A 60137-nucleotide genomic window follows, 5' to 3' on the forward strand; every position below is an offset into this window, starting at 1 on the left:
GCTTGTTGCCTCCAACCTTCTGGAGACTAGAAAGCAGAACAACAGTGTTTTCGAAGACCTGGGCTTTAGTACCCAATGCTCTGGAGAATCGCTCCAGTTATTAGTTCCACATTATTGTAGGAGTCCCTGGGTGGTGCAAATGGCTAATGTGTTCTGACTGCTAACTGAAAGGTTGGAGATTTGAGTCTACCCAGAGGTGCCTCGGAAGAAAGGCCTGGCAATCTGCTTCCAAAAAATTAACCATTCAAAACCCTGTGGAGTACAGTTCTACTCTGATACACACAGGGTTGCCATGAGTTGGAATAGACTTTTTTTTTTTTTAATCTTTTATCATATATTAAGACAGGTGAAATATGTAAGTGGCCACTTCTCCAGACTACAGAAAACTTTTTGGTCTTGTATGTGTTGGGACTGCCCCTCCTCCTGCCTGCAGTTGTCGGAAGACATGGGAAGAGGTGATTGGGTGTGATGTCTCCTAAGCTTCAGTTACTTCGAGGGGGCTTATAAATCTTCACAAGGTTCAGAAGACAGACATAGTCTTAGTCCAAACAGTATGAATCTTGACTGCAGAGTCAACCTGAGGAACTGGCGAGTCTTAGGTGGAGTCCAGGAGCCGTGCATGAAAGGAAGAAAAGTAATGTTATTACATACACACTGGCAGACAGTCAGGGCTATTTTTGGCAACAAACAGCAGAAAACGAGACTCAGTCCTTTAAACACATAAGGTTTATTTTTCTCACATAAACATCCAGCTGCAGGCAGTCCAGGCTGGGGCAGCACCTCAGACATCACTAAAGACCCATGCTCCCTTGAGCTCCTCTTTTCCCCTGTGATCACAGGCGGCTCCTGCTTCTGCACCCCCAGGGGTCACCTCCACATCCCAGGTGGGAAGCTGGGGACGGGCAAACGGCCACTCCAGCTGCCGTCTGACAAGTTTTTCTTTGGGGAACCAAAACCGATCCCAGAGCCTCCTCAGCATATGCCTCTAGGTCTCGTCCGCCACAGCTGTCACATGGCCACCTTTGTTCAGAAGGAGCTGGGAAGTCCAGCTAAACATTTAGCCCTCCAGCCTCCAAAGAGGAGGAGGTAAGCAAGGCAGCAGTCTTAGGAGTGGGTGCTGCCCAGGCCTCAGGTGGTGCTGTGGTTCAGGGACAGGAAGATGGATTCTTCAATAAATGGTGCTGGCACAACTGGTTACCCACAGCAGGGAAAACCGAGTCCCTACATCACGCCCTACACAAAAATTAATTCCAGGGAGATTCGCTGCTAAATTTGAAAAGCAAAAATTTTAAACTTTTAGGAAAAAACAAACTTTGGAAAAGATGAATAAATCTGACAATAGACTGTAGAACGGACATCAAACGACACTAGAAAAGCCAAAAGACAAGCTGTACTGGGAGGTCTCTGCAATGCATGCGACCAAGGACCACCATGAAAGAGCTCCTATCACTAAGAAAAAGGGGCAAAAAGTAAACCATCAAAAAGGAAACACAAATGACCAATAAACAAAAAGATCCTAAATCCAAATAGTAGAGAAAGGAAGAACAGTTTCCAGCCATGTGATTGTCAAATATCTCTGACAACACCTTGGGTTAGGAACTGGGTGGCAGAGCACTCGATACAGGAGTAAAACTGATAAAACTCACTTTGGACAGGAGCTTGGCAACAGCTAGTAAAGCTGAGGCTGTGTGGTAAGTTACAACCCAGCAATTCCGGCACCTTTGTGCATGAAGCCACGTTCCAGAACGCCTGGAGCAGCATTGCGTTAACAGCAAAAAACTGGGAGCACCTGAAAGTCCATCAGGAGCAGAGTGGGTGAACTGCGGCACGTTCACACAACAAAACCCAACAGCGAGAAAGGCCCGTCTTGAGTCATCCAGTGGATGTGAACATGCAGTGTTGAGCTTCAGAGGTTAAGGAATACCATCTACAGGTTTTAAAAATGCAAAACAACACTGTATTTAGGGATATATTCCTCCGTGGTGAAATGTTAAAAAACTCATAAAAGGCCAGATTTGACAGCGTTTAAAGAAGGTACCAAGGATCCACATGTGTGGCAAAGTTTTATTTCTTACATTGCATAGCAGGTACATGGATATACATTTATATTTAACTTTCAGATGGTACAATAATTCCATTTTTTAAACACACAGCAAGAGCAGTGGGTACATGACGGTCCTGTGTGTGAGAATGCAAAAAGCTCACAACTGACCTCCCACGGAAGCACCTCTAGGTGTGAACTTTGAAGCTACTGACTTCTGGGGGCAAACAAGACTGTGTCCCAGTGGGAAGGGGTACCAGCCTGCCCACCAAGGACAGACAGCATGACAGCTTCCATCTCTGCGCAGACTAATCCTGTCTAATGCCACTGGCTCTCCAGCCAGGCTGCTCATCAGAGCCACCCAAGGAGCTCTGGAAAATGCCATTGGCCAGGCTCCCCAACTGACTGCCCCAGAATCTGAGAACGAGGCAGCTCTGTTTAGTTCCCAGATGATGCTAACATGCAACCAAGTTTGAGAACCACAGGGTCGAGAGGCCAGCTTGCCTAAATGACTCAGGAACTCAGGGAAGGCCTAGTGAGAGCCAAAATCTTAAGGCTATGTGTAGGGAGTGTGGCACTGAGGAAAGGCTGCAGCAGCCTTGGAAAGCTCCAGATTCTGGGCCTCAGCATTCAGAGGGGAGGCGGGAGCTGCCCATCCCAAGGCATTTCTAGTACCCATGCAGGTAAATGTTGGGCTAAATGAACTCATACACGTCAACCGCATAGAACGATGCCTGGCATACAGTAAGCACTCAGTGTTGGCTGTTTCTTCAAGAAACTGAAAGTGATCAATAAAATATTTCAGTAAGGAGGACCATGTTTGCTCTTCAGGCTCACAGATCCACGTGAAGGAAACACAGTTGAAGCCTCACAGTCACCGTGAACTCATGTTCAATCTTTTGAAATCTCGCCTGATTTGAGAGAGGAATTTCTGTGCGTGCACAGAGCACATTACGAAGGATACAGGAGACGGGGTAGATGAACGAAGAGCTCCAGAGTGAGACGGAAGAAGTGAGAGAAAATAAATGTTTACTCTTCACTTCGTGTACTTCTACCGAATTTTTATGAGACTTTTTTTTTCTATTTGATAATATTAATTACAAAAAAGCCTGGCTCGAAAAGAAAAGGTTTTGCTTTTGCTGTTAAGATGGGAGACTCACATGTTATTCAGCCGTGAATGGGAAGGAGACGCTGAAGAGGAGGGACCATCAACTCTGCGAGGTGCTGAAGGAGGGACAGAAACAGGACCCAAGCTTGGGCAGCTCTGGGCTGACAACGGCAGGACTGGGCACTGCCAATCACGGCCCTTCCCTGTCAGTTGCTGGTTTGCTCCCACCCCTGGTACCATCTTTCTCCCCAAGGCAACTCAAACATCACTACTGACTCCAGTCTGCCCTCCTGTCCCTCAGCCCCTCCAGATCACCCCAGAGCTCCCTGTCACTTCCCCCGCGTCCTGGCCTTGAGCCCTCTGCGTAGTACTCCACACCTCCCACACCAGGTCCTCTCACCCAGATACGCGGAGCACCTAGTGATGGCACAGAGACAGCCCAGGGCGAGGGGCAGGCCATCTGGGTCTGTCCTCTCCACACCAGTGCTGTGTAACACCAGGCAGGTTTTGCTTGACCTCCAAGAGCCATGGTGTCCCCACCTGGGAAATGGGGGTCCCATAGTACCTACCTTGGGGGCTGTGTGCAGGCCAGACGAGGCAAGGCTGAGCACTGCCGGCACCAGCCAGCTGGACATCATCAGAAGAGAAAGAAAGGTGAGCCCTCAGGACAGTTACACACTGAGTTTGGGTAATTCACTTTATTTTTATCAAAGGGGCCCACTCGGCCCCACTGAGTGCTCCTCCTCTCCCCCCACTCCACGGCCTGCCTTGAAAAGAAGCTCAGAGGGTGAAAAGAAAAGCCCAGGTCCCCCAACTTGGGCCTCTGTGCGGCCACACACACCACACCACAAACGGAATGAGGGCTGGTGTCCCGAGGAGGCCCCGTCAAAGTCCTGCAGGGTCACATCCAGCTCCGGCCCATACCCCAGGCCTCTCTGTCCTGAGATGCCAGCAACAGGGAGGGGGCTCCCTGCTGCCAGCTGTGGGGATGCCAAAATCTTACTCCCCAGCCCTGCCACCTGTCCTGGCTGGGCAAGAAGCAAAATGTAAGAAAATACTTTAATTATTTCTTTGAAACAGTTAAGAAATAAGGTTGTCTTGTTTTTCTTTTACAATCGAAGTAAAAAAAAGTTCACATTAGTGCCTGAGGCCCAAGGCAGGCCCATCCCCAGCCAAGCGCCCTATGCGCTTGCTCAGTAGAAACGCTTGTTCCGCTCCTGCCGCTTCTGAAACACTACGGCCCCCACCACGGCGCAGACTATGATGCCCAGGAGCGCACACAGCAGCAGCAGGAACACTCTCCACCCCGTCAGGGGCCCACCACGGAAGTTCCCTGTGGGGTCGTCCACGTTGTCTGAGGGAGAAAGGAGAGGAGGCTGAAACAGCAAAGCGGGGCGGACATCTCCGCCCTCCCAGGCCGCCGGTTCCAGGAGCAGGGACAGGACAGAGCACACGTGTGCCGTGGGCACCAAGCTCAGGCAGGGCCACACACCCACTGTGCAGGCGTGTGCGAGGGCCCCGTGTCTTGCCCACAGCCACCACCAGGGGCAGGAGAGTTGGGTTAACCTGCCTCTGCCCAGCCCTCACTCCCCAGTGAAGGCAGGGGAGTGGGGGAAGAGACAAGCCTGCTGGGACCAAGGTGCCCAGAATGGAGGTCGGGGGCTTGTGCTTCAAGAAGCTGGCTGAAACGAGAGACTCCTGGGCTGTCTGGGAGTCTCAGTCCACATGGGGGACGAGGAGGCTGCTCTTATAAGCACCCCCACTACCCCATACAGTGGCCTGAGGTCCACAGAAGAAAAATGACCCTGGCAGAAGGCTGTAAATGGCCTCCTGGGGGTCTCCCAGGCCCTGAGTACCAGCAGCCATACTTCTGCTCCAGCCACACTAACACCTAGATATACCCCGCCCTTTTTTGGCCTATGGGAAGCCCAAGGCCTGAGCCTCCTTAGCACCAGCCCTGTCACACATGGCATCTCATGGGATACTAGTGACCCAGGGAAGGGACATGGTGATCTCCTTGTAGAGAGGCTGGGGAAGGAAATGGACTTTCCGAGTTCATGAGGCCATGCACACAGGAGCAGGGTCTGAACTCAGTCCATCTTCCTGTGCAGCCTGTGCCTGGTCCTCCATCTGCCTCCCTCTCCAGCTCTGTCCTCCCTCCAGCCTTCCTCTCAGCTTCTGTCCATGCTGCTCCCTTGCCTAGAAGGCCTCACAGAAGCCTTTCTGCATTGTCCTTGCCTTCAAAACTGGACTCCCGGCAGGCTGCTGGCCCACTCAAGTCTCTCAGCCCAGCATCTTCCTGCCTTGCACAGCTATAGAAACATCACTCGCTGAACCAGGACATGCCTGGTGATGGCGCCTCTCCAGCAGGCCATTTGGCCTCTGGGCGCGCCCCCAGCCCCTCTATCCCCTGCTCCGCCTCAGTCACTAGACTGAGGCCGTGTCTCCAGAGCCCAGCACATGGCTCAGTGGGAGTAGAAGCTTTGAAACACCTGCTGAAGGAATGGATGGGTCATGAGTCAAGGCAGATGATATCTTCACTCTGCAGACAAAAACCCTCAAGGTTACAAAAGGCGGTCCACGGCATGATCTACTTGGTCCCCAAAAAGTTCAAAAACAGTATGAACCTTAAAAAAGTGAGATGTCACAGAAAATGCTGAATTCTGGCTTCTAAAAATCAGAAGGCCCTGACCACGTCGGGCTCACTCCACACAGTGGCCGTGGGCTGGGGTGAGGCCCCAGTGCTCCCCACCCCAACAGAGCCTGTGCGTCTGCCCCCCCACCCCCACAGGCATGAGTCTGGTTTTGGGGCTGACTCTCTACAAATGAGCCTATCTCTCCACCAGAGCTTCTGCTGTGAAGGCAGGGTGGGGGCTAGTCAGCGCCGTGGGAAAAGTCCAGGCTTTAGGGTTGCAGAAGCCCAAGTTTAGATCCTGCCTCTGCCACTTTCAGGCTGAGGAAACTTGCAGATTGCTCCATTCCCTCCTCCCTAAAATGGAGAGTACCCATTTGAGGTCGCTGGATGATGCACATGTGGCATCAAAGGGCCCAGCATGTGACCTCATGCAGCAGGCTGGTGTCACTCTACCTAGCACAGGAGAAGCACCTCCAGGGGTCCAGACACCCACTGATTCGCTGTTTATCCCGACAGAAATCACACAGCAGAGATGTCCTCATGGACAGACTCAGAGAATATTTCCTTCTGCTGCACTCGATTCTTCAAACCTCACCGGTGCTGAACTCACCAGGCGCTCGGGGCAGGGCTAACCCAAGGGCCCTGAGACCAGGCAAGGGCAGCACTGACTGGGCCACAAAGCTCACACTGCACCAGCCTCATCCCTGCCACACACTCAGCACCCAGCCCCATGGGCGTGACGGGAGCACATACATACCTTTGGGAGACTTGAGGAAATTGACACTGGGCTCAATCTTGGTCCAGTCGATGTTCTCCTCATCAGGGGTGTGCTCCACCATCAGCTGGAACAGCTTCATGGAGATGATGTCATGATTGTCTGCAGGACCGAGCAAGCCAGCCGTGAGCCTGGAGCCAGCCTTGCGCACATGGCCCAGAACCCTCCCAAAGGAGAAGCTGCTGCCCTGGCCACAGGATTGGCTGTACCCAGGGGAGCGCGGGACAGTGTCCCAGGGCAGGACTACCTCCAGGACTCAGCAATAAGAAACGAGGGAGGGGCAAGGTGGTGAGAAAACAGCAAGAGCTTTATAATCAAAATGACTTGCGTCTAAACCCCAAGTCAGCTTCCTTCCTTGACACTTGGTTTTCTCATCTGTAAAATGAGGGTGATAATAGTGCTTGACTATTAGCTAAAGAATCGGCAGTTCCAAACTCACCCAGATGCACCTCAGAAGAAAGGCCTGGTGATCTGCTTCTGCAAGGTCACAGCCTTGAAAACTCCACGGAGCAGTGCTACCCTGCACTCATGGGGTTGTCCAGAGTTGGAACCTACCCAATGGCAACCAAAAACAACCATTTCCATTTTGCATGGTTGTCATGGCGAGTAAATGAGAAAGTCAATGTAATGTGGAAGGTACACTGCCTGGCAGAATGTGTGTACTCAGAAACAGGAACCAGTTAAGAGCCAGCACAATTGTTCAATGACTGGTGAAGAGCCTGATCCTCGTAGGGGAAGTGGTGACAGAAGCTCCAGCCACAGAGACTGGTGCCTGGGATGCAGACAAGCGCTCAGCAGCTGGCTATGGGGCCCACCCCCAGTATGTGGTCAGTGATTGTACCTGAGACTTGGGAAAGCCCCAGCTTCAATCTGTATGGGCAGGAAAGAACCTCCAAAGGGGAAGCTTAACACGAATTGATCACCCATTTCACAGATGAGGAAGTTGATGCCCAGAACCAAGATGAGGGTCCAGGCCAGCCTGACTCCAGCTACAAGGTAAGCTGACTGACTGGAACCTGAAGAAAGGCCTGTTAAAGAAAGAATATCTGGAGCCTGGAAAAGGGAAAACCTAAACAACAGGGTTTGGCAGCCAGAGTGGAGGCAGAGCCCAGTGGTGTCCGACAGCCAAGTGCACACAGTCCCGAGAGGCTTCAAGTGGGCATGGGCGGGAAGCACCAGCTTTGGAGTCAGACCCAAGTTCATATCTCAGCTCTGCCACTTCCTGCATGTATAATCTTGGGCAAATCCCTTTATCTCTCAAATTCTCAGTATTCTTATTTTTGTAAAAAGGGAAATAAACCACTACGAATGGCACGTTAAGTGACTACACGTAATCTAGCTGGTACCTGACCACGCTCCAATCAAGGTTACGACCACCCCACCAGGCGCTGTCACGTTGACTCCAGCTCACGGTGACCCCATGTGAGTCAGAGTCCAACTGTGCACCTCAGGGTTTTCAATAGCTAATTGCCCCACTGACAAAGCAGATCGCCAGGACCAGATTAATGTCAGATACGACTATTCTCATGGACTCTTTGTCCTCCTTCACTGGCTCCTCCACCAGCCACTGAGAGCACTGGTTTGCCACAGATCCAGTTCTGTCCCCACCAACAACCTCAGAAGACACATGCCCACATACTGCCTGAGGGGACTCAAGAATCATGAGTGGCACGGAGGGACAGGTTATGGTAAAGCCAGAGACAAAACAGGCCGGCAGGAGCTGGTGCCAAGACAGGGGCTGCATCACACCACTCCTCTCTGGGGTGTATAATTAAAGCGTCCATATTAAAAACTTCAAAACAAAACAAAACCCCCAAGTCACAGACATCCGGAGGACTAGGTGGACCCAGGCATCTCTGTGGTGGGAGGTGCTGAAAAGGCCCATTCTGAGGAAAAAAGGCCCTCTGGCTGGTCCTCCATATCCTTCCCCAATTCTATTCAGCAGAAGTTGGCCCTGGGCCTGGTGCCTTCTGAGGACCTGAGGGAGAGGACGGAGGACCAGAGCCAAGAGACAAGAGCCACGCAGCCTGCGAGCCAGTGAGGCCTGCACAGGCTGGCGGCAGCCAGGGCTTCCTGAGCAGCTGCTGGGACCAGGCACTCTCGCAGGCCATGGGTTTGCAGCAGGACACAAGACAGATCCCTGACTTTGTAGAGCTTAGGATTAAGTGGGGGGACAGAGCCAGTACAATAAATTACGTTGTTGTTTTTAGGCGCCATTGAGTCGGTTCCGACTCACAGTGATCCTATGTACCACAGAATGAAACACTGCCCAGTCCTGCACCATCCTTTCAATCGTTGTTATGCTTGAACTCATCATTGCGGCCACTGTGTCAGTCCATCTCGTTTAGGGTCTTTCTCTTTTCTGCTGACCCTGTACTTTGCCAAGCATGAAGTCCTTCTCCAGGGACCGATACCTCCTGACATGTTCAAAGTATGTAAGACTCAGTCTCACCATCCTTGCTTCCAATGAGCATTCTGATTGTACTTCTTCTAAGACAGATATGTTGGTTCTTTTGGCAGTCCATGGTATATTCAATATTCTTCACCAACACCACAATTCAAGGGCATCAATTCTTCTTCCGTCTTCCTTATTCATTGTCCAGCTTTCACATGCGTATGACGTGATTGAAAATACCATGGCTTAGGTCAGGCTCACCTTACTCTTCAAGGTGACATCTTTGCTCTTCAACACTTTAAAGAGGTCCTTTGCAGCAGATTTACCCAATGCAATGTCTTTTGATTTCTTAACTGCTGCTTCCATGGGTGTTGATTGTGGATCCAAATAAAATGAAATCCTTGACAATTTCAATTTTTTTCTCCATTTATCATGAGGTGGCTTATGGGTTTAGTTGTGCAAATTATTGTTTTCTTTATGTTGAGATGCAATCCATACTGAAGGCTGTGGTCTTTGATCTTCATTAGTAAATGCTTCAAGTCCTCTTCACTTTCAACAAGCTAGGTTGTGTCATCTGCGTAATGCAGGCTCTTAATGAGTCTTCCTCCAATCTTGATGCCCCGTTCTTCTTCATATAGTCCAGCTTCTCAGATTATTTCCTCAGCATACAGACTGAACAGGTATGGTGAAAGGATACAACCCTGTCACACACCTTTCCTGACTTTAAACCAGGCAGTATCCCCTTGTTCTGTCTGAACGACGGCCTCTTGATCTATGTAAAGGCTCCTCATGAGCACAATTAAGTGTTCTGGAATTCCCATTCTTTGCAATGTTATCCATAATTTGTTATGATCCACACAGTCAGATGCCTTTGCATAGTCAATAAAACACAGGTAAACATCCTTCTGGTATTCTCTGCTTTCAGCTAGGATCCATCTGATATCAGCAATGATATCCCTGGTTCCATGTCCTCTTCTGAATCCAGCCTGAATTTCTAGCAGTGCCCTGTCAATATACTACTGCAGACTCTTTTGAACGATCTTCAGCAAAATTTTACTTGCATGTGATATTAATGATAGTTTGAAAAGTTGTCCATTGGGTTGGATCACCTTTCTGGGGAAAACGCATAAATATGGATCTCTTCCAGTCGGTTGGCCAGGTAGCTGTCTTCCAAATTTCTTGGCATAGACAAGTCAGCACTTCCAGCACTGCATCCATTTGTTCAAACATCTCAGTTGGTATTCTGTCAATTCCTATAGCCTTGTTTTTCACCAATGCCTTCAGTGCAGCTTGGGCTTCTTCCTTCAGTACCATCGGTTCCTGATCACATGCTACCTCCTGAAACAATTGAACATCGACTAATTCTTTTTGGTATAATGATTCTGTGTATTCCTTCCATCTTCTTTTGATGCTTCCTGCATCGTTTAGTATTTTCCCCATAGAATCCTTCACTATTTCAACTCGAGGCTTGAATTTTTTTCTTCGGTTCTTTCAGTCTGAGAAACGCTGACTGTGTTCTTCCCTTTTGGTTTTCTATCTCCAGCTATAAAAATGAATTATGTGGTAGATTCAAAGATGGTAAGTGCTATGAAGAAAAAGAAAGCCAGAAAAGGTGATGGGGAGCGTGCAGGGATAGGGGGAGTCAAGGAAGGCTCCCTGAGAAAGTGACATGTGAGTAAAGACTTGGGGAGACAAGGGCATGATTCCAAGTGCAGAGGCCTGCAGGGGTGGGGCAGCAGTGAAACAAAGAGCACAGTGAGCACCGCCCACACAAAGGGGACGGAGGGTCGGGGGCAAGCACACAGGGCCTGTGGCTTCTACTCTGAGTGAGTCAGGGAGACCCCAGAGTTCTGAGCAGAGGATTGACAAGGTCTGCTCAAGTTTTAATGAGATCACTGCTCCGATGCTGGGCAGACTGTGGGGCTTGCGTGGAAGCAGAATGGAAAAGTGAGAGAGGGGCGTGGGTGGTGGGGAGGCGGGGTGGAGAGCAGGGTCTGATATACCACCAAAACAGGGCCACAGGACTTGTTACTGGATTAGAGGTGGCATGTGAGAAAAAAAAAAAAAGAGTCCAGAATGACATCAAGGTTTTTTGGCCTGAGCCACTAGAAGGACGGTGGTACCATTTACATCTTCGTTGGCAGGCAAGATCGCATCTTCACTGATGGACTTAAATCTGAGATGTCTTGGATATCCAAGCAGAGGTGTTGAGTTGGCTGGTGGATACACAGGTCTGGGCCAGAGATATAGGTCTGAGTCTACAGGGTTGAGATTGGAGCCCTAGTGGCGCAGTGGTTAAGAGCTTGGTTGCTAACCAAAAGATCAGCAGTTCAAATCCACCAGCTGCTTCTTGGAAACACTATGGGGCAGTTTTACTCTGTCCTACAGGGTCGCTCATATCACAGTGACAAGCGACCTATGAGTCTGAATTGACTTGACAGCAACGGGTTTGGTTTTTTGGTTTATAGGGTCGCTATGAGTCGTAATCAACTCAATGGCAACAGGCTTAGTTTTTTTTTTTTTGGGGGGGGGGTATCTCCTAAAGACAGAGTCTCTGGTAGTGCAAACAGTTAAGTGCTCAGCTGTTAACCGAAAGGTTGGAGGTTTGTGTCTACCCAAAAGTGCCCTAGAAGAAAGGCCTGGTGATCTACTTCTGAAAGGTTGCAGCCATTGAAAACCAGAGTAGAAGGCAATTCTCCCCTGACACACATGGGGTCGCCAAGAGTCGGAGTCACCTTGACGGCAACTAGTTGGGGTTTTTTTCTGTTATCTCCAAAAGATCGGAGAAGACTGCCAAGGATTGCTCAAGGACTAAGGCCTGGGGCACTCCAACATTCAGACAACGGGACGGAGAGGAGGAACACTGGTGAGTACAAAAGCTCCATGAAGAAAGTTCTTGAGCTCCTGCTAGACCAGAAAAGATGAAGACAAAGTGAACGCCTTGCTCGGCCCACCACTCACCAGACAGGTCGCCAGTGCCAGCCGAGGCTCCGAAGTAGTAGCCGGTGGGCAGGCGTACTCCAGTGATGTCGATGCAGTTCTTCCATTCGTTCTTGTCCTCCAGGTCAGTCATCACCTGCAGTAGCCGGCAGGTCACGTACACCCACAGCCCAAGCCCACCACGCCCTCAGCCCTTGCCCAGAGCCTAAGCCTGCACCCCCACCCACAGCCTGCTCACCGTCAGGCGGCCCCGGGAGTAGCGCACAGCCAGGAAGGTGTCATGGTCCCGGTTGCGGAAGTCAGCCGTGCAGCCCGCCAGTTCCGTCCAGCGCCCATCCTTGCTGTGGTCGTAGGACAGGGAGCCATTGTTCACCATCACCGAGATGTACGGGAACACGCGCTGGGACCAAGACACTGGTTATTCCACCACCAGCCTGGCCTGGGGAGCCAGCAGGACATCCACCATCCTGGGACCTGGAGGCTCCGGGACAAGTCCCAGTCTCCCTGCCCCAAGCCAACTACCCGGGCCTTCCTTTCCTGCTCTGCAGGGAGAGCAGGGCCTACCTCGGTGGTCTCATCGTTGGGATATGTGTCCAGGAAGATGGCTAAGCCGTGAAAGTTGTCTTTGCTTCCAAACACAGGCCCTGGAATGGTCAGGAAATGCTCTCATTCTGGGATAAATAGGAGTTACCTCATGGGTACCTGAACAGTAAAGTAACACCAGTGGGGTAGGGAAGAAAGATCAATCCACTAGTCACCCAACCAGAGAAGAGAGGGGCCATGCCAAGAAGACCCAGATCTGAAGCCATGTGCCTGAGGAGAGCATCAGGGGACCAGGGCGTACACTGCCCACGAAAAGCTGGTGGACACTCCGGAAGGACCCCTACAGAGGAAGCCCCAGCTCTAAACTAGGATCAGCAAACTTCTTCTGTGACAGGCTAGACAGGAAATGTTTACACTTTGTGGGCCACAGATGGTCTGTTACACAGCCTTCCTTGGTTTTTGCCTTTATTTTAAATAAGCCTTTAAAGTGGTAGAATGGTAAGAACCATTCTTAGCTAGTATACAGGCCAAGAGCCCACTGGTTTGCTCTAAGCCAAGCTCTCCCCACATGTACAATCTGAGTTCATTTCCCTTGATCTCCTTCCTGTGCCACACACATGCAGGGCGAATTGTGGGGTCAGGACCAGGCCAAAGAACTAAAAGCATTAGTGCATGCTAGAATCCCTGGGTGACACACAACATTAAAGCACTGGGCTGTTAACCAATAGGTTGGCAGTTCGAGTCTATCCAGAGGCACCCCAGAAGAAAGGCCTGGCAATCTACTTCTAAAAAATCAGCCACTGAAAACCCTATGGAGCACGGTTCTACTCTGACACACACATGGTCACCGTAACTCGGAACTGATTCAATGGCAACTGGTAGTGGCCCCTGAGGGACCACGCAGCTGAGGTCACTGGGGAGCTCATTTGTGGGTACAGAGTTGAGCTGCAGGATCAGCTGCTCCTCTTCACTAAGTTCTTCTTCACTAAGAGACATTCCTTCCAGAGCCAACCTTAGAGCCCAGGTTTTACCTGAGAGAAGCTGCAGTATCTTAAAGAGAGGGTGCCAAGTGGAAGACCCTAGGGGGTCGCAGAAAACCAAGTGTAACCCACGCCCCCCAGTCCCCTGCCAGCAGGGCCCTCCTGCACCAGTACAGCTCTACCTGGCACGAGGCGATCCCGGGTGTACCACAAGGCAATGCCGTCCCCATGAAGATTCTTCTTCCCTGCGCCGTGAACTCTGAAGTGGACATGCATCTCCCAATCCTTGAGGAAGCAGGGCTGCGGGGAGAGCAGAGTGTTGCTCAGAGAACCCGAGGGCCTTCCTGCACGTGCAGCTGACCCTGCCCCAGGCCAGCTGCCCCACTGACACTGGGCACCCCTTGAAACAGGGCCAGGCAGCAGGGTCATGAGTGCCCCTAACCAACAAGTAGGGAAGGGGCTGCTGAAAGCTAGCCTCTCGGTTGGGGGGGGGCCACACTGGGCCCCAAGGCTACCAGAAGCCCCGGCTCCACCCACCCGGCTCCCAGCCCTCTCCCGGGCTGGCTAGTGGCCACACTTTGATTCTCTCCTCAATACCAGCTGACCCTGTTAGCCCTGTCTCCTCTCCATCCCTGCTGTTCCTGCCCTGGGATCTTGTGGAGGGTTACTACCCCTGTTTGAGCCACGTATTTCACAGAAAACAAATTCAGAGGCAAAGGACTGTCCAAGGTCACGACACACAGCAGAGAAGTGGATGGTCTTGGTTCATGCCTAGATCTGTCTGATCCCAAGCTTCTACCCTGTCTTCAAACGTCTCTCTACAACCCTGCCCTCAGGCCTTTATTATAAAGGCACCAGTTCCTTCTACTCTCCCACTGCCTCTCTTCCCTTCTAGCCAGCCTTCCAAAATGAGGACTATCAGGCTGAGTCTTGAACTCAGAACTCAGATCTGCCTGACTCCCAAGTCCAAGCCCTTCGCTATTTCACTTCCTGCCTCTTGCACAGTCTAGCCCACATGGGGGAAGAGTGCCAGGCAAGGGCTGGGGCCTCTGGGCTACTGTGCTGCGGGAGAAGGCGGGTGCTCCTGGTGCGATGAACACCGGAGCAGAGCTGGGCACAGCCAACAGCAAGGGGACATCCTGGCCTTGCCCACTGGGAAGCTGCACATGAAAACTCAGGTGTCGACATGCGCTTTGGTAAGAATCCACTTGGGGAGGTCTACAGATGGATACGCAGATACACAATCAGACGAAAGCCCACTGGAGGTGCAAATGGAAACAAGACATTGTGGATCCATAATGGGTTATTCACAACAATTATTAACATCCAATGTGGACAAGGATCTGGGGAAACAAACAAACACTCAAACAACTGGTGGGACTGGAAGTGGTCCAGGCTTCTCAGGGGCAATTTGGGTGTTGCAGTTTTTTAACAGAATGAGGCAAATCAGTAAGTATTTATACATAAAGATATCAAAGATTATTAATCACAATGGCCAAACTGTGGAAACAACCCAAGTGTTTGTCAACCAATAAATGGAGAAACAAAATGTGGCATATTCATATGACAGAATATTATTCAAACATAAAAAGGAGTGAAGTATTCACAAATACTACGACACAGATGAACCTAGAAAACATTATGCTGAGTGAAATATGCCAGACATAAAAGGCCACAGATTGTATGGCTCCACTTACATGAGGTATCTGGAACAGGTAAATTCAACAAGACAAAAGAAGATTAGTGATTACCAGAGAATGCAGGAACAGTGAAATGGTTTAAAAAAAAAAAAAACTATCAAATTATATTCACAGAATGAGCGCAGTTTATCATGTAAATTATACCTCAAAAACATTATTTAAAAACTTAATAAGGCTCTAAAAATACATATCGATGGTACTAAGAGAGACAAAGTAAGTTGCAAAACATTGCAGATGCTATGAAAAAACTAAAATTCACATATATGTACAGAAAAAAAAATTTAAGGTGCATGAATCCACATTAATGGCAGCTGACTCTGGGAGAGGAATGTGTACTTTCTATGTCTGCGATGTTTCAATTTTGGGTACTGAACACATTACTTCCATAATCAGAAAAAATTTAAATTGAAAAAAAGCATTAGGCCCCAACCTGGGTGATGTGGTTGATGCATTCATGGATTCACTGGCCTCACTGGTCCTGCTGTGGTCTGGGCCTCATTACGGACACCAGGAACCCAGACACTGAGACCCAGCCCAGGCCCTGAGAGTCCAGGACCAGCAGATGGTATAAGCTGGCAGCTTGCAAGAGGTGTAAAACCCCAGTGCCTTCACACTCTTGGCACCTCATTGGCTCTGGCAGCATTTGCAGATTCTGGAAGGGGCAACTGAGAGGTGAGAAGAACTGGCTCTCAAGGAAAGAGGGACAATCTGAGCCCAGGTCCTGCTGAGGCAGGTGGAAGGCCTGCTGAAGCAGGCTCTGGGTTGGGACCACAAAGACTGCAACACAAAAGTTAAGAGTGAATTAGGGAGGCCTTCCAGGGACGGCAGCCCCACTGAGTCCTCTCAATCCCTGAATCAGGAGGAAATGACTCGCCCGGGCTTCAAAATTTTCTACCAACAATTTTGCAAATATCTGGCACACAATCAAAAATAACCAGGCACATGAATGTAATGAACGTCAACACACTGTAAATGCAGAAAGTTTATATTGGCGAATATTTGTGTGTGTGTATTTTCACCACAATTTAAAAAAAGACATACAAAGAGATAAGACAAGAACAAAAACCAGAGAGAAAAAAGAAAACAGGCCCAGAGGAACGCTACGTTTGGATTTTAAAATAATTGGTTTGCTATGCTAACAGACATAGAAGACAAGCTTGAGAATTTTGGTAGGTTGACATTTTTTTTAATTACACTAAAAATTCCAGAACGAAAAACACAATAACTGAAATTAACAATGCAAACGGATAAGTTTAGCACTAGATTAAAAACAGCTGAAGAGAGAATTAGTGAACTAAAGTTTGGTCAGATCATAATATCCAGAAAGAAGCACAGAGAACAAAAAACTGGAAGACACAGCAGTGTAGGTAATGGAAGGTTAAGAAAGTCTAAGATACATATTCTTTAAGTTCCAGAATGAGAAGTGAGAGAATATGGCAAAAGAATATTTAAAAGATGTCTGAGAACTTACTCAAACTGATTCAAAGACATCATGCCACAGATTTTAAAAGTCCTACGAACCAAAGGAGACAATTATAAAATCATATTTAGGTACATTAAAAAGGAAGGAAAGACCTGCAAACACTAGCCAACACGTTACAGCATGGATGAACCTTGAAAACATTCTGCACCATGAAATAAGTCAGTCACAAAAAGACAACTATTGCATGATCCCACTTACATGAAATATCTAAAACAAGTAAATGCATAGAAACCAAGGTTTATTAGTGGTTATCACGGCTGGGGAGAGGGGGAAAGAAGGGCTCATTGTTTGGGGAATACTGAGCTGTTAAGAGTGAGGGAAAAATTTGGAAAAGGATAGTGGTAATGGCTGAACAAGATGGACGTGATTAATATACATGTAAGAAATGCTGAAATGGCAACTGTTTTGTAACATATATATTTACCTCAATCAAATAAAATAAAAAAGGAAGAAGAGAGGGAGGGAACGAAGAAACAAGGAAAACAGAATCTTAAACACAACCACAAGGGGGAAAAAAAAAACAGACTGCCTTCAAAGGAGCAACAATTAGCCTGATACCTGCCTTCTCAACTCAAACACTGGGAGCAAGAAGATAATTGATGGATATATTTGGAGTTGAAAGAGCAGCCAACTTAGGATTCTATACTTAGCAAATGCATCCTTCAAGAATGAAGGTCATAAAGAAATAAGAGCTGTGACACAAACAGACATATGCACACCCATGTTCATTGCAGCATTATCCACGGTAGCAAAAAGGTAGAAACACCCTAAGTACCCATCAACAGATGAAGGGATTAACAAATGAACAACAGATGAATGGATTAATCTATTACACATACATACAATGAAATACTATACAACAATAAAGAATAATGACAAATCTGCGAAACATCTCACAACATGGAAGAATTTGGAGGACATCATGCTACAGGGACTATGAGTTAGAACTGACTCGACAGCAACGGGTATGCTGAGTGAAATAAGTCAATCGCAAAAGGACAAATATTGTGTGAGACCACTATTACAGAGTAACAACAAAAAACTTACACAGAAAAAAAAGAAACCATTCTTTGATGGTTACCAGGAATGGGAAGGGAAAATTATCAAAGAAACTTTAATATTAGTGTTAATATTAGTGAAGGGAAAGGCAATACACAATACGGGGGAAGTCAACACATGAACAAGGCAAAGGAAGACACTGAGAAGGAATGCAGGAATAAAGGGCAACTAAGATAATCACTACAGCATGGACAATCTTGCAGCAATAATATTAACAAACACTAATTTACAAACGGATACACAGGTAGATAGATATGCTAAGAGGTGTGGGAGGGTGTAAGGGAGCGTATCCACAGACAGACACAGGTTTGGTGGCAGATGTTTCTAAATACGTGACTGTAGCTACTCCTCATATATTAATATAGACAATAGAGCATTCAAATGGCTTAGTCAGGGAAACCTCTTAGAGGTAACCAAACACCTCACAGGATGAAATTCCTAGCCTCAAAGGCCAAGGACCACAGACTCGGGGGACATCTAAATCATCTGGCACAACATAGTTCATAAAGACAGTGTTCTACATCCTACCTTGGTACGTAGCGTTTGGGGTCTTAAAAGCTTGTGAGTAGCCACCTAAGACACAACTACTGCTCTCTTGCCGTCCAGAGCAACGGAGAGTGAAAAAAACCCAAAGATTCAAGGGAGCAATTAGTCCAAAAGACTAATGGACACATGAATCACAGCCTACACGACCCTGAGACCAAAAGAATTAGATGGTGCCTGGCTACCACTACTGACTGTTCTGACCGGGATCACAACAGAGGGTCCTTAACAGAGTGGGAGAGAAATGTAGAACAAAAAATCAAATTCACAAAAAAGACCAGACTTACTGGTCTGACAGAGACTGGAGGAATCCCGAAACTATGGCCCTAAGATGCCCTTCTGACATGGAACTGAAGTGATTCCCAGAGATCACCTTCCAGCCAAACAACAGACCAGCCCATAAAATAAACAGTGATATCCGAGAAGAACATGCTCCTTACATCAGTTACAGGAAATCAAAAGGGCAGTATTTGCCTAAAAGCAAAGATGAGAAGGCAGGGAGAGGTAGAAAATCAGGAAGAAAGGGAACAGGGAACCCAGGTGGGAAATGGGGAGACTGCTGACACACTGTGGGGAAAGAAGCCAAGGCCATGAAACGCTTTATGTACAAACTATCGAATGGGAATATAATTTACTCTGTAAACTTTCCCCTAATGCACAATATAAAAGCATGAAGGTGAAACTAAGGCACTTCACACAAACAAAACAATTAAACGCCTCCATCAGCAGCAGACCCACGCTGTCTTTCACTCTTCAGAGAAGGAAAATGATCCAGAGGTAAAACCAGAGCTTCGGAAAGGAAGAGGGGCGAATATACTAAACACGAGGACAAAAATCTGAATAAATATTTGTCTGCATAAAACCATAAGGCTTTGCGTGATTTAAAATAGAAAGAATTAAAAGAAATGACAACCATGAGGCACACGGAGTCAACGTGCTCTAAGATCCTTGCATTGTGCAGGAAGAAGGTATTAAGTGCACGTTATCATCAGACTTTGATAAAACATGGGTGCATGTTTTAAACTTGAGAGTAACCACTAAAAGGGAAAGAGCAGAAAAGTTTCAAGCTAATAGAAGAGGAAAAACAGCATAAAAACTAATCAACCCAAAAGAGTTGAAGATCAGAGAGAAAAATGAACAGAGAGCAGGCGGCACAATTAGTAAAGAGCAGATGGTAGATTTAAACCCAAAAGTATTGGCAAGTCCATTAAATGTAAAAGGGCTACGTGCTGGATGAAAACTCAACCTAAGGGTACATGGCATTTCTCTGTATTCTTTCTCGCAACCACATGTGAATCTACTATTATCTCAAAACAAAAAGTTTAATTAAAATAAGTAAAACACCTCCCCCCAAAAACCGTTTAATTCTATTGCTTATAAGGGACAACTCTAAAACAGGAAAAAGAAAGTAAAAGGATAGAAAAAGACTGTACAAACACTGACCAAAAGCAAGCTGGTATAGCTACACTAATAACAAAGTTTAAAGGGGGCTCTTCTTAATGACAAAAGACACAACGAATGGAAGTTTTTGTATATACCTAACATAGCCTCAGGAAATTCTGTTGGCGCAGTGGTTAAGAGTTCGGCTGCTAATCAAAAGGTGGGCAGTTTGAATCCACCAGGCGCTCCTTGGAAACTCTATAGGGCAGTTCTACTCTGTCCTATATGGTTGCTATAGGTCAGAATCAACTTGACAGCAACAGGTTTGGTTTTTTTAATACAGCCTCAAGGAGCCCTGGTGGCACAGTTCGTTAAATGCTGAGCTGCTAACAAAAAGGTCAATGGTTCAAATCCACCAGCCACTCCATGGGAGAAAGATGCGGCAGTCTGCTCCTGTAAAGATTACAGCCTTGGGAATACCATGGGGCAGTTCCACTTTGCCCGATAGGGTCACTACGAGATGGAATCAACTCGATGGCAATGAGTTAACATAGCCTCAAAACATATAAGACAGAAACTGTTAGAGCTACAAAGACAGAGACAAATCCACAAACAAGTTTTAACACACCTCTCTTAGCAACTACTAAAAATGAGCAGACAAAATTATCTGGAAGGATACAGAAGATCTGAACCCAAGCAGCAACCCTGACTGAGAGGATACTGTGCTCAACAAGTACAGAACCCACATTCTTTGCAAGCACACAGGGAACATTTCCAAAACAAGGCGACCACTTAAGGGACCATTCACAGTTCACAGACCTCAGAGGACTGAAACCACAGAGTATGTTCCTTGGCCATGATGCAATTAAGCCCGACATAAATTTAAGGAAAGATAACAAGAAAAGCCCTCATATCTTTGAAAATTAAAAAACAAAACAAACAAAAAACATAACTCACATATATAAAGGTCAGCCCAGAAACCAGACTTCCAACAGTCTCTTGGACAATCAGGAGTTCCCAGCACCTGGGAACAACGTGCTGAGGGGAGATCTCAAGCGGTGAGAGGTGTGCCTTTGCCAGCGGAGGCAAGGGAGGGTAACCTACACTTCCCCCACAGGGTGTTCGCAGGGAAATCAGTTGCAGGAAATAACACTCAGGGAAGGTGAGGACCTCAATACCGATTCCTACAAGGCTCCTAGGCCTTGGAAAGTTCCCATGTGCCCCAGACTGAAGCCTGTGGATTACAGGATAGAAAATAGCTCCAGAAGGACTTCAGGCAGGTAAAGTGCAGGCTGCAAAGCTGATTCACAGGGCACTCAGGAATCCCAATGTCCTGGCCCGAGCCAGGCCAGCTGAATCAGACTCACCTGGTACTAACGGACCACTGTACAGACAGGTGGCTTCCATGTCTCTGCTTTCAACAAAATCAAAGGCTGATCTATCCACCTGTCAGCTAATCCAATCCAGCAGCAAACATTTGTGATTTTGGGTTTACATACCAAAAGAAGTTCAAATTACTGAGTGCCCCTGTTATAACAAAACTCCCTCCATCTCCACGTCCCTGTTTAAGTGGACACAGTTTCTCAGCATTCAGATCTATAAAGACACAAAGCAGAAGTGGTGCTGAACCCTGTCTCATTCTGACTATGATACTCATCAAAATACAGGGTGGGGGGGGGAGCCATCTCACGGAGATACATTATAACTGTACTTTTATATAATAATTATTCAAAACGTGTGTAACATGTTATACATTTAATCAACTACGCATTGATAACAATTTTAATAACTCAATCCAGGAGAAAATATTAGCACTTAATTTCAAATCCCAAGAAAGTCAAAAAGTTTAAATTATTACACTTATTTTAGCTGCAGAGAAACATGACAGGCTAACCAGTAAGAGATTTTCAAGCATTCAATATATTGCATTAAATAAAATTCTGTGTGGAAAGTCAAATGAAAATACAACCTCCATAAAACAGAACTGATATACAATTTGGGTGTATTCACATGGCTTAAAAGTGAGTATCAAGTTACAATGATATTTAGATTCCACTGAATACATTTACGAGTGTTGAACAGTTTAATTTTATGCCAATATTTAAAATATGTTGGAAACTGCATCCTTTGCAAATATTTAAACTATGATAAACAATTTGAGGTATTAACTTTTCAAAAATGCAAACCCAACAAAATCCACCACCATCCAGTCGATCCTGGCTATAGTGACCCTATAGGACAGAGTAGAACTGCCCCATTGTGTTTCCAAGGCTGTGAATCTTTATGGAAGCAAAGTGCCACATCTTTCTTCTGAGGAGCAGCTGGTCGGTTCATTCAATCTGCTGACCTTTTTGGTTAGCAGCCAGCAGCTGAGTGCTTAATCACTGTGCCACCAAGGCTTCTTAAAAAGTGCAAGGAGATATATAATTTCAGGTGGTAAATTAACAGGAAAAACTTAAAAACCACTCACTGATGTAGCCTCCACATAAGATTCCCCCTCAGGATAGGGCCCCTCCAACCTCCCCATGTCCTGCGCACGTGTCTTGTGCGCGTGTCCTGTCCTCCACTGTCAGGCACCTGGAGTTCCAGCCACCTCTGGGCTACGCCTGGCATCCGCTACTCCTTCATGTGGAGTGGGCTGCTCCACCCCCACCTGCAGAAGCTTTGTCTTATCTCTGCCCAGGAGACAGCAGGTGCTGAGTGTTCGCTAATTTAGTGCTTCTCCCAGATGGAGTGCGTGGAGGGGACAAAAAGGAAAAAAGGTCAAAAAACATCTTTCCAATCCAGTGAAGGAGGCAGTGGTTTGGAGGAAACAGGAAATTCTAAGAGTCCCAAGCAATTTTTCTTAGCAATTATAAGAAGCACTCCAAGCCTTCTGGGAATATCAGCAATGCCAAATAGAAAAGGGCCCTGGAGCTCAGTGGGAGGGTGCAGGTAGGGAAAGGAAGGTAAGACAATTTTATTTCAGACTGAGAACTCTATGAAGGTTCATACAGAATCTTCTCAGCCCTGCAACAATGCTAACCACCAGCTACCTACAACCATTATTTATTTATTAATATTTCCATTTTTACAAATTTATTGTACTTTAGATGAAGTTTTACAGAGCAAACTAGCTTCTCATTTAACAATTTATATGTTGTTTTGTGACACTGGTTGCCAACCCCACAACATGTCAATGCTCTCCCCTTCTCACTTTAGGTTCCCTATTACTAGCTTTCCTGTCCCCTCCTGCCTTCTAGTCCTTGCCCCTGGGCTGGTGTGCCCCTTTAGTCTTGTTTTACCAGCCCATCTAGTCTTTGGTTGAAGGGAGAACTTCTGGAGTGACCACTACTGAGCTAAAAGGGTGTCCCAGGGCCATACTCAGGGTTTCTTCAGTCTCTGTCAGACCAGTAAGTCTGGTCGTGCGTGCATGTGTGCGTGCTAGAATTTTGTTCTACATTTTCCTCCAGCCCTGTCCAGGACCCTCTATTGTGATCCTTATCAGAGCAGCCCATGGTGGTAGCTGGACACCACTTATTTGTGCTGGACTCAGTCTGGTGGAGGCTGTGGTAGTTGTGGTCCATTAGCCCTTTGGAGTGATCTTTCCCTTGTGTCTTTGGTTTTCTTCATTATTCCTTGCTCCAGATGGGATGAGACCAGTGGAGTACCTTAGATGGCCGCTCTCTAAGCTTTTAAGACCCCAGACACTACTCACCAAAGTAGAATGTGGAACATTTTCTTTATAAACTATTACAATCATAATTTAAATCACTGCCTTGGATGTGTCTGTTACTAGTGGCTGAACCCAATTTCTAACAGTTCCAGCACTATATACTGAAATCATTTTCATGAAAAATACAAGGCTACATAATTATTTTTAAAAATCATCTGAAAGCCCTAAGACAAAATAACGTGACAGAATGTGACTTGGAGGAGATGAGGTAGTTAAAGAAGTACCCTCTGAGTGGGAGGCCGAGACTTAACAGATAAGAGGAATGAAGCACACATGAAGAGCCAGAAGGCAGTGTCCCAGACAGAGGGAACAAGTGTAGAGGCCTGGAGCCAAGAAGGCAGCCAGACAGGTTGGAACAAAATTAACCAAGAGAATGACTGGAGATGCGCAGGCACTAGGGGCCAGATTGTGAAGACATAATGCATATTTATCCCTTCCCAGGAGACTTGAGGCTCTGAGGATCAGAGAAAAAACTGAAAAAAGTAATCACAGATGCCCCTAGCAGCAGTGAGGAGGCATAAGGCAGGAAGGAGAGAAGACACTAAGGGGACAGGCAGATGAGACAACAGAAGGGTGGTGTAGGTTTGTGTTGCCTACCAGAACTCAGCAGGGAAGTCAACCAGAAAGGACCAGGGAGCAAGGTGATAGAGAGAACTCAGACACTGGCCAACAGCTTAGGCTGTGGAAAGAATTGGGATTAGGCAGACTGGAGCAGGAGATGGTCCCACTCCACGCTGACTCAGTCGAAGTATACTCCCCTTTTGCTCCTTTCCTAACCTAGATTTCCTAAATGTGGATTCTATTAGGCAGCTGACCTTGGTCAGACACCTCAGGCTCCTTGACCTCTGGCCAAAAGTCACTGAAACTTTTATATGCTAACAACACTGTCAAAACAGAACTAACCACAAGTGTGGCCCCCCACACCACTGCTGACAAGATCCTCAACCACTTGAGCCTACAAGTTATTTCTAAGGAGTTGTCCCACAGACCAGGAGAAGGAAGCCCAGCATAGTGCTGTGCTCAGAAATCAGACAGAGTTTAAAATATTATTTATGCCATTCGCTAGCTGTGTAATCTTTGTAAAAAATCACGACTACCACCTATTTCAAAAAATCTGTTTGAGAATCACATGCAATAAGGTATGTCAAGGTCAGTGCCTAATACAAAGTAAATATCCAATAAAGATACAGTTCATCCCATTCTTCCTGCTATTGGAAGGGTTCGAATCAGACAGCCAGACAGCTCTACTACTTACTGGCTGTGTGACTTTGAGTAAGACACTTTCAACTCCGAACATCAGTTTCTTAGAAAAATGGAGACACCGTCATTTACCTCATATGACTTTTGAAAAAGTGAGAAGGGTGTAAAGTGTCAAACGCAACTCTTGACGCATAGCAACTATCGAATATGCATTATTATTACTGGTGGGTGCGACCAAGATGGGGGTAAAAGGGAACAAGACTTTGAACCAAGCTCAGGTCTCCGCTGCTGGGGAGGCAGAGAGCAGGGGCTTACTGAACGGAACTTTTAGTCTCTTGGGAACCACTCACCTGGTAATTCCAGATAGAACCCTCTTTACTGCGTTCGTCAGGGGTCAGACGCACGTACTGGCTCGTGAGCATAGTGCTCCCCTGGAAGTCCCAGAGGGGCATGGAGCTGGAACCGACTCCTGCGGGCAGAGAGCCGAGTATAGACAGGTGCGTATGAGACTATGCCAGGACTGGCCTTGCCAGAGGCAGGTAGCGCACAGGAAGGGCACCCCCCGCAACCTTGCTCAGCCTCGCCTTCACCCTTTACTCATTCCCGCTTCGGGCCTCACCTTGGTAGGGTTTGATGAGCGAATGCTCCCGCTTGAGGTGTTCACTGTTGCCATCAGTTATATCTGAAGTCACCAGCCCCAGAAAAAGAAGAAAAACAAGAAGTAGAGATGTAGTGGGGCCAGGGCCGGGGCCGGGAAGCCCAGGCCTTCCCAGGCACCGCCGGCCCCAGCCCCAGCGCCAAAACCAGGCTTCCGCCGCCATTCTTCTCTTCTCACGACCACTTCCGCTCTAGGACTTCCGCCTTCCGGTGTCCCATCTAATGGCCTCCGGCCGGAAGCCCACCAACCCTGGTGTGGCCAGGGAGTTAAAAAGCAAGGCCTCGCAGCCGAGGGGTGGCAGGTCTATTGGCCGAGCTATTCCCCATCGTGATCAAGTGGTGTGACCTCTCCTTGGCGGCTCAGAGGCACCCGTCTGCCAGCCGCCGCAATGGGTTTTTACGAACGACAAGAGCCTCAACAAATCACGGAATAGCACGTTAGGCCTGTGAGCCAATGGGGAGTTGAAGGAGGGTTTGAGCCGGCGGGTAGCGCGAGGGTCGTATGGGAAGCCCGGCATGCTGGAACTTGTAGTTTTGGGGGCCGCTCGAGTGGGCTGGACGAGCGAACGCTGCAACACTCTCGGCTCCTGGCCTGTGACCCGGTCTCTGGAGCTGCCTTTTGCAGTTGAAGGTGAAGGCCTGGGTTCCAACCCCTGCGCCGCCTTGGACTTACTCATTGGTCCTCAGCGAGGCTTTTGCAATCTCTGGCTTCACCAGCCCTAGCTCGACGACTTTGGAGACTTCAGAATTCCCAGTTATTTGAGGGCGTCCACAACTCCCAACTCCTCAGGCCTTGTCGGGTTGAAGAAGGAGCACACCCAGATCCTGTCCTGGGTGGGACCCCAGCGATGGTTCGGGCCACCCGGATCCAAACGATCGCTGTGTTCAGCCCAGCAAGAAGAGTCCCTGGAAGGCTCCAGGAAAGCTGGCTGTGGACCAGAAAGCCGAAAACTGGTGGCCCAAAGCTGAATAGAGCTGTTTTTCCTGCTAATGCTATTTCAATAAATAATTTAATCACCATTATTATTATTTTTTTTTACTTGTGGTATTTCTTTTTTTTTTTTTTTAATTGAACTTTAGATGAAGGTTTACAGAACAAACTAGTTTCTGTTCAGTTAGTACACACATTGTTCTATGACATTCCTTAACAACGCCACAACATGTCAACACTCTCCCTTCTCAACCCTGGGTTCCCTATTACCAGCTTTCCTGTTCCCTCCTGCCTTCCAGTCCCTGCCCCAGGCCTAGTGCGCCCCTTTAGATTTGTTTTGTTCCATGGGCCTGTCCAATCTTTGGCTGAAGGGTAAGCCTCAGGAGTGGCCCCATTATTGAGCTGAAAGGGTGTCCAGGGGCCATGCTCTCAGGGTTTCTCCAGTCTCTGTCAGACCAGCAAGTCTGGTCTTCCTTTCTGAGTTAGGATTTTGTTCTACATCTTTCTCCAGCTCTGTCTGGGACCCTACGTTGTGATCCCTGTCAGAGCAGTCAGTGGGGGTAGCCAGGCACTATCTAGTTGTACTGGACTCAGTCTGGTAATCATCATTATTTTTAAATCAGGAGATTTAAGTTAACATTACAAAACCAAAGTTCTAGTTTCTTCTGAAAAATCGGAAGATCTAAACACACTAGGCCCCCTTACCACAAGAGAACAATGGACTACAGTTGAATGGGACTGTCCCTGCTACAAATGTCTTACTTGCCTAAGCCGGTCTCCCCCTGACCCCTCTAAGCAACTGAATTAATGATCCTGCTATAGGTCATAGAGGAGGTTGGTTGGTTGGTTGGTCCTTTATTTAATTTTAAGAAAATGCCCTTTGAATGAGCTTATTGAGGATTTCGTGTTGAGACATGTTTTCTGGGTCATATTATTTTTATTTAGCTATTATTTTATTATTAAAGTAATATATTTTTTTTAATATATATGTACAGTGAAACCTGTGAGAGCCGGAACTTGATGAGACTGTGTTGTTTTTCTGGGTCTCGCAAGATTTCTGCCTTGACAGAGTGCAGCCTCACCACTTTTCTATCACGCTCTATTAGTGGAAAATATTTTTGTTTTCCTTTTCTAACAGATTTCTGCCTTACACAGGTTCTGGCTTTTACAGGCATATGGAGACATATATATATAATGTATGTATGTATTACAGGAACATGTACAAAAGTCCCCTGCTACTCCCCTCTCAAGGGATGTATGTTTCCAGAGATTTATCTGTACCTATTCAAGCAAGGACATGTGCATTCCACTAAACATTAGGGCTGAGATTTTTGTCAGCTATGGTCACTACAGGTCTCTGTGTGGCACAAGTGGTTTGCACTCAACTGCTAACCTAAAGGTTGGTGGTTTGAACCCATCCAGCAGTGCTTCAGAAGAAAGGCCTGTCAATCTGCTTCCATAAAGATTACAGTCAAGAAAACCCTAAGAAGCAGTTCTAAACAGTAACACATGAGGCCACCATGAGTCGGAATTGACTCAGTGGCAATGGGTTTGGTTTTTGTTTTTACGATCACTACTAAATCCCCAGAGCACTCTGCGGCTAACTGAAACATCAGTGGTTCAAACCCACCAGCTGCTCCTCGGGAAAAGGATGTGGCAGTCTGTTTCCATAAGATTATAGCCCTGGAAATCCTATGGGGCAGCTCTACTCTGTTCTATAGGGTGGCTATGAGTCAGAATCAACTCAATGGCAACAGGTTACTAAATTCCCAGCATCTAGAACAGTGCCTGGCACATAGGCGGTGATTAATAAGTAATTGGTGAAGGAATGAATATTTGTTCTAGAACTTGGGATTGAGTCATGAGGGATGAGTAGGAGTTTATCAGAAAAGGAAAGGCATTCTCAGCAGAGAGAACAGGAAAGACAAAGGCAGGGAGGGTTGCTTGAAAACATAAGATACAAGTAGTTTGGGATGGCTGAAAAATGGTGGGCAGAGAGTTTGGCTGAGGCCACAACTCAAAGGCCTTAAATTTCCAGCTAAGGAACATGGCCTTTTTCTAGAGGGTAGTGGGATGGATTTAAGCATGGGAGTGACAGATGTGGGTTTCTCTGGGCACAGTGTGAAGAGATAGGAGGCAGGTAAAATAGCGGCCCTGGGGGCACAGTAGTTAAGTGTTTGGCTGCTAACCAAAAGGTCGGCAGTTCAAATCCACCAGCTGCTCCTTGGAAACCCTATAGGGCAGTTCTACTCTGTCCTATAGGGTCGCTATGAATCGGAATCGGGTTTGGCTTTTTTGGTTTTATGACCAGGTGATAGATGGTGAGGTCTGAGCCAGGGAGGTTTCCACAGGAAAGGAGGATCAGGAAAAGACCCAAGAGAGATTGGACACAGTAACTGATCCCTGTGGGGCATCAGGGAGAAAGAAGTTGAGAACACTGTTCTGTGGAGGTACCCCACCACTGTCATGGAGTGGAGAAAACTAGATAAGAGTCAAGAGATGGGAGGTCCTAGGGTCAGCTGGCCTCCCTGAGGTGAAGATATGGTCAGAGCTGGAAGTGGCATCCATGATGGAGAGGTGGGGAGAGGCATCTCTGCAGCAGCAGAAGAAGATAGACTTAGAGAGGTTCCAAGGTAGAACCTGTGACTGGGCCTTTAGGGAGAGAAAGATGAGCTGTTCGAACCTGGGCAAGACTCAGGCTGGTGGTAGCCAGGTCCTGGCACCCCATGCATGTTGCAGGGCAAGGCTTCCCAGCTTGGGACTAAGCCCTGCTTAGGTTCTTGCCTTCTACTGACCAAGAATGACCAGGACAGGCTTAGAGGTTCCACACAAACAAAGGTTTATTAGCGACAGAGAGTAAAGGCTCACCAGCAGAGAAGAGAGAGGGACCAAGCAACGCTAGCCTCTGTTCCCCTGAACAAAGGTTTTTCTGGGGCTTACGTGGGTTCGGCGAGGGTAATGAAGTAACGAATGTTTTGTAGATTTCTTTCAAGGAGTGGGTACTTCTCAGAATGGTGGTGCATACTATAAATTAGGCTGCGCACGCATCTAGAATCCAAGATGGAACCCGTAGCAAAGGCTCCTGGGACTGGGTGGCAAGACTTATTATGGGGTGTAGCACCTGCGCAGTCCCCCTGCGGTGCCAGTTTAATTCCTGTGGTGGGTACTTGCATCAGGTGGAAGTTATCCGTCGGTCACCTTGCAGATATCTGTGCATGCTCCAGGGACCAGATCAGGCTGGTCCTTCTGAAACACACCTTACAAGGGAGTACATTGTTTGTTCTTTCTTTATTGCACATTCCAGAATGGGGGTTTTATGTCATTAGCCAAGCACATAGTACTGAAGTTGCAAGTTGCAGATGTTGCAGGACTCCTTGCCCAGGGGCTCAGTCCCTGTTTCTTCCCTATCTCAAGTACACACGTTCACACATCAGCAGATCTCTAACTTGATGTGTAACCTTGGGCAACTCACTTCTCTCTTAACCTCAGTAGTCTGTTCTGTAAAATGGGAATAATGAGCACCACTCAGAAAGTGGTTATAAGGATCAAACAAAGCTGTGTTGGGAGAAGACCCTGTAAACTGTAAACAGTAAACCAGTTGCCACTGAGTCAACTCTGACTCACGGCAACCCATGTGTGTCAGAGTAGAACTGTGCTCCATAGGGTTTTCAATGGCTGATCACCAGGCCTTTCTTCTGAAGCTACCTCCATGTAGACTTGAACCATCAACCTTTCAGTTAGCAGCCGGTTTTCCACAAATTGTAAAGTCCCTTATAAAGCCTAGGCCCGGGCCCATGGTGCGGCTGACAAGTAGTCCCCACTCACAGCACACACCCTACACGGCCCCCACCGTCACACACCTTATTAAGATCACCATTGGCAGTGTTCCATACCCAGTGACACCCCTCAGCCCTACCCCATACATATACCATGTCTGTCTGAACCTCTCTGTCTGGATGTCGTGGAGCAGAGTTTCTGGAAAAAAGAGAGTCAGAGCTGGGAAAACAGGCGTATCAACTAGAGTAATGCTAGCTGCTGTAACAAATAGACCTTTATGCTCTATTTGCTCCCAATAATGGCTCAAATACAATAGAAGTTTATTTCTCACTCACGTAATAGTCCAAAGCTGGTGTTCCTGATTGATGGATGGCTTGCCTTCCTGCACTAATGCAGAGACCCAGGCCCCTACCTCCTTGTAGCTCCACAGTCTCCCCTAGGGCCTCGTCACCTTCTGCATCCAGCCAGCTAAAGGGAAAAAAGAGAGTGTGGAGAGCACACGCTTACTTCCTTGGCCCAGGAACAGTACATGCCGTTCCACTCACATCCAACTGGTGGGAGCTAGTCACATGGAGCCTGAGACATCAAGTTTAACTGTGTACCCAGGAGGAAGAGGAGGGGTCCAGGCAAAGGATGACAGACTGAGAGACATTGCTTTGTCTCTATGGAGAGAGTTGTCCAAACCATAATGGTAGGTAACTTGAGGGCTCCAAGTAAGCCCATACATAGAGTAAAATATGAGCCCTTATAGTAGGTACATGCATGTAAAAGAAAGAGGCAAACTGAGGCCTCTCTGGCTAAAGGACCTGAGCTCATCCAGGCCTGGGCCAGGGCCAAGAGGGCAGGGCCCACCCACCAATGCTGCACCATGGCAGGACTGTTATGTGAGTATGACTATCACCTGCTCTGGTGGGTGAGCTTGTGCATGCCTGACTACACGTGTGCCCTTAGGCAGATTGTGCCTGTGCCCCACACCTGTCTGAGGGACTGTGCATGTATATGAGTGAGTGCCCAGGTGACTCCGTCCAACGACAGCCTCTGTGTTTATGACATGCACACCTGAATAGTCTCTGTGCACATGGCCATGCATGCAAGGTGTCCATCTGTCTGCATACCTGGGCTTGTGCATGGGGAGACAGCCTGTGGGTATCAGGGGGGTGTCCCTGAGTGTGCACAGGCCCAGCACACAGTAGGTATAGATGTGTACTGAGTGGAGTACACACGTGACCAACAGGTCCCAGTGCATGTGCACACATATCCACGAGGACCCCTGCCAGGGCATACAAAGATGCCTGGCTGTGTGAATGTGCACTTCTGTGTGCCCAGCCACGATCTTGGAGCTTCCAGAACTGGGCCAGACCAGACTGGCTCCTTTCTGGGCACGCCAAGGCCCTGCTGTGTTTTAGTGCCTGCGTGGGGTGCTGCCAAGGATGTGTTGGCGGCGTGTGTGAGTGCATGAATGTGTGCGTGTGTGTGTAGGAAGAGGCGTTCGCTCTCTTAGACCTTGCTTCTTTCTGTGGTTTGGTTTCTATAGAGACACTTCCTGTGGCAGAGAAAAGAGGTAGTGAGCTGGTGTTTCAGGATGTGAGGGCCCACAGGAGCAGAGCCGGGCTTTCTCCGCCACCCGCCCGTTCTGCAAGCTCTGGCCGGTGCTACCCACTGTCCACATGGTGGGCGCCCCCTGCAGCGGGGGCCGGTGATCAGCGGCAGCATGCCAGGGAAGCCCAAGCACCTGGGCGTCCCCAACGGGCGCATGGTGAGTATGGGCTCCTGGCCAGGGCCACAGGGAGGGGTGGGTACACCTAGGGCGGAGCCCCAGAGGCACTCCCGGCAGGGCCCAGCAAGAACCTGCAGCTGCCAGCAAACAGAAGTTGGGGACAGCAGCAGGCAGCAGGACTGATGCCCTTGCCCCGGTGTCCTCCTAGATGGCTCAGTGGGGACCTGGGGGACTCTGGGGATAAGGTCAGGGCAGAGTGGGCACAGCTTTTGATCCAACCCTCACGGCTCCCTCATCTAGTACTTTGGCACCATCAGAGCTGTCTGTGTCCTTGGGCAACAGGGAGATGACAGCCCCTTTGCCCTCTGCCAACCCCCAGAGTGGCTCGAACCCCCACACCTCACTCAACCTCAACCTTCCTCTCCTCCCCCTAGGTCCCTGGTGCTCAAGGCCAGGACAGATAGGAAAGGGGTAGCTCTCACTGGGTCACTGCCCTGCAGATGGACCCTCTCCATAGGTTTCCTCTGCCAAAACTCTCAGTCCTCGGGCAGCCTGGTCAGCAGGGTCAGGCTGGGTTGTGGGGAGGGCAAGATGAGTATTACAGTTTCTACCTGCTCAATCCCTTCCAGGAAGGGGGTGGCGCTGGGCACTAGGAGGACCCTGGCTGCACTACCACACTCCTGCACCCTCTCCCTGGCTGCTCGGCCCCGGGTAGGGGCCACCTTTGAAGAATGCAGTTTTGTCATTCATTGGGCAGAAGGGCAGACAGTGCTGGGCCTCCTACCCTCCCTAAGTCCTCACTTGGCAGAGATCCAGCCCTTCCTGATAACCCCAGCAAGGCCAGCCAGTGTCCTGGCCCCCTACCTGTCCCCACTGGATCCAGGGATACCTGGGTCTCTTACTGGGGGGGTAGAACTCCTCTCTGAGCCTCAGCTTCCTCATCTGAAATATGGGGAGATTGGAAAGAATCTCAAAATCTTGTTGAGATGGTTAAATGGAGTGATGAACACGAGGACCCTGACCCATTATGGGCATCTGCAAATGTCAGTCCAATGTCCCCCTACATTCTCAGCCTTTCCTCAGAGATCTCCTGCCTCACAAAAAGGCTGAGCCACCCCTCACCCCCACCCCTGCCTCCTAATTCCCAAGACCTGTCTCCATCTCTCCTTCTTCCAGCATCTCTTACTGCTCAGCCCCAGGCTGGCTAGGTAGGAGTCAATCCCCCAAAGCTGGCCCAGCCACCTTCTCACTGTCTCTCCCACCAGCCCAACTCTGAAAGCTCAAAAAAAACCATCGTCCTCACACTCTCACGCCCGGAGCCATGACTCTTAGCTTGACCCTCCCTGCATGTCCAGGCCACGCAGCTGAGGTGGAGCAGACCCAGGCTCACCCCTCTCTTAAGGAAGGGGCAGTTGGATTGGTGTCCAGAGCTGCAGAGCAGCTAGGGGGCTTGGAATCAGACCCAGACCTTGCTCCTGCCCCTGCTGCATCAACCCAGGGTTTTTCTACCCTAATGTCAGTCAGAGTAGAGAGTGCACCCCAACCTCTGCCCCCTGCCTGTCAAGCCCATGGACACCCTGGTTCCTCCCAGCAACCTTCACACACAGGTTTATCTTTGTCTTTTCTGGGCCCCCTCTGAACTCTCTGTGCCACCTCTTGGAATGCTGAGGGTCACAGATCAGCTGCTTGCTGGCCACTGGGCAGCACTTTGGGGCACTGTCCGGCTGGGGTGGGGCAGGTAGTCAGGTGTTTCAGCCTGGCCTCAATAGCAGAGATATGGACAGAGAGGCACCCTGAGGCCAAGTGTCTTGCTCCTTCCAGGAGTGACCTCTGATGGAGGCTCAGTGGAATAAATGACGTGCCCAAGGTCAGCAGCAAGCAGAGGGGCCTGCATTTGAACCCAGCCAAGCTGACCCCAATTCTGGAGCTTTCCCACATCCCGCACTGCCTGGTTAGGGTCCTCCCCCTCCACCTGCCACTTCCCCCCACTGCCATCATCCCTGCTGAGGCAGCTCCGTTTGCCAGCTGTGTTTCTGCCACTCAGCCTGTCAGGCAGTTGCAATGAAGCCTGTCAATCAGAGATGGCTCCCACCCCCCTCCCAGAGATGTCTTTCATACAGCCCCAACTGCCACTTCACTTGTTTGTTCATTCATTCATTCAACTGACCCTCCTTAGCACCTGCTCTGTGCTGGCCCATCCTAGGCACTCAAGTCCCAGGTACGTGGGACCTGGGCCCTGCCCTCCAGCAGCCCCCAGTCTGGCAAGACTCAGAAGACATGGCCTCAAAAAACTAGATACAGCTTAGTTTTGGGTAAAAGCCTCGGGTCAGGACAAAGCTTGTGAGGACCTGAGGAGGAACTAACTTCTCTGCAGAAGATGTGCTTAAAGGACATGCCGCCCAGCGTAGGAAAGAGCATGGCCTGGACACGGCAAACACAGGGTATGGGTGTCGGAGGGGAGGCTGAAGTTAAGGACAGGAGAGGTGGCAGTTATCAGTCCTGTTGCTCTCAGGAGACCCGTCTGACTTCCCCACCTGATGAGGACAACTGCAAGGTGACTACTGGACCCCTCTGGGCTGGGCATTCACGTGCAAAGTGGCCCTCCTGAAACACCCAGGCTGGGTGTCAGCTCCACAAGCTGATGCTCCAGGCACCCAGGGTTCTGTGGGGCATCCCCAGAGAGGGTCTTGGAGGCTCAGTTTCCCCAAGTGAGGACAACCTGAGATGACGATACAGAATGGCCAGCACAGAAGATGCTCACTAACTCGGCCCTCTCTTTGAGATCTGACCCCTCCAGAGGGCAGAGTTCAATGGGAGCTCCTGAGCCCTTCACCCCCACTGACCTTGCCCACCTGTGCCCCAAGGTCTGAGGTCCTATGGCCTCCAACCTCTCCCTGGTATGTATCTTGTCCACAAGGGAGGCAGCCTGGGTGAGGGAAGACCTCAGACTTCAGTCAGACAAACTTGGGCTCTAATCAAAGCTCTGCCACTTCCCAGCTGTGTGACTCCTTTGGGCCTTGGTTGTTCATCTGTACAATGGGGGTAATGTCTGCCACAGAGGGTAAAAATATAAGGACGGAGTGACAACATGGGTGTGTGCTGCCAGAGGGTACTTGTCACACAGTTGCAGCTCAGGAAATTTTGGGCCCCATGCTCAGGTACCATCAACTCCCCCAGGGTCCATTTCCTAAGAAAAACTATGGAAAATTGAGGTCTGACCATGGGTTGGGGTGTCACTGGCCACCACACCCTCCCTCACCTTCCTTCCCCTTTTCTCCCACTTACTCACCACTTCTAAAACAGGCTGGGCAGGGCAAGGCCATCCCTGCTCAGCACAACTTCCCCAGGCCTGGCAGCTGGCAGGTCAGAGCCTGGCCCTTGGGATGCTGCGTCCCACTCTGCCCACAATGCTCCCCTGACCATTGCCTGCCTAGTGCTTTCCCATATGGGCTACTTTCGACTTCACCTCCCCCCAAAGAGGTTGCAAATGCTAAGCCCCATGCTACCAGGGGGAAACTGAGGTTCAGAGGAGAGAAGTTACTTGCTCCCAAGTGACAGAGGTAGAATTAGACTCCATCCCCACTCTCTCCCACTTCTAGATTTCTGTCCCTACTGTGTCTCAACACCAACCGTATGACCAGCAACTAGTGGAACTAGAGGGAGATCTGCAGGCTCAGACGGTGTGGCCGCTTAGGCTGTTGGGCGTCCAGAGGATGGGTCCCCCTGGTGAAGGGGGTGCCAGCGCCTCATGGAGGGCAGAGGAAGGGTCTCAGGGCCCTGAGGCTGCTTGGGAGACCTGGGGCAAATACGGTGTATCCTGGTGTGGGGGTTCAAATCAGCTCCTTCCTGCAAACCAGGTCTGCCCCCCCAGGAATTACCAGACTGGCAGGGCAGAGAGGCTGGCCACCGGTACGGTGGGAAAGGGGAGGTCCTTGGGAGACTGCTGTTGGGGATGACTAATTTCAATGGGCAGAGACTAGGGGGCAGTCTGGTAGGGGGAGCAGGAACAGATATCCAGGTGGAGAAAAGAACAAAGCAGAAAGCCAGAGTGTGTAGGGGTGTGGGGGGAATTGAAAAGTTTGCTAAAGTTCAGGGAGGAGGTGAGGGGGAGGGAAACTGGTGAGGTTGAAGGGGTGCATGAGTCAGGCCCAGGTAGGACTTTAGGCTGCAAAACTGGCAACTGCCAGGCCTTCCAGAGCAGGAGAAGAACCGGGTGGGACAGTGGGGAGGAGTAGGGCCAGGCCCACCTGAAAACGCAAACAGTCCATTAAACATAGTGTGAAAATCAAAACCTCTGAGGCCAAACAAAAGAGGCATGTGGCCTGGCTCCAGCCCTGGGTTCCTTTCTCGGATACCCTTGCCCTGTGCCAGGAGCCGTGGAGGGCTCTGAGCAAGGCAGAGGGGTTTCGGAGGAGGGCAGGACCAGGCAGCCACAGCAAAGGAAGGGGGAGACAGGAGGATTCCCGGATGGCATCTCTGGGCATGGAAGCAGCGTGGCAGAGCATCCGGGGGAGGGGCACTCGGGGGCAGGCGGTGGCAGGGATGAGTGATGGCGCCCTGCTGCCAAGAAGGAAGCCAGCAGGCTGGAAAGGAACCTTGGGCCGTGTAGGGAAGTGCTTCAACTCCATCCCTCCTGCACGGTCACAGAGGAGTCAGGACTTCTCCTGTAGCCAGGGACTGCGTTCAGAGAGATGCTGCTGTCGAAGCAGGTCCGATCGGGGAGGGCAGAGGCCCTGGCAGGGAGTGGTGTGCGGAGGAACTTGTTCCTCACTCTGCAAAACTTTTCCTCCTCCTTGCGACATACCCCCATGCTCCAGGTGGGAAACAAGGCTCCAAGCAGAGTCCAAGTCTCTAAAACTAGAAAGAGGCAGAGCTGGGATTTGAATCTAGGCCCAGCAGACCCCAAAGCCTGTACTCTTTCTTTATGGCAGGGGTCGCCAACTCAGATGCCTAGCTGGGTCAGGCGCTGATACAATGACAGTAATAGTAACTAACATTCTTTGAGCATTTACTACATGTCAGATAATGTTCTAAGATCTTTGTGTATATTTAACTCATTTAATCCCTGCAACAACCCTTTGAAGTCAATTCCATTTTTTTTCTCCATTTTCATAGAGAAGGAAACTGAGGCACAGAGAGGTTAAGTACCTTGCCTGAGGTCACACAGCACGAATTTGAACTCAGGCAGTCTGGGGCAGCCCCTGCCTACCACTGCCTCTACAAGTAACATAAATGTGTCAGACAGGCCCAAGAGGCCACTGGGGACAGCAAGGGTCCCCGCAAGGGATAGGGGTTGCTGCTGAGTGCCAGTCAAGGTTGCCATTCTGAAAAGCAGATCAGGGTTGCTGAAACATCACAGTCTTAAACAGAAGACAGAAATTTGGAGTTTATGTAAGATTTCCTGATTTTTAATGGTGGGAAACCCCTTTAAACTTAAAAAAAAAAAAAAAAAACTTAGGGCCAAAATACTTATACCAGTTGCATCCGAGTTGATTCTGACTTACGGCAACCATGAATATGTCAGAGTAGAACTGTGCTCCATAGGGTTTTCAATGGCTGATTTTTCTGAAGTAGATCTCCAGGCCTTTCTTCGGAGATGCCTCTGGGTAGATTCAAACCTCCAACCTTTCGGGTAGCAACTGAGCACGTAACTATTCGCACCACATAGTGGTTCTAATATCCTACATATCTGCAGGCTAGATCCAGCTCTCAGACGGTTATTCTGTAACCTGGGTGCTCCCAGGATGCTTTGGGAGCAGGGAGCAGAGATTTCAACAAGGAGGACAGGGAGCTGCTTCCTGGGGGAGGAGATGTTTGCAGGGCTGTTTCCAGTGGGGCTGGAAGGAAGGGACAGGTGGTAGAAAGCTTCCCAAGACAGGGGCAAATGAAAAACGTAGGAGGTGAGAGGGAGGGAGGAATTGGGGATGACTCAAGCCCTGGAACTGGGATCCCAGGTGATGGGAAGAAAGGATGCAGGGAAGCAGGTTTGACACTCTGCCTTTGTAGGTGCAGAGGTGGGTTCCATTGGGGCACTGGCTGAGCTTGAGGGGCTTATGGGACATTTTGAAGGAAGATGATTGCAGGAAGCTGGCTATGTGTGTCTGGAGCTGGGGATATGTAGGTGAGTAAGGGCCCAGGACAGAGCCAGGGAGGGGTAGAAGCTGCTCTGGGTAGATGACAAGGAAGCTGGAGGAGCTGCTAGAATGGTAGGAAGAGACCCAGGGAGATTACTGCAAGAGTCATTTTGAGAGGAGGGTTTTTCTGCTTTACTAAGGGGGGATTCCCAGAAATGTCCGAGCTGTGCTTTGGGGGGTAGAGGGGGAGGGAGGAGTCAGCCTCTAGAGCAATGCTGCTCACAGTGTGGTCCATGGACCAGCAGCAGCAACATCACCTGAGAGCTTGTTAGAAATGAAGAGCCTCAGGCCCCACCCTGGACCTACAGAACCTGAATCTCTGCAGGTGGGGTCCTCCAGGTCATTCTATTTCATGCTCAAGTCTGAGAGCCACTGCTCTATACTATAGTATAACATCCTGTGCTCTGCCCAAGGTGAGGTGGGACTTGTGGGAGACCCTGAGGCCCAAGAGGAAACAATTACAATAAGGAGATCACTGGCTACAGAGACACCTCTGCTTCCTCAAAGGCAATAGCAAACAGTGATGTAACCAACACCACGTGCTGGCCACTATCCTATATTAAATTCATCTGATCCTCATAACAGCCCCAGAAAGTGAGTTACTATTATTAGCATCATCCACTATTTACAGATGGAGAAACAGAGACAAGCAGGTTAAGGCTCACCCAAGGTCACATAGCCAGCAAGTGGCAGAGGATTAAAAGCCTGTGCTCCTACCCCCCATGCTATACAGCTGGGCCCACCTAGCAGGGGCTGCAGGAGGAGTGAGCCAGGGATGACCATCAAGTAGCTGGCCTAAGCCCCAGCACACAGTGGTTGCCACATGATCTGAACAGGAGCCAGAGGCCGTCTGAGCTAAACCCTGACCAAGTAGGGGTGTGGCTGGGCTGCCCGGGGTGGCCCTCCAGGCAGGGGAGAGCACAGGTCCAGCTCCTGGGTGCTGAGCCGGGACTGTCCTTTGGGAATCCTCACTGAGCTCTGTTCTGACTTTCTACCTTGGGTCTCTTTTAGGTTCTGGCTGTCTCAGATGGAGGTAAGTAATGGACTGTGAGGGAAGCCTGGCTGGGGGTAGGGGTGGGAATGGGTTGAGGGCAACCTTGCCACAAGCTATCTTTTCAAGGACTGTACCTGGAATATGGATAGGGCTGGGCAGGGGTGGCGCAAGACTCACTCCCATTTATCCATTCCCTTGCAGAGCTGAGCAGCGTGGCGGACTCCCAGGACCAGGGCCGAGGCAGCTCCCTCAGCATACACAGCCTCCCCAGTGGCCCCAGCAGCCCCTTCCCCACCGAGGAGCAGTCTGTGGCAGGCTGGGCCTTGTCCTTCGAGCGGCTGCTGCAGGACCCGCTGGGCTTGGCTTACTTCACTGTAAGCCCTGGGGTGGGGTGAGGACGGTGGGTGGTAGTAGCCAACGGTGTTGGGGGCGGGGGGTGGCAGAGGGCATAGATGAAGCTGCTCCAGGCTGGCCAGGGTGGGGCTCCTCTGTCTAGCCCTCAGCTAGCCTTTCTTTGGGGCCCTCTTCCTCGTCTCCCAGCAGAGAACTTTTCTTCTTTCTCTCTATCCTTGTCTCTGCCTTTCATTTTCTCTCTGCTCATCTGGATCCGACGCTGTGAGTCTGTCTGGCCCTATCTGTCTGGCTCGGCCTCTTGGCCATCTCTGTCCCAATCTCTGACCACATTGCCTAACCGGGTCTCTGTGTTTCTGCCTGCCTTCCTCCCCACCCCTCCCCCCAGGAGTTTCTGAAAAAGGAGTTCAGCGCCGAGAACGTGACTTTCTGGAAGGCCTGCGAGCGCTTCCAACAGATCCCGGCCAGCGACACCCAGCAGGTGGGCGGGGGGGTGGGGAGCTGGGGGCATCAGGGTGGGGACCAGGGCTTGGGCTTTGCTCGCTGGCCCCTGACCTTCTCCTGCCGCTCGTCCGCAGCTAGCTCAGGAGGCCCGCAACATCTACGAGGAGTTCCTGTCCAGCCAGGCGCTGAGCCCGGTGAACATCGATCGGCAGGCCTGGCTCGGCGAGGAGGTGCTGGCCCAGCCCCGGCCGGACATGTTCCGGGCGCCACAGCTCCAGGTGGGCAGGCCCGAGGCGCGCTGCCTGGGATGGGGGCGTGGCTTTGAAAGAGGGATGATTTGATGGCAGAGGCGGGGTCAGATCCAGGGACGCAGCCTGAGCCGCGGAGAAAGATTTGTATGCGAGTATGGAACCTGTCCTATAGGGTCTCTGTGACGGCAACTGGTTTGGTTTTGGTTTTATAGAGCCCTGGTGGCCGCAGTGGTTAAGAACTTGGCTGCTAACCAAAAGGTGGGCAGTTGGAATCCACCAGCCGCTCCCTGGAAACCCTATGGGGCATTTCTACTATATCCTATAGGATCGCTATGAGTCGGAATCGACTCCACGGCAATGAGGTTTGGTTTGGTTTTTGGTTTACTAGAGCCCAGGTGGCGCAGTGGTTAAGCATTGGGTTGTTAACCAAAAGGTGGCGATTGGAATTCACCAGCCGCTCCTTGGAAACCCGGTGGGCAGCTCTACTCTGTTCTGTAGGGTCGCTGTGAGTCAGAATCGACTCAAGGGCAATGGTTTTCTTTTTTTTTTAGTATAGACCCTAATAAGGGGCCCTGGTGGCACAGTGGTTAAGAGCTCAGCTGCTAACCGAAAGGTCAGTGGTTCGAACCCACCAGCCGCTCCGCAGGAGAAAAATAATGGCGGTCTGCTTCATTAAGTTTCTATCGTTGGAAACCCTGTGGGGCAGCTCTACTCTGTTCTATAGGGTCGCTATGAGTTGGAATCCACACGTATCCAACGTGTTTGGTTTTTGTTTATAGAGCTTAATGCAGGAACAGGGCCTGGGTCACAGGGCCTTACCAAGGGTAGTGGTGGAGGAGCTAGGGGAGCCCCCCTACCCAGGTCTAGCAGAGGTAGGGGCGGGGCCAAGAGCAGGGCGGGCCCTGGACCAATGCAGTGGGCAAAGGCCCTGGGGTGGGTGGGGGCTAGCTGTTCCCTCCCTAGATTGGGGCGGGGCCTCTGGCCCCGCGCAGAGCGCCTCCTTCGGCTCAAGGTCCTGGCTCCGGTCCTACAGATCTTCAACTTAATGAAGTTCGACAGCTACGCGCGCTTCGTCAAGTCCCCGATATACCGCGAGTGCCTCCTGGCCGAGGCCGAGGGGCGCCCTCTGCGGGAACCTGGCTCCTCATGCCTCGGCAGCCCCGACGCTACCAGGAAGGTGCGGATGGAGGGGCAATGGGAGGCAGGGGCCTTGCAGACCATATGCAAGAGGGGACACCCCTGGGTGCAGATCTGCGGGGGTGTGCCCATGGTCTGCATGCGGGCTAGGATCCGATCCCTTCCTAGCGCTTTCCCTGTACCCGCAGAAGCCGAAGCTGAAGCCCGGGAAGTCGCTGCCTCTGGGCGTGGAAGAGTTGGGGCAGCTGCCGCCAGCGGAGGGTCCTGGGGGCCTTCCGCTTCGCAAGTCCTTCCGCAGGGGTGAGGGCAGAAGAAAGTGGCTTAGAGGAGAGGTGGCTGGAGGAGGAGTGGTGGGATTTTGGGCAAGCCTTGGGAACACCCCCTCTCCCCTAATTGCCGCACGGTATGAAAACCGAAAGGAAACGCTGATGGCGTAGTGGTTAAGTGCTATGGCTGCTAACCAAAGGGTCAGCAGCTCAAATCCACCAGGCGCTCTTTGGAAACTCTCTGGGGGCAGTTCTACTCTGTCCTGTGGGGTCGCTATGAGTAGGAATCGAGTCGATGGCACTGGGGTCTGGGTGAAAACCGAAGTGCAATCCCTGTGACCACCACGTTCCCCTGGGTGGTTCGCTACCCGGGCTAGATCTCAGAAGTTTGGGAAGCCCCCAAGGTAGCGACGCTTCCAGGGACCCAAACCACATTGGACCCCTGCAAGAGGGTGCCAAACAAGGTCCCAAAGACGCGGGCTCCTGAGCCAGGCGGAAAGAGATGGGTAGAGGGAGGAGGGGCTGTTCCGTTCATTGCTCTCCCTCCCCCAGAGCTGGCAAGCGGGGCCGCAAACTTGCGCCGCGAGTCTCAGGGTTCCCTAAACTCCTCCGCCAGTCTGGACCTCGGCTTCCTCGCCTTCGTCAGCAGCAAATCTGAGGTGAGCCGACTACTGGGGGAAATGAGACACGGGCTAGGGCCACTACTCAGGCCCCTTTTCGTGGCCGGCATCATTCACATTTGCGATCCACACTTTTATCTCCCGGCTTGCTCTACACACCCAATTCCTCAGCCTTCCTGCCCTCACCACATGTCATGGGCACATATTTTCTGTCTCCCCGTGTGTGGATGGGCCCCCACTGGTGGACCCATCTGCCCAGGTGTACACAGCATATGTGTGTATGTGTGTGGCTCAGAGGATGAACCTGTCTGTGGGTGCCCATATTCTTGGATGCGCATACATGTGTTCCTGTAGGAGGCTGTATCTTTGCCTGCCAACTGGTGTGCCAGATGTGCCCTTAGGCATGTGTGCCCCAGTGAGTATACCTGTCTGTTTACCTGTTTGCATGTCCTTGCATGTGTACTCATACCCCCTCTCCCCCACTCCTGCCCAGAACCAAAGCCACCGGAAGAGCCTTGGGAGTGCAGAGGGTGAGAGTGAAAACCGGCCAGGGAAGTACTGCTGCGTGTACTTGCCTGATGGCACAGCCTCCCTGGCCTTGGCCCGACCTGGCCTCACCATCCGTGACATGCTGGCAAGCATCTGTGAGAAACGAGGGCTCTCTCTACCTGATATCAAGGTCTACCTGGTGGGCAAAGAGCAGGTACGAATTAGGCCTGGCCTCCAACTCTGTCCCCTTCCTGATCCTGACCCCAACCCTATTCCTGTCTCTGCCCAGCCATGACCACAACCCCAACTCCATTCCTAATCCCCTGGAGCAACCCTAATTCCAGCTCCATTCCTAGCATCATCCTCTTCCTAAGTCCAGGCTCCCATCCCCAGCACCAACTCTTCACTTAAACTCAGACATCCACCCTCCCCCCCATGAAGATGCTAAACCCTACCCCATGCCCATCCCAGTTTCCAACTTCTTTCATCATTTTTGCTGGGATAGTCTAAGGAAGGTAAAGCCGCCTGCCCATCACTCCCAGAATTCTACTGCCGTCTCCGCAGTCCATCTCTGAAATGGCCATTTGAAGGGGGTTCTCACCTCCTCTGCCACCAGGGACGCCCAACCTCACCTAACCCATAAAAACTTTCCTTTAGGTGCAAACTAGCATTAAGTGTTAAAGAGGAGTCTAGGAAAAAAAAAAAAAAAAAACCCTTTAAACAAAACCTTCCAGTTAAGGGGATCTAAAGGAAGAAGGCAGCATTCCAGAGGCACCTGTCAGGATTTCATTCACCAAGGAGACAAGTCCTAAGGCCCTGCCAGGTGGGTGGGCAGAGGTATCAGGGCCTGGGCTCTGCCCTCTAGGCCCTCAGACTGGAGGTAAGTCAGGCAGGATGGCATCAGGTCAAGGAGTCAAAATTCCAGAAAGAGTTTCTGAGGGGAAGGCAGGTGTTTCTGGCTGGTCTGGGAAGGATTCATGGAAGAGGCCTTTGGTGAGAATGGGGAGGAGTTTGCCTGGCAGTGATGTGGGGCAGGGCATTCCAGGCAGAGGGCACAGCTTAAGCAAAGGCGTGGAAGTGGGTAAGTGTAGGACATATTAGGGGCTTAGAGCGTGGGGGCGTGAGGGCAACAGTGAGGAGGAGCCACCAGGGCAGCTGCCAGCAGCCCAGATGGGCCTTCATGTCCAGCTAAATATAGCTTCACACCCACACTCCATCTGTCCCTGTAGCACAGCACAGACCTAGTGCCTGAGACAGGATGGCCCAGTCGTCTTCCCATCCCCTGAGCTGGCACAGGCACATGGGGCCTCTGGGATCGAAAATCACAACAGTCACTGTTTATGTAGCTACTGTGTGCCAGGCACTGTGCCGGATGATTTAAGTCCCTCTGGCCCCTGAGTGGCTTAAATGGTTTGCACTTGGCTACTGAGCAAAAGGTTGGCAGTTTGAATTCACCTACCAGTGCTGCAGAAGAAAGGCCTGGCAATCTACTTCCATAAGATTACAGCCATTGAGAACCCTTCTGGAGCAGAGTTGTACTCTGAAACACATGGAGTCACCATGAGTTGGAATCGACTTGGTGGCAATGGGTTTGGTTTTCGGCCTCACAGCAGTCTTGCAGGTGGACTTTGGCGCCCCATTTTGCAGTGAGGAGACAAGATAAGTCCTTAGTATCAGGGAATGGAGCGAAGTGGACAGGTGTCAAAAAAGGAACAAGGCCTGGATGGCTGATTAAATACAGCCAGCTGGACTGGCTGGAGTTCAGATGCCTGAGGGACAACGGGGCTGCTGTCCTGGAGGCAGATTCAGTCCTGGCTCAGAGGGGGCAGCCCCCATGATCCAGGACCTAAGCTGCCCTTTACTGAAGCAGCCCCATGACCATTTCATGCCCCCTCCCCACCTTTCCCATAACTCCATTCCTTTCCTGAGCTCTGTCCAGCATTCTCGCCACCCTTCACCCTTCTCAGGCTCCTATGCCATCGTGGCCTTACACCATCTGCACCATTACTGCTTGCCTTCTAATCCTCTAGGGATCCCCAATAGCGGCCACGTCAGGAAATGACGATGGCTCCCTCAGACCCTGGGGATGGCTCAGGGTGGGGGAGGGACTGTGACCCTGCTTGGCGTCCGCAGAAGGCCCTGGTCCTGGATCAGGACTGCACCGTGCTGGCGGATCAGGAAGTGCGGCTGGAGAACAGGATCACTTTCGAGTGAGTGCCCGCCCTGCATCTTGGGGCCGCTAAACATACACCCATGCTAGTCTCCCACTCAAGCCCTGACCCTGTGATAGCCCCGCCTCGCCCCCAGTCAGCCCCACCCACCCCAGTTCAGGCTCCGCCTCCTCCAGTCCTGCCGGGTGGGTTAGGGGCGAGGCGGGGCCGGCCTCCGCCCTTCCGCAGCCCGAGGGTCCCGCGCAGGCTGGAGTTGGCTGCGCTGGATCGTGTGGTGCGGATCTCAGCCAAGCCCACCAAGAGGCTGCAGGAGGCACTGCAGCCCATCCTGGCGAAGCACGGCTTGAGTCCACAGCAGGTGACGCTGCACCGGGTAAGCGGTGGGGTCGCGGGCCGGGACTGGGCAGCAGGGAGGAGGGCTGGCTGTCCTGCCGGTTACTGACCTGTTCCCACAGCCAGGCGAGAAGCAACCGCTGGATCTGGAGAAGCTAGTGAGCTCGGTGGTGGCCCAGAGACTGGTTTTGGACACTCTCCCAGGTAGGGGACATTGGGCCCCCAGAGACATTTGGCCCCTAGGAAAGGTGCATACCCAGAAGGAAGCGGGACCGGGCGGGAGGCGAACCCGAACAGTGGCGCTCTCTGCCACAGGTACTAAGATCCCCGACGCTGGCAACCTGTCCCCCCGCCGCAGCCAGGTGAGCCAGGGGCAGGGCACCCTGCCCTTTCCCTTCCACCCACTGCTACTCCTCTGCTGGCTGTGGCTCTGACCCAACGTTCTCACAGGGCGGCCCGCCCAGGACCCAGGACAAGGCCGCCTACTCCCATCCACTACCCCCCAACTCGCTGGCCGAGCTGCCTGGTAGTGCCGCTGGGAAGCGGCAGACCTGTGACATTGAAGGTACATTGGGGATGGTGGGGACTGGGGACCAGAGGGACCAGGGCAGTGGTGTTGGGGGCCCTTGAGAGTGCCATTAGAGAGGCTTGAACTGAGGCAGGGGACAGAGACCAGAGGGGCTGCCTTGGGAGCTGGGCCATTGGTGTTGGCATCTGGGAGGCTGCCGCCACAGTGAGGGGAGCAAGACTCTGGTGAGCCTTGACTCTGTGACCGCCCCCAGGCCTGGTAGAGCTGCTGAACCGGGTGCAGAGCAGCGGGGCCCACGACCAGAGGGGCCTTCTGCGCAAAGAGGACCTGGTGCTTCCAGAATTTCTGCAGCTGCCCACCCAAGGGCCCAGCGCCCAGGAAGCTCCACCACAGACTGAATCAGTGGCCCAGCCCAGGGGCAGTCACTTGGACTCCACTGGCCGTCCAGCTCTCTGACAGCTGCCCAACAGACCAAGCCGGCTGCATGGCGCCTGCGGGCCAAGCATGCCATGGGTCCGCTCTGCATGCTCTGTCTGTGCCATGAGTGTCCCTGGCCCCTTCTTCCATGGGCAGGCCCACAGGAAGAGTGGGGAGGGGTGGAGAGGGGGCTCAGGGGAGCCACATCCCACTGCTACTACCACCTGACCCCTCACAAGCTCACCCACTCTCCCCTTGCAGCCAGGTCCCTGGGGGGAGGTGGGCCCAACCCAGAGGGGTGGAGTTGGCAGTACCAGCCTCCCTACTCTGTGCCAGGGCTCAGTTGGGGGCAGGAGGAGGGGCTGGGCCCCTCCTCAGGGAGCTGGTATGAGTCAGGCCTGAGGATGCAGGTGGGCAGCCTCTCCCTCCACTGACACAGACCAGACCGTACATACGGATTTTGCAGTTGGCGTTGGGGCAGCTGGGTATGTCCTGGATGTATGATATTGTTATTATAATAATTATTATTATTCAGCTATCAGGTGTGTTCCTTGTGTGCCAGTCTGCCCTGTATACCCCCCATCCCCCACAAACCACACCGCCTCTGTCACCAAGGTCAGTGCCAGGAAGCTCTTGGTGACCTCAGGATGTGCCTCCTGACTTCCTGTTGTCAGAAGCTCTGTTCTTGACTGCCTGGAGTATCGAGTGTGTGTGAGAGAGAGAGAGAGACAGCAAGAGCGAGGGGAGAACCCTCTGGGGAGCCGTCTCTGCCAGGCGGGGTGCTGTTCTGCAGCCTCTGTGGGTCTTCATACACCATTCTGGCCATTGTCCTCTGCTTCTGTTTGGACCTGCGGTTGGGGACTGAGTGTCTCAAGCTTGACTGGTGGCCCCTTTGCATGCATCGGAAGCCCTGTGCGGGAGACTCTGGCTGTTGATGGGGTCAGGGGGCAGATTCTGACTCTTATCTGCTTTGGCTGGGAGATTTTTCCTGTCCCAGGCAGCCAGGCAAGCTCCAACCCCCCACAGGGAGAGGGAGCAGGGAGGACCTCCCAGAAGGAGGGTCCCAGCCTATGAGGAGGGAAGCCAGACTTAGGCAGCCCTGGCCCGGAGAGGTAAGTGCTGCAACAGAGGAAGCAAGGAGACATGGGCACCTGAGAAGGCACTCGAGGGTGAGGGGATCTCCTAACACCTTGTGGTGGATCTCTCTTCCCTACTCCAGGTCTGTTCCCTCTGAAATGCCCCCACCTGCCCTGTATAGTGTCATTGGTTCCCTGTCATCCCTGGAATCCACGGGAGGAAACAGTGGCTTTTGCTGGACCACAACTCCTTTCTCTAGAGTAGAAGCCAAGCCTGTTTTGGGGAGCTTCAGCCCTCTGACCCCCTCAGGCCATTTTCTTTGGCTAGGTTGACCTGACTCCTTGGCTGCTAGGGTGGGCTCATGATCCAGGCCTGGCCAATCAGAGTACTCTCTTCCCCTGGCTACAGTTTAGTTCAGGGGTAAATTGCCCTCTGACCCAAGTTGTCCCAAGCAGAATCCCAATCCTGGTCATTTTCTACCATCTCTTGGTGATAGCGAGTTTATAGAAAGGCCTCTGTGGAAAGAACCTGAGTATGAATGGAGCTAACATGGGAAAGGAGAACCGAAAGACAGAGATTTCAGACAATATTATTTGAACACCTGGATTCAGTCATTCAACAACAGCTAGACTTTCTCATTAAGCAAGCCAATAAATTCTTTGTGTATGTATGTGCATTTGTTACTGTGAGTCAGACCAGATTTCCAAGACCTGCAACCACAAAAACCACCAGTTGTCATTGAGCTGACTCCAACTCGTGATGACCCCATCTGTGTCAGGTAGAACTGTGCTCCATAGGGTTTTCAATAGCTAATTTTTTTTGGAAATAGGTTGCCAGGCTTTTCTTCTGAGGCATCTCTGGGTAGAAGTGAGCCTCCAACTTTTCAGTTAGCAGCTGAACGAGTTGACTGTTTGCACCACCCAGGGACTCCCAAAACCACAAAATCTTGCTTTATCGAAGATCTCAGTTTGAATAGCTCAGAGGAGACTTCCCAGTCACCCTATAGAAAGTATACCCCACCTTGGTTCTCTATCACCCTGTCCTGTTTTCTTCCTGTGCAGCACTGATCACACTCTGTGGTTATCTTGTTGACTTATTTTATATGAATTTGCTGACAGTGGGATGTGAGTGCCCTGGTGTCCCCTTGGCCTAGTAGGCTGACAAATGATATCACAGCCTCAGACAGTCTCAGCAGAGGATGCAGGGACAGCAGGCAGTGCCAGCCCTGGGCAGGGAACAGCTCAGCACCAGACTCACAGTCTGTGACCAGGGGCTGGGGAGATTAGCCCATGTCCCGGCCCCCACCAGCTGCAGAACCTCCCTCAAACTTCCTGGGACCTGGAGCTTCTTCCTTGTGGGAGGGGACATCTGCCCCCGTGCACCCCAGGATAGAGATGAGATGTCTCCCCTAAAGTCCGTAGGTCCTGTAGGTCAGACCCACCCTTCACCCAACCCTGTACCTCTGCAGATCCAGTCATGATGCCTGTTACTCTTAGGGGTCCCCTCCCCCATGTGGGAGTGGGGTCATGGGCCAGGTGAAAGAGCTCCCACAGAGGTCAGCACCTGTAGGGGGTGCAGCTCAGATTTACTGAGGCCCCTAAGTTAGACATCCTCCATCCTTCATCTTATCATCCTCGCCACAAAACAGCCCTGGGTGGATGAAACCAAGGCCGCGGGAGGGGAAGCGACCAGCCCAGGATCCTGTAAGGAATTGTTGCAGGAACTGCCCAGCACTCAGGGCTGTCAGACTGCAGGACACACACCAGGGAGGGCACAATGCTGCAGAAACCCCTGACAGAGCCAGTTGCCTCTCATGGGAGGGTACATTGATTGCTATGGCTACTCTGAGGGGTGGCTTGGGAGTTTCTGTAAAATTAAAAACGCACAGCTTGTGACCCCAGCAGTGCTCCTGAAGAATCACTCCCTCCCAGGAGCAAGGAGGCCCATCCCTGCAGCATTGCCTGTAACCCCAAAACTGGCAAACACCCAAATGTGGGCAGGGCAGTGGGGAGGGGGGCAGATAACAAAACACACTTTGGCATCTCCATGCTCTGGAGTACCACACTACAGATAAAGAATTGGGTATGGTATGCCCTGATGGGAGAGTTCCCCAAGACATGTTATTGTTCAGTGAAATAAAGCCAAACAATGCGTATAGCATGATACTGTTATATAAAACACACAAACAGGCACTTACAAGTGTACAGAAAGGAGAAAGAATGTTCTAGAAGGATACACACCAAGCTGACAATAGTGGTTATTTCTGGGAGATGGGGAGGGGACCCGAATTGGGGGTAGTGGTCAAAGAAGACTTTAGCCTTTAATTTTTTTACAGAATGCAATTAAAAATAGTAATAATAAGTGGACTGGACAATGGGTTGGAGAGGGATGCTGGTGAGGCGTGAGCTTCTTGGGTCAGGTGGACACTTGAGACTATGTTGGCATTTCCTGCCTGAAGGGGAGATGAGAGGGTGGAGGGGGTTAGAAGCTGTCGAAATGGACACGAAAAGATAGAGTGGAAGGAGAGAGTGGGCTGTCTCATTAGGGGGAAAGTAATTGGGAGTGTGTAGCAAGGTGTATATGGGTTTTTGTGTGAGAGACTGACTTGATTTGTAAACTTTCACTTAAAGCACAATAAAAATTATTAAAAAAAAATAGTAATAATAAGGACCTTTCTTTGTCACTACAGATCTTGCTCCTCCCCAAACGCACCTCCTGATGCAGCCCTGGACTGAAGGAAACCAGGTTCCCTCCTCCCAGTTTCTGCACTCTCAGAATCCCTCAAGGCCCTGGGCCCTCACCATCCCAGCATGGCCAGTCCCCATGCAGGGATAGAGGTCCGACATGGGGTCAGGGACAAGGGGCACCAGCTCTGGTCCAGCCACAGGGCTGCGTTACACATCCACCGCACTGAGCCTGGGCTTCTTGATGGTTGGGAAACTGTAGTAGAGCTGCTTCCCCTCACCCGACCAGGTGGGGAAGCCGGGGGGCTGGGGGGGTCCTGTGCACCCAGCGCTCAGCATGCAGGAAGGGAGAGAACATGTTTGCTGACCACTCTACACCGTCCCCCACACTCCCGTTTTACAGAGGACACCAAGGCTAAAACAGCTGTGACTTCCTCAGGATGCCCCTGAAACCCTAGCCCGACTAGTCCCAAGCCTCCAAGCGAGAATCTTGCCACATGTCTCCTGTCTTCCACCGTACCCACTTGAGGTCCCCGGGGCTGGGGAAGGGGATGGTACAGGATGGGCATAGGACCAGCACAGGGCACACAGTGACCTCCGCTCTGGGCCAGGGTGGCGGGGGGGCAGGTAGAGGCGCTGGCCGCTGACCGCTCACCTGGAGCCCTGGCTGAAAGTGCTGACAAAGCTGTGGACGAGCTACTCCCCTGGGTAGCCACCCCTATCCTCAAGGGTGAGAACAAGGTGTACCCTGCAGGAGGCCTGGCCTGGTAGTCTGGAATTCAGCTCCCACAGAGAAACAAATGGGCAGGTGGAGAGGAACACACGGCTGGTTATAGTGAATCAATCGACTGAGATGCAGCCCAGGCTGGGCACAACTCCACCGGGTGCGATTCATGTCTCAGGTGGTCCTGGTGGGGTCCAGGAAGAGCTGGGATCATGAATGTGCGCATGCATCCTGTGAAGCCTGAAGGGTCCAGGTCGGGGGGTGCACCTGTCTCCAGAGAACTGGCTTGGGGGTAGAACAGAGGTAGAAAGCCAAGAAGAACCACTCTGGAACCAGTGTCCCACCTCCAGGCCAGCCGAGGATGAAGATGGATGGGTGGGATAACCCCACTAGCCAGGGAAGCCACCTTGTTCTTCCCTTATTGCTGAGGGCTCAAAGGAGTCCGGAGCGAGACCCAGAACCCAGAGTCTGGAATATGGGACTAGAGCTTAGATCCCAGAACCCAGAACCTGGAGCCAAGAGCCTGAAGTCCAGAGCTTGGAGTCTGGAATCTGAAATTGGAGCCTGGAGTCCAGAACCTGCAGACTGGAACTCAAACCCAGAACCTAGTGCCCAGATGCAAAACCCCAGGCTTGACATTTGAAGTCTGAAACTGGTGCCGGGAGACTAGAACTCAGAGCCCAGAGCCCAGAACCCAGAGATTCTGCCTAAGCACTTTGAGTGCAAAGAACCGAGAGCTCCCAGCTGGAGACCAGAACTAGCATGGGGATCCCAGAACCTGAAGATCCATGTCCAGGCCCAGAACACGGAGCCCAGGACCAGGAAGGAGTCTAAAGCCAGATCACAGAGCTTCAGACCTGGAACCTGGAAGCCAGAGCCAGGAATCATCTGGTAGCATGCTGCCGGCACCTCACTCTCTACCTGGTCCCTGAGGCCAGCATGCAGGGCCTGGGGCTGAGCCACATGGGAAAGGTAGCTACAAGGAACAGGGGATTTCTGAGAAAAGCCCAAAGCAGCCTCAGCTATTTTGGCCACAGACTTTGGCCTCATCAGTAAATGAGTGACTAGTGCCTGGGCCACTAAAATTAATAATTACGCAGGACGTTTACTCCCCAAACAGGTCAGCCTGACCCTGCCGTGGGCCCACAGGATCTATTTCAGCCTTGAGTCCCTCATGTGGAAAATGGGGCTTGGATTGGACAATGCCTCAGGGCCCTACCCACTGTGTGCTGGGAACTTCAGATTGAAGCCCAGGACAAAGTCAGGAGGGCCTGAAGGGGGGTGACTTTGTTCCCCAGAAGGAGGTGGCAGGTGGTCCCCTACCATGTCACTCAGCACATTGGTGAGGACAGTTGCCTTGACCACAGAGGGATGGATCCCCAATGTGCGCAACACACACTTGTGAGTGTGTATGTGTGCAATCATGTGAGGCTGAGTGCTGGGTTGAAATGTTCACTGCCATATTCTAATATATGGCCTTGTGTGGGCTCATTTCCAGTTGCCATTGAGTCGATTCCAATTCATGGTGACCCCATGTTTGTCAGAGTGAAACTGTGCTCCACAGGGTTTTCCATGACTGAGTTTTTGGAAGTAGATCGCCAGGCCTTTCTTCCGAGGTGTCTCTGGGTAGGCTTGAACCTCCGGCCTTTGAGTTAGCAGCCGAGCACATTCACCTTTGAACCACCCAGGGACTCCATACGAGTTCATCCTATTGCCGTTCAGTCAATTGTGACTCATAGCGACACTATAGGACAGAGTAGAACTGCCCCATAGGGTTTCCATGGCTATAAACCTTTACGGAAGCAGACTGCCACATCTTTCTCCACATCTACTCCTGTGGAGTAGCTGGTGGATTCGAAGCACCGACGTTTCAGTTAACAGCTGAGTGCTTAACCACTGTACTGCCAGGGCTCCTGCAGGTTTAGAAAGGGGTTTATACGCTTGTTGAATAAATGAACGTATTTGTGGGAAGAGACAAGCTATGCTCCTGGGGGATCTTGCTGTGGGACTGCGCTGGTCATTAGACAGTTTGCCAAAAAAAATCCAGTTCATGGACAGAATGCTTGTGAATGTCAGTTTTTCCTCCGTTGATTGTCCTTTGCCTTTAGGTCCTGCAGAAAGCTCACACATAGCTAACTGTGTACAAGGAGCAAGTGGACGTGAACCAAGAATTGCAGGAACAACTGGCAAAGCCAGCTTGCACAGCTTGCTGGTTCCTGGACACACACACTTGTTCTTGCAATCGTTCTCTCCCTGTGTTCAGCAGTCATGTTGCTCCTAGGGAGATTGTTTTCATGTGACAAGAGTCCATATGTGTCAGTCTCTCACGTTCCAGTTGTCCATGTTTTCTCTGCTTCCTCACCTCCTGTTCCTTCCCAAACCCACTGGAAGCTGTCTCTTTCCCCAAACATGGCCCCAAAATGGCTCTCTGAGGTCCCCAACAGCCCCTTGTTGCTAAATCTGCACTCTCCTCAGATTACTTGATACCTCAGCACCATTTGACCCAGCTGACCAGGGTGTTTCTCAAAACCTTGTCCACGTGTGGCTTCTAGGGTATCTCAGGTACCTAGGGCTGCTGTAACAGAAATACCACAAGTGTCCGGTTTTAAAGAACAGAAGGTTATTTTCTCACTGTTCAGGAGGCTGAAGTCCAAATCAAGGCTCTTTCTGTAGGCTGTGGGGGCAGATCCTTGTCTTCTGGCATTCCTTGGTGCCTTGGCAATCTTCATATGGCATCTATCTTCCCCCTATTTGTGCTTGCTTCTGTGTCTGTTGTTGTTGGTAGTTGCTGTCCAGTCAGTTCGGACTCATGGCAATCCCATGTGTGCAGAGCAGAACTGTACTCCATAGATTTTTCAAAGCTGTGACCTTTCAGAAGCAGATTGGCAGGCTTGTCTTCAGAAGTGCCTCTGGGTGGGTTTGAACTGCCAAACACTTAACTGTTTGCACCACCCAGGGAGTCCTCCTTCTGTGTCTAATCTGCCCTAACTCAGAAGTGACTATTTGGTTTAGGACACCCCCTATACTGATATGGCCTCATTAACATAACAAAGAAAACCCTGTTCCCAAACGGGGTTGCGTCCACAAGTATAGGGTTAGGATTCCAGTTCATATTTTGACGGGGTGAAACAATTCAGTCCATCACATGAAGCACCTGCTTTTCTGCTCATCCTTTGATCCCTGCCGCAGCTCTTAGTTCTCTTTATTGAACCCTCTTCCTCTGCCAGGTCCCTGAGTGGCACAAATGGTTTGTGCTCAACTACTAACCTAAAGGTTGACAGTTCAAATTCACTCCGTGGCTCCAATGAAGAAAGGCCTGGCAAACTGCTTCCAAAAAGATTACAGCCAAGAAAACCCTATGAAGGAGTGTGACTCTGTAACACATGCTGTTGCCACAATATAGAATTGACTAGACAGCACAGGTTTGGTTTTCTTCTTCTGCCCGCCTTTAAATGTTGGTGCTCCTCTGGATTCTGCCCTAGGTCTCTTCTCCCTCTCTAACATCCTCTCTTTGGCGAGTACTTTCACTGGCACGGCTAGCAAGGCAGGCAGAGAGCCAGCCATATCGCTCCTTCCAGGCAGTTATGGCAGCGTTCTGGTCATTACGCCTGGACTTCTCTGGCCTGTGAACAGCCTCTCCTCCCAAGGAAGGTGCCATCCCACCTGGAAGGACTCAAGAAATGGCCTTGTTTGTCCCAGAGCTCAAGCCAAGTGTGGCCCAGCCCGAGGAGAGCAAAGAAGCTCATGCAGAAAAAGGCCCTGCTGGGGGCCTGGGGAGGGAGTGCGGATGCGGGGCTTCGTCGCAGCTCCCCAGGGCAGGGTAGCAGGGTGGTGCAGGCTTCCCTCCTGGCAGCAGGAACTTCTAAGACCAAAGGTGCAGGTTTTAAAAGAGAGAGGAGGTGACATTGTCAGATTTGCATCTTAGGAAGGTAACGGTCTGCATTTTTGGTGAGTGAGTTGGGGAAAGATGACAATGGCCTTGTTCAGGGAGTTGGTGACAGCGATGCCAAACAGCGGAAGGACAGGGAACTCTTGGGGAAATAAAGTTGGAGGGCTACGTGATGGGTTGGAGATGAGGAGGTGGAGGGAAAAGAAGTGTCAAAGATGCCTGCTGGGTTCTGGGCTTGCATTGACGGGTGACAGGCTGCTCGTGGAGTTCGGGAAGGAGGCCGGGCCCCAGGGCTGGGCAGGCGCGCTCTGTGTGCTTCAGGCCTCCGCTCCAACTGCTGCCTCTGAGCCACCTCACACCCAGCCTGCACAGACTGAACTTGGCGTCTTCCCTCCAGAACTGCTCCTCCCCCTGGGAGCCTTTGCAATGTGAGACACCGCTAACCACCCAGCCTGCTGGCCGCAGGAAGGTCTGGGGGAGGCCACAGTCAGGTGAGAAGACAGGAAGTGGTTCGTGTGGGTGCCAAGCCCAGGAGCACAAATAGGACAGGAGTCACCAATCAGGGGGACACACAGACTGCCATGGTCCTGGGAGGAGGCGGGCAGTGGGCAGGAAGGAGGATGAGATGAGCAGAGGGCCAAGACGCTTTGGGGCTGGAGTGTATCTGCCTCCTCTCTCACTCGCAGGAGTCGAGAAAGCAGCTCTCATCAGCTCCAAAGTTTGGGGCCTTTCACTAGGGCTGTAGCAGCCCCACCCTCAAAAATTATTTTTGGAAGTGGTATAAGTTCCTAGTTGGCTGTTGAGATGATTCTGACTCATGGCGACCCCTGTGTGTCAGAGTAGAACTGTGCTCTATATGGTTGTGTTTTTTAAATTTGTGTGTGTGTGTGTGGTAAACGCATAGGTAAGAAAATATTTGCCATCAACAATCTTCACAAGTTAAAGCCTAGTGACATTAAAATGTTCATCATGTTGTTCAAGCATCACCATTCCATGGGATTTTCTTTTTTTAATTATTTATTTTATTTAGTTAGTTTTGTTGTTGAGAATACACACAGCAGAACATACACCAGTTCAACAGGGTTTTCAATGGCTGATCGTTCAGAAGTAGATAGCCAGGTCTTTCTTCAGGGCACCTCTGGGTAGACTTGAACCTCCAACATTTTGTAACCGCTTGTACCACCCAGGGACTCTGTCTAAGTTCCCAGCGTTTTGTAATTACAACCTTGTGACCCATGTGAGCAATACCTGCTTCCTCTGCTACACCCCAATCTCCACAACAGCAGGGAAGATGAACTTTTCAAACATTCGGAGAATCTCAACCTCACTGAAAATGAGAGGCACCTCGGGTTCATAAGGAGCCCCTGGGATCCGGCCGCTCCTGCTCAGGGAGAGGAATAGGTCATATGACCAGGGTCTCTGGACCTGCTGCCCGGGTTGGGGTACTCCAGCCCAGAAAGTCCCCCACCCATCCCTACTGCAATTTTAACAGCGCCTCTGAGCCCCAGGACAGGGAGATTCTGACACAAAACTCAGCCACGACTGCATTTCCCTGGTTCAGCAACACTACCCCTCCTCTGTGTGAACCCCGACCGTACCCAAATCACTCCTACCAAGTTCAAGGGGCTCGAGGACACCTGAGGGTTCACTGAGTAAATCAGGGTTCGTGACAGACTGTGATGCAACCATTAAAAACGATACGTGTGCCGAGTGTAAAGCCATGAGAAAAGGCTTACGATATAATGTGAGATGAAAAAGCAAGAGGCAATATTTTACGGACGATAAAACCCTAATTGCGTTAGGAAGGCATAGGAAAAAAGGATGAAAAGCAATGCTCCAAAATGTAACAGTGATGTTTCTGAGAAGTAGGGTGGCTTTTTTTTTTTTCTTTTTTGTTGTTGTTAGTTGCTGTCAAGTTGGCTCCAACTCCTGACCACCCCAAGTATACCAGAGCAAAAGGCTGCCGGTCCTGTAGCATCGTCATGATTGTTGGTATGTTTGAAATCCCCGGTTGTGGCCATTGTGTCGGCCTATCTCACTGAGGGTTTCCCTCATCTCTGCTGGCCTCCGCTTTACCAGACATGATGTCCTTCTCCAGCCGTTGGCCCCTTCTGATGACATGTCCAAAGTAAGCAAGTCAAAGTTTCAGACAATATTCTGTGATCCACAGGGCTTTCATTAGCTAATATTCACAAGTAGACCTCCAGGCCTTCCTTCCTAGTCTGTCTTAATCTGGAAGCTCCGCTGAAACCTGTCCACCATAGGTGACCCTGCTGACACTGAAATATCGGTGGCATAGCTTCCAGCGTCATAGCAACATGCAAGTCACCACAGTATGGCAAAGTGACAGACAGGTAGTGGATTTTCATCTTTACTATTTCAATAATTGAATGGAGACATTTTCAGTAGGCACCCTGAAGTGGCTAACTCTCTGCCTCAGTCTCCCAGAATCCCCCACAACCAAGGTGACTATACCATTTATAGTCCAAACCAAGACAATTTTCAGAGTAAAAGGAGACTCTGGCACAACAGTTGTAAACCAGGCCTGGGCCAGGCAAACAAGAACATATGGTCACTTGGCCCCAAACCAATCCCAGCTGTACCTCCTCCTCCCTCCTCTCTCCCCTGTGGGTTCTGTGACCTGAACTGACACAGCCACTTTGTGGTGGGGGTGAGAGTCAAACTCAGGCCAGCTTGCTCTCTGCTCTTAACCACTTGGACGGAAAGGCACCTGTGAACAGCATACAATGCACAACTGCTGTGCCCAGACTCTATGATGCTCAATGCATTAAGTGTTGATTAGTTGTTTTTGTTAGCTTCTTCCAAGTTGGGTTCCGACTCATGGTGACTCCATGCACGATGGAACTAAACGTTTTCCTGTTCTGTGCCACCCCCATGATTGGTTGCGGATAGGACTGTCGTGACCCATAGGGTTTTCATTGATTTTTGGAATTAGATTTCGTGGCCTTTCTCCGTAGTCTGCAAGCTCCACTGAAATCTGTTTAGCATCATAGCAACACACAAACCACCAACAGAGGGGCCGGTGGCTGCACATGAGGTGCGTTGGCTGGGAATTGAACCAGGGTTAAAGGGGGAACTGTTTGGGAATATCCGTCTTCCTTGATAGAAAAACTCTGGGTCTATGTCACCCGAAAATATTTAAGATGTTAGTAGGACTGTCGTTTGGAGCAGCCAGTGAGCCAAGAGGATTGTTAACTTCAAACAGGACTGAGAATGCCCATGCCCTTAGCTAGGGCCATCCTGGAGACTCTGCAAAGAGCACGAGGGCACGGAGAACACAAACACTCTGTGGGACTTGGTTCTAGGAGCTAAGATAGGTAATTTATATCCTGGAATTTTACAACTCACTGGAAAAGCCTGATGATTCCCATTTTATAGGTGAAGAGACTAGGACTCAGGGGGTGAGGGGACTTGCCTCAGAATCCTACCTGGCTGACTCAGGAGCCCATTGTTTGGACCAGGAGAGAATCTGGCTTTGCCCATCTTGGCTCAGTGTAGAGTAGGAACTTAACTAATGTGCTTAAGAATGGATGGACAGACTGGTGACTGGCTGGCTAGCTAGCTGGATGGATGGGTGGATGGATAGATGGGGTAGGTGGGTGGATGGACACACGCATGAATGGATGGATGTACAGATGTTTGGCTAGCTAGCCAGGTGAATGGATGGGTAGATAGATGGATAAAAGAATGGATCTATAAATGCAGATAGGTGGCTCGCTGGCTGGCAAATGTATGGACAAATAGATGTTGGACAAGTGGGTCGATAATCAGATGCATGGATGGTTTGACAATTTTAGGCAAGTCACTCAGACAGTTGCCCAAGATAGCTCTTGAATGAAACCCACACTGCTGGACCTGATTAAATCCTTAATCCTTTCTCATCTCTATGGCTCTGGGCCCCAACTCAGGCCCTGCAATAAAAGAGGAAGGAGCTTCCCCAAAGGCTCCCTAAGACCCAGCTCTGCATTTCAGAAACTGTACACACCTTGTGTTATTATCAGCCTCCCAATCTAGTGGCTTGACTGGCATATATTCCCCCTCCCTCCATTCCATCACCACCCAAGTCCGCTGCCCAAGCATCCCCTGGATGCATCTTCTCCTCCCTATCCCTCCTCTTCCCAGCTTAGCTCAGACCTCATTATCTCTCATCTGGGCCATTCCATCAGCTTCTCAACTGGTTTTTCTGCTTCCAGACTCGCTTCCTCTGACGCATTCCCTGACCCCACTTCAGATGGATTGTCCTAAAATATAGATTAGGCCCTTCTCCAGCTTGTCAGTGGCTCCATGGCCCCTTAGGCTCACACTCTGGATCCCTGGCCAGGCATTAGAGACCCTCCATGATTCAACATGACACAGCCTCTCTGGGTTTATCTCCTGTTGTTTCCTCCATCATACGCTCCCTTTCCCTGGGATGCTGCCCTGGAGCACAGACAGACACACAGATGCACAGATGCATGACAAGCCGCAGGGAGTTTGAGTCACTCCCTGGGGAGTACTGTCAGGTCAAGAATGAGAGGACTCTCTTTAGGGACCCTGGGAGCAAATGGCCTGAGTGGTGGCAGGTCTCTGCTGGGGGCGTAGGGGATGTGTCTGCCCCTTCACTGGGTGGTGGTTCAGGCTGTGTGTCCATGTGGGGGAGAGAGCCTGACCACAGACTCCCCTTGCAGAGCTGACGATTAGCAATTAACCGGGAGGAATCTCAGGGTGAGGTTAATCGAGGAACAGAGGGAGGGCAGCTACGGTTCTAGGGACTTTGCCCTTGACCCAAGGGTATAAAGAGGAGGGTCCCACCCCTTCCTCGGGCCCCTGGGGTTTTCTTGAGCAGCTGAGCAGGAGCTGAAACACAGAAGCCCAAGGTGAGCCAAAGCCCCCATGTCCCAACCCCATCCCCAGCTCTTAGTAGGAAACAGCTCATTATCCCCACCAGAAGTCCTCAGTCCCAGCTCCCTCAGCCAGTCTCCCCTCTGTCCTGCCTGGGTGCCTCCCATTCCTGCCCCTGTAACACCTCAGCCCCAGCCCAGCCTGGCTCACTGCCCCAGGGTGAAAAAAAACTGCTGTCCCAGGGCTTGGAATTCAGCTGTGCCCCCATGCCAACAGTCAAGTACCCCTGGGATAACGTGGGGGTGCTGAGACAGACTAGCAGCAACCCATCCCAACAGCCGAGGATCCTCGGACAATATTGGGGGTGCTGAGGCAGACCAGAGGCACCCCCACCACAATAGCCAAGAACCCCAGGACAGTGCTGAGTAGCTTAGAGCAAGCCTGGGTCTTCCCAGACTTGGCGGCAAGGTGAAGCCCCTCCTTACTGAAATTACCCCTGGTCTGAGCCTCATTCACAGAAGGGCCTTAGGTGTTTGTTTGGTGCCGCCAGGGTAGGAGGTGGATGAGAAAGGAATGTCAGTTGTGAGAGGAACCTAGGAACTTGGGATCCAGGCCATTGGGCCCTCCACCATGTCGGTGTCATGTGTGTGGCTATGAGTGTGTGCCCAGGAACAGCCAGGTGGCTTCTCCCTGCTCTCAGGATAGGCAAAAAACTCTACCCACCTGCCCCAGCCCTGGTCTACACCTTCAACCTCTTCCAACTCACCTTGTTCCCTTGCCCCCAACCACACGGCAGTTCTCCGTTCCTGAACGGAGCCTGCTCCTTCCTCCCACAGGGCCTTGGCACACAAACCTCTCCTCCTCCTCATGCAGCTAACCGCAACTCTCTTTTGATCTCAGATAATTGTCTCTTTCTCAGGGAAGACTCTCCTCCCCCAAGAGCTGTCACTGCCAACACCACAGGGCACTTGGGGCACTCTAGGGGCATCCTGTATCTTTCGTTATCACATGGTCCCATTGCCATTTTCCACTCATTTGAGGGATTCTTTGACTTAGATCAGTCTCTCCCCCTAGGCTTTGAGCTTTCTGAGGGAAGACTTCTGTCTGACTTTAATCCCCACTGTACCCCATAAACCATTGAATGGTGCAAACAGTTAATGTGCTCAGCTGCTAACTGAAAGGTTGGAGGTTCAAGTCCACCCAGAG

General features: G+C 50.9%; 2 protein-coding genes across 3 annotated transcripts; one reads left to right on the forward strand and one right to left on the reverse strand.

The window, feature by feature from the left end:
• Positions 1 to 326: 326 nt before the first annotated feature.
• Positions 327 to 25530, reverse strand: LMAN2 (lectin, mannose binding 2). The gene is made up of 8 exons (XM_003404687.4): positions 25117 to 25530; positions 24848 to 24966; positions 13600 to 13717; positions 12459 to 12538; positions 12133 to 12294; positions 11916 to 12030; positions 6542 to 6661; positions 327 to 4503 (listed from the first exon to the last, which is right to left on the reverse strand). The coding sequence occupies exons 1-8, from the start codon at positions 25316 to 25318 to the stop codon at positions 4343 to 4345; spliced, it is 1077 nt and encodes a 358-aa protein (XP_003404735.1). The 5' UTR covers positions 25319 to 25530; the 3' UTR covers positions 327 to 4342.
• A 5896-nt stretch (positions 25531 to 31426) lies between these two features.
• RGS14 (regulator of G protein signaling 14) lies at positions 31427 to 49480 on the forward strand. Of its 2 annotated transcripts, XM_023551842.2 has the most exons (15): positions 31427 to 31618; positions 38725 to 38746; positions 38909 to 39081; positions 39447 to 39539; positions 39637 to 39780; positions 40787 to 40930; positions 41079 to 41190; positions 41709 to 41815; positions 42270 to 42479; positions 44399 to 44475; positions 44683 to 44809; positions 44892 to 44973; positions 45085 to 45131; positions 45220 to 45334; positions 45552 to 49480. In XM_023551842.2, exons 1-15 carry the CDS (start codon positions 31574 to 31576, stop codon positions 45752 to 45754), a joined length of 1701 nt encoding a protein of 566 aa, XP_023407610.2. In that variant the 5' UTR covers positions 31427 to 31573; the 3' UTR covers positions 45755 to 49480. The 2 variants fall into 2 exon arrangements, with proteins under 2 accessions (XP_023407610.2, XP_023407614.1); XM_023551846.2 differs by lacking the exon at positions 45085 to 45131 and having other exon boundaries at positions 45552 to 45663.
• The last annotated feature ends 10657 nt before the right edge of the window (positions 49481 to 60137 follow it).

This window comes from Loxodonta africana, chromosome 2 (genome assembly GCF_030014295.1).
Source record: "Loxodonta africana isolate mLoxAfr1 chromosome 2, mLoxAfr1.hap2, whole genome shotgun sequence".
Lineage (NCBI taxonomy): Eukaryota > Metazoa > Chordata > Mammalia > Proboscidea > Elephantidae > Loxodonta > Loxodonta africana.

Bases quoted from the DNA above. Each gene is read 5' to 3' on its own strand.
- LMAN2 (XM_003404687.4), bottom strand. From the start codon at position 25,318: ATGGCGGCGGAAGCCTGGTTTTGGCGCTGGGGCTGGGGCCGGCGGTGC. The intron at 24,967-25,116 runs GTGAGGCCCGAA...CTCTGCCCGCAG, and splicing joins GCTCATCAAACCCTACCAAG to GAGTCGGTTCCAGCTCCATG. The intron at 12,031-12,132 runs GTGAGCAGGCTG...CGGCTACTGCAG, and splicing joins ACTCCCGGGGCCGCCTGACG to GTGATGACTGACCTGGAGGA.
- RGS14 (XM_023551842.2), top strand. From the start codon at position 31,574: ATGCCAGGGAAGCCCAAGCACCTGGGCGTCCCCAACGGGCGCATG. The intron at 39,781-40,786 runs GTGGGCAGGCCC...CCGGTCCTACAG, and splicing joins TCCGGGCGCCACAGCTCCAG to ATCTTCAACTTAATGAAGTT. The intron at 41,816-42,269 runs GTGAGCCGACTA...ACTCCTGCCCAG, and splicing joins TCGTCAGCAGCAAATCTGAG to AACCAAAGCCACCGGAAGAG.